We start from the raw sequence: 63,974 nt of genomic DNA on the forward strand, positions 1-63,974 counted from the left end.
AAATTACCCAAGATTTCCCAATTTCAGAAACCCAATTTCATAGAACCCCAATGCAGAAAGTAATAAAAATGGGGATGAGGATCTGGTGGTGATGATCCTGGTGATGGTGACGATCCTGGTGGTGGTGATCCATGGCGGCCAACACTCCTCCTACTCGCAAAACGCACCTCCAACGCGTCCTTCCCCTTCGTTGGCTCCTAGTGGTGGTGATGATCCTAGTGGTGACGATTCTTCCCCTTCGTTTGCTCCTCCAACGCGTCCTTCCTACCAAAAGATCTCCAAACCCATCATTAAAAAACCCACCTTTGATCATCCTCACCCTCAGCCACCGCCACCGTCACAGCCCCAGCCACCGCCACAACCCCAACCCCCACCCTAGCCACAAGCCCAACCTCATAACCCTCACAGCCCTCAGCCTCAACCCTCAGCCCTCAGCCTCCAAACCCAAACCCTCATAGCCCCCAGCCCCCAGCCCCAACCACCGTCACAGCCACCGCCACTGTTCTGGTCCAACCCCTTGCTCTCGCTCAACCGCCGCGGCGACGACGAATGGCTCACCACTCTCGCTCAACCCGCGTCCTCAAAGGAGATTGGGCTGCCGCGGCCTCAAGGGACTACTCGCCGCCGCTGCAGGACGCCTCGCCGGCACCTCTTCGCGCCTCCCCTCCGCTTTCGACGCCGGCCACCATCGCGCCCCCCCCCCCTCCGCTTTCGACACCGGCCACCATCGCGTCTCGTCCTCGCACCGTGGCTATCAAGTGGGAGAGGAGAAGAGAGATCGCGCCCTGTTTCGATGAGAGTGAGATGAGGAAAGAACGAGAGGGGAGATGGGAGTGAGATGAGAGTGTCAGAGGAAAGTAGAGGAAAAAATGAAAAAGCGGGTCATGCGGTGTGACTGATTTGACCGGGTAATAGGCCTCAGTTCTACTTTAACCGCGTCAATAGGGAAGGGTTCAGACTTTTCAGTGACCAGCAGAGGTGTATAGGCTTCGGTTTCATTCCAAACGAAGCAATAGGGAGGGGTTTAGGCACCGGTTTCGTAGCAAACCGAGGCAGTAGTTACGTTATAGGCACCGGTTTTGTGTTAACCGAAGCAATATGGGTTTTGGACCTCGGGTTGGATCGGGACCGAGGTATATAACCTTGTACGCTTCGGTTTCTCAGTAACCGAAGCATATATGGGGCGTCAGAATCCGCTTTTTTTACTAGTGTTTTAACAAGTATATATCGACATTCCACGCGTCCACATTTTTTTCCAAATTTATCTTTCAAATAATTTTTTTCTAAATTAAAATAATCATTTTATCATTTCTTTTAATTATAAAACTACTTAGAAAATAAATAAAAACCAGTTCGAATAAAATTATAAAACTATTTATATTTATTTTTGTAACATCCCAATAAATAGTAATTACTATTAATCAGAACTAATCACATTTACAGAAATTACAGTGCAGTCTTAATATTTGCAACAGCTGCTCAAAATAAAAAAAAAACGAACGTACAAAGTTATACAGCGTTCAGTTTTCTAACTACCAGGCTTCACAAATCTGGACGAACGGCCTTACAAAATAAATAACCGAACGTCTCTAAATACAGCACATAAACGCTAGCAATTTCTAAAGAACGAACACTCTACTGTTCGGCTTTAACCTCTACTTCTACCAAGTTGGCATCCTCCAAATTTTCTTCTTCCAGCATTGCTTCAAGGGGTGCCTCACCATCTGCTCACATCCACAACGGATGATCATTGCATTGACAAGACGGACATACAAAAACAGTAGACAACACAAGGAAATTGCAAGGGTAAGCTTAGGTAATTTAATTCATATCACCAACATAAACTTTAACATATAAAATCAATCGTACAAATCAATAACAATACATACACAAAGCGTAATATAACTCATCCAAATTCTCATAAATGACGACTGTCCGGACTGTATGAAGCCATGTATCTACAGGCGTTCTTGCACCCGGGTGGTGTAGTAACTGGGATGCCCTCAACAGCTGCCACCCGAGGTTAACCCTATCAGTCCAAAGTACTCAGTAGGACTAGGGTCTCCTGCCATTCCCACGCATGACCTACTCCCCTCTACATGAGGATGAGCACTCACGGAATATCAGGATGAACAGCCATCAGCAGCTTTACCATGGTCATACTACATAACTTCTAACATTCACATCATGGAGACGTTCCTCCTTGGAACGCTCATTCACAATTCACTTCAATAAAGTTCATTCAAATACCATTCGCACATATTAACCAGTTCTCTTATTCACATTTTCATTCTATGTTCCACTCTTTTAATTTAAAGAACGTCCCTCTTTTAATAAACAAAGACGAACGAATTACAGTACACTGCAACCTCGTTCCTGAACAAAAGAAACGAACCCTTATCCATTCACGGACGTTAAGAACACTTAATAATTTAATTGAGATTGAGACTACAAGATCAGAATAATACTTAGGAAACTTCTAAGTATAAAGACTTTAGGTTGAATCAAAAGGATAAATAGATTTTAAATATATTTAAATAAAGAATCAGAGTATTATTAAATTCGGAAGCAAACACTGCCAGTCAATGACCGAACGTAAATTAAGAATTTGGACGAACGCTAGTTACGTTCGCTCACGAAGCAATGATAAGGACGAGCGTTCAGTTATCGAACCGAACCCTGCTTAGGACGAACGCTAAATCAATGACCGAGAGCTCATTTGGACGAACGCTCAGTCTAATACTAAGCGCTGCTTATGACGAACGCTGGTAACAAAACCGAGCGTCCTAAATACTCTTCAATTTATTTTAAATCGTTGGACACGCTAGGCTGAGCCGAACGCTCAGACCTAACCATTCACACAATTAACGCTCGTTCTCAATCAAAATCCTTTCCAAATGAAAGAATTCATATTCTAAGTTATTTTCCAGGGAAACCGAACGGTATAAGACCGTTCGATGACGAGCGTACATCATCAATCAGAAAAGATCAGATTTCCAGATTTTTCATTCACATTAACTTCAAAATTTTCATACGATCCATAACTTAGAATTTATCTTTAACACCAATCTCATACATTACAGAATTCATATTATCATTTCATCAATACAGAATCTTCCATTTTCCAGTTTCAAACGTATCATCATCAACATCCAGTTCCAAGTATTATCATTCCAAATCATACAGAAATTCAATCATATTCCAAATCATGCATCTCATTCTCTGCATACGGTTCAAACAACATTCATAATATACATCCAGGGCAACCATGCTTATTCAGGCACAATCAAAATTCATATATTTCATACATTTTAGACAACCAGTACACTTCATTACTGTCATAGACATCAAACCAGTATTAAATTAAATTACTAAAGCTTCCCTTACCTGGTTCAGTAGTGTACTTCCAATTGCTTAATGATTTCTCTCGATCACTCACAGCTTTCTACCCAACGAATCACTCCACGATTTTCACTAAATCTAAGATACCAAAAATGACACAAAGTTCAGACCTATAACTCATGCATGCAACCAGAATTTGGTTCGCATGAACTAAATAGATGAAGGTGCAGAGACGAGAACTTACCAGTTCAGTTCTCAGTTCTGTCCGGTTCAAAATGATGCTCACGGTGCAGGGAATGTTTCCACGGTGTCTGAAATGAGATTGGAGAGAATGACGGTGAGTTATCTTAGAGAGAAGATGAAAATGGTTTAGAGAGAAGCTAGAGAATTTGAAACGTTTGGTTCAGAGGAAGAAGAAAGGTGTATGCGTGAATGGAGAGAAGGTTTTTCAGAAAATCAATTCTCTTCTCTCGTAAGACGAGTGTCCAATTCACGGATGCCACTTGTCTTCCACTACAAATTTCCAAAGGTTCCAGCCTTGACACTTGGCAGGCGCATGCAGAGTGGAAGTGAGTGGGTTTTGACGTGGCACGGTGCAATAAATGATGATCAGAGAATGGATTTGTGTGCTAATTAAATCAGGTTCTCACATTCCCCCTAACTACAAAAATTTTCGTCCTCGAAAATTCTAAAGCTTACCAGGAAATAGGTCCGGGTACAATTTCTTCACAGCCTCTTCAACCTCCCATGTTGAGTCGCCAGTCTTTGCATTCCACACCACTTTCACGAGACGAATTTCCTTTCCTTTGTAGAGTCTGGTGCGGCTGTCTTCCACACAAATAGGTTGCATCTCCAGTGTCCTGTCTGGGAGAATTTGGATGTCTTCTAACTCCAGTACATGTGATGGATCAGCTATATATTTCCGGAGTTGTGAAACATGAAAGACTGGATGAAGGTTGGACAGTTGAGGTGGTAAAGCCAGTTCATACGCAACTGATCCAATCTTCTTCAGAATTTGATAAGGTCCAACGTACTTAGGTGATAGCTTCTTTGGACGAAGAACTCTCCCCACTCCAGTGATTGGATTCAGCCTGAGGAACACGTGATCTCCAGCAGCAAACTCTAAGGGTCTTCTTCTCTTATCAGCATACGATTTCTGCCTGCTTTGAGACGTCTTCAATCGTTCTTGGATCAGTTTCACTTTCTCGGTTGTTTGTTGGATTAATTTAGGTCCGGTTAATGCAGTCTCACCTTCTTGGAACCAACACAAAGGAGTTCTACACTTTCTTCCATAAAGAGCTTCAAACGGTGCCATTCCTATGCTTGCTTGAAAGCTGTTATTGTATGTGAATTCAACAAGCGGCAGAACTTCATCCCATACTCCCATATGATCTATAACACACGTCCTCAACAAGTCTTCAAGAGTCTGGATGGTTCGTTCAGATTGGCCATCCGTCTGAGGGTGATAGGCAGAACTCATCTGCAATTTGCTTCCCAATTCTCCTTGCAATGACTGCCAAAAACGAGATGTGAATCTCGTGTCTCGGTCTGAAATAATGCTTGAAGGAACTCCATGCAACCGAACAATCTCTTTAACGTACAGCTTGGCCAGGTTTGTCATGGACATCTTCAAATTAACGGCCAGGAAGTGGGCGCTCTTAGTTAATCTATCTACAATCACCCAAATTGAATCATGGTTTCGGACTGTACGTGGCAGATGAGTCACGAAATCCATAGAGATGCTGTCCCACTTCCATTCTGGAATTTCCAATGGCTGCAGCAAACCTCCTGGTCTTTGGTGTTCAGCCTTTGCACGCTGACAAGTTAAACAAGAAGACACAAAACGCGCAATGTCCCTCTTCATTCCAGGCCACCAGAATGATAAACGGAGGTCTTGATACATCTTAGTCATACCAGGGTGTATGCTAAGACGACTATGATGAGCTTCCTCCAGGATGATCCGTTTCAGTTCGCCATCATTGGGAACACACGTCCTTCCAAGGTAACGTAGCATACCGTCCGTCCCAGCATTAAACTCCTTGGCCTGATCTGTACCAAGCACGCTCAAAATTTTCACCAGTTCTTCATCCTCACGTTGCTTCCTCCAAATTCGGTCAAACACATCACTGGAAATTCTAAGGTTACAGCACCTGATAACGTTCGTTCCTAAGTCGAACTGTAACCTTAGATCTCTAAAACTCTCCACCAAGTTCAGCTCCTTAACCATCATTGCCGAGACCCTTACTGCCTTCCTACTCAATGCATCCGCAACCACATTGGCTTTCCCAGGATGATACAGCAGTTCGAATTCATAATCCTTCAAGAATTCAAGCCACCTCCTTTGCCTCATATTCAATTCCTTTTGATCAAAGAGGTACTTGAGACTCTTGTGATCACTAAACACTTGAAATGTTGCACCATACAGATAATGCCTCCATATTTTCAAAGCAAACACCACTGCTGCCAGCTCCAAGTCGTGTGTGGGGTAATTCTTCTCATGGATTTTCAACTGTCTGGAAGCGTAAGCCACTGCCCTCTTTTCCTGCATCAGTACACAGCCCAAACCTTGATACGATGCATCACAATACACTTCAAAAGGTTTGGCCGTGTCTGGAATGACCAACACAGGAGCACTCGTTAATTTCCTCTTCAATTCCTGGAAGCTCTCTTCACAACGATCCGTCCAAGCAAAAGGCTGGTCCTTCCTAGTGAGGTAAGTCAGAGGGGCTACTATCTTAGAAAATCCCTCAATGAATCTCCTATAGTAACCCGCGAGCCCCACAAAGCTTCTAACCTCCGTGACTGAACGTGGGCTCTCCCAATCCAGCACTGCTTTCACCTTGGCTGGATCACTGCAAAAAAAACACCAGCAAGAAACAACATGCCCCAAGAATTGGATCTCCTTCATCCAAAATTCACACTTTGAACGTTTGGCATACAACTCTTTCTCCCTCAACACGCTCAAGACGATCCTCAAATGTTCCTCATGTTCGTCAACACTCTTGGAGTAAATGAGGATGTCATCAATAAATACCACCACAAATCTATCAAGGTACGGCCTGAAAATTCTGTTCATGTAATCCATGAAGATTGCAGGTGCGTTTGTCACTCCAAAGGGCATCACCACGTACTCGTAATGGCCATAGCGAGACCGAAATGCAGTCTTCTGAATGTCCTCCTCTTTCACTCTAATTTGATGATAGCCCGAACGTAAATCAATCTTAGAAAACACACACGCACCATGCAACTGATCCAGCAGGTCGTCTATCCTTGGAAGAGGATACTTGTTCTTGATGGTCAGCTTATTAAGTTGTCTATAATCAATACATAGTCGTGAGCTGCCATCCTTCTTCTTCACCAATAATACAGGTGCTCCCCAAGGTGAAGCACTTGGACGGATGAACCTCTTGTCCATCAATTCTTCAATCTGCTTCTTGAGTTCCAATAATTCAGCTGGTGCCATTCTGTAAGGTTGAACCGAGATTGGTGCAGCAGTAGTTACCAGATCAATCGTGAATTCAACCTCACGAATGGGAGGTAGACCCGGGACTTCATCCGGAAAGACATCCGGAAATTCATCTATTATTGTTCGTCCTCTACTGCTCTCATTGTTGGACGAACGCTCTACCTCATTGTCTTCATACGTCATGATCAAGAAACAGCTTGCTCCCTCCATGATGTCCTCCTTCAACTGACCGAGAGTGAGTGACAATTCTTCCTCTTCTTCATCTGGAAAGACTAACTCCTTTTTCCCACAATCAATGAGGATCCGATTGGTAGCCAACCAATCCATCCCCAAAATTACTTCTAAGTCTCGAAGGGGTAAGCAAATGAGATTAACCTTATATCTACGCCCCTCAACTTCTATAGGACATCTTACACAAACTGTAGACGTCTTGATCCCACCAGCCGCTGGGGTTGACACCACCAAGTCGAACTGTAATTCACTCTCCACTAGCCCCAGTTTCTCAACACACGCCTTCGAGATGAAGGAATGAGTTGCCCCCGAATCATACAACACACCACATGGCTTTCCAAACAATAAGCAAGTGCTGGTGATGAGTGTACCTGAACGAGCAGCTTCAGCACCCGTAATAGCATAAACTCTTCCTGTTGCTTGCGCACGTCCACCCCTTCCTTGTTGCGCTCTTCCAGCATTTGGCGGCCTCATTGCCGCACGTCCTCCCATATTGCACTCGTTCTCCAAATGTCCATTCTGCCGGCAACGAGTACAATATTTTCCTCCTGATAATTGTGGACAAGCCCACCGAAAATGCGGTCCTCCACACTGATAACAAGTTAAGTTTCTCGGCTGTCCAGATTGGCCGACAGTGACCACGGCTTGGGATCCGCTTGCATGAGATGGCTGGTTTGGACGAGCGTAAGGTAGTCTCCTTTGAACAGAACCTCCCCTGGACACTATTGGTCCCCTATTCACTTGTTGTTGCTTCTTGTGCTTCTCCGCCTCTGCCATGTTCTTCTCCAACACCTTTGCCCTCTCAACCATGGCAGGAAAAGTTCGTATGCACAAGCTTGAAATCATAACCTTCAAATCACTTCTTAAACCGTTCTCGAACTTCCTGCACTGCCACTCTTCACTGGTGGCCATTGTATTGAACCGAACAAGGTGCTTGAACTTGTTGGTATACTCAGAAACGGACATACTGCCTTGAACGAGCTGTAAAAATTCAACCTCTTTGGCAAAACGTACGCTGTCAGGGAAGTATTCTTCATAAAACTTGTTTCTGAAAACTTCCCAAGTGATTGGTTGTTGAGCATCCGTTAGAATGGCCCTAGCGCTCGCCCACCAGTGGCTCGCCTCTCCCGTCAACAAGTATTCAGTGTATGCCAAGCGGTTCTCATCCGGACACCTCTTGGCATTGAAAATTCTCTCCATATCCCTTAGCCACTGGTCCGCCTCATCAGGAAGACATTTGCCACTGAACTTGGCAGGGTGATGCTGAAGGAAACTTTCCAAACTCCATTCAGCATTTGGTTGAGCAGCGTTTGAAGAAGATGCTCCCGGCGCACCTCTAGTTGCAGCCAGGATCTCCATCAATTGCCTCTGCGTGTTTTCAGAATTGACACGCGATGCCTCCAAACCTTGCATAGCAGCCTGGTTTTGCTGCATCAGAGTGGCGTTCTGCTCTAGTAAAGTTGTGTTCTGTTGATGCAGCCTTTCAACCACGGTTTCCAACAACCTAGTGTTGCTGGACGTATCTGACTCATTCGGTTGGGGAGGAGGAGGAAGTCTAGGCGCCATTAGTTCTCTGGATCAGAGAAAAACGAGCGTTAGTAAAGTTCAAGAGTTAAAACAATAACTCATTAACACATAATAAGCACACAGCAAAAACGTAGTGCACTCATAACCTACAGTGTTCCTTAAAAGAACAAAACTGCTCTGATACCACTAAATGTAACATCCCAATAAATAGTAATTACTATTAATCAGAACTAATCACATTTACAGAAATTACAGTGCAGTCTTAATATTTGCAACAGCTGCTCAAAATAAAAAAAAAACGAACGTACAAAGTTATACAGCGTTCAGTTTTCTAACTACCAGGCTTCACAAATCTGGACGAACGGCCTTACAAAATAAATAACCGAACGTCTCTAAATACAGCACATAAACGCTAGCAATTTCTAAAGAACGAACACTCTACTGTTCGGCTTTAACCTCTACTTCTACCAAGTTGGCATCCTCCAAATTTTCTTCTTCCAGCATTGCTTCAAGGGGTGCCTCACCATTTGCTCACATCCACAACGGATGATCATTGCATTGACAAGACGGACATACAAAAACAGTAGACAACACAAGGAAATTGCAAGGGTAAGCTTAGGTAATTTAATTCATATCACCAACATAAACTTTAACATATAAAATCAATCGTACAAATCAATAACAATACATACACAAAGCGTAATATAACTCATCCAAATTCTCATAAATGACGACTGTCCGGACTGTATGAAGCCATGTATCTACAGGCGTTCTTGCACCCGGGTGGTGTAGTAACTGGGATGCCCTCAACAGCTGCCACCCGAGGTTAACCCTATCAGTCCAAAGTACTCAGTAGGACTAGGGTCTCCTGCCATTCCCACGCATGACCTACTCCCCTCTACATGAGGATGAGCACTCACGGAATATCAGGATGAACAGCCATCAGCAGCTTTACCATGGTCATACTACATAACTTCTAACATTCACATCATGGAGACGTTCCTCCTTGGAACGCTCATTCACAATTCACTTCAATAAAGTTCATTCAAATACCATTCGCACATATTAACCAGTTCTCTTATTCACATTTTCATTCTATGTTCCACTCTTTTAATTTAAAGAACGTCCCTCTTTTAATAAACAAAGACGAACGAATTACAGTACACTGCAACCTCGTTCCTGAACAAAAGAAACGAACCCTTATCCATTCACGGACGTTAAGAACACTTAATAATTTAATTGAGATTGAGACTACAAGATCAGAATAATACTTAGGAAACTTCTAAGTATAAAGACTTTAGGTTGAATCAAAAGGATAAATAGATTTTAAATATATTTAAATAAAGAATCAGAGTATTATTAAATTCGGAAGCAAACACTGCCAGTCAATGACCGAACGTAAATTAAGAATTTGGACGAACGCTAGTTACGTTCGCTCACGAAGCAATGATAAGGACGAGCGTTCAGTTATCGAACCGAACCCTGCTTAGGACGAACGCTAAATCAATGACCGAGAGCTCATTTGGACGAACGCTCAGTCTAATACTAAGCGCTGCTTATGACGAACGCTGGTAACAAAACCGAGCGTCCTAAATACTCTTCAATTTATTTTAAATCGTTGGACACGCTAGGCTGAGCCGAACGCTCAGACCTAACCATTCACACAATTAACGCTCGTTCTCAATCAAAATCCTTTCCAAATGAAAGAATTCATATTCTAAGTTATTTTCCAGGGAAACCGAACGGTATAAGACCGTTCGATGACGAGCGTACATCATCAATCAGAAAAGATCAGATTTCCAGATTTTTCATTCACATTAACTTCAAAATTTTCATACGATCCATAACTTAGAATTTATCTTTAACACCAATCTCATACATTACAGAATTCATATTATCATTTCATCAATACAGAATCTTCCATTTTCCAGTTTCAAACGTATCATCATCAACATCCAGTTCCAAGTATTATCATTCCAAATCATACAGAAATTCAATCATATTCCAAATCATGCATCTCATTCTCTGCATACGGTTCAAACAACATTCATAATATACATCCAGGGCAACCATGCTTATTCAGGCACAATCAAAATTCATATATTTCATACATTTTAGACAACCAGTACACTTCATTACTGTCATAGACATCAAACCAGTATTAAATTAAATTACTAAAGCTTCCCTTACCTGGTTCAGTAGTGTACTTCCAATTGCTTAATGATTTCTCTCGATCACTCACAGCTTTCTACCCAACGAATCACTCCACGATTTTCACTAAATCTAAGATACCAAAAATGACACAAAGTTCAGACCTATAACTCATGCATGCAACCAGAATTTGGTTCGCATGAACTAAATAGATGAAGGTGCAGAGACGAGAACTTACCAGTTCAGTTCTCAGTTCTGTCCGGTTCAAAATGATGCTCACGGTGCAGGGAATGTTTCCACGGTGTCTGAAATGAGATTGGAGAGAATGACGGTGAGTTATCTTAGAGAGAAGATGAAAATGGTTTAGAGAGAAGCTAGAGAATTTGAAACGTTTGGTTCAGAGGAAGAAGAAAGGTGTATGCGTGAATGGAGAGAAGGTTTTTCAGAAAATCAATTCTCTTCTCTCGTAAGACGAGTGTCCAATTCACGGATGCCACTTGTCTTCCACTACAAATTTCCAAAGGTTCCAGCCTTGACACTTGGCAGGCGCATGCAGAGTGGAAGTGAGTGGGTTTTGACGTGGCACGGTGCAATAAATGATGATCAGAGAATGGATTTGTGTGCTAATTAAATCAGGTTCTCACAATTTTATAATTAAAATAATAATAATTTTATTTTTTTATTATCATAATCCTTTTAGTATGTTTTACATTACACTTTTGTACTTAAATAACTTTGTTAATATAAAATTATACACATCATTTTATATTTAAAATTGGATTAAATATGTTTTTAGTCCCTAAACTATCAAGTGATTTTCGGTTTCGTCTATCTTCAAAAGGTTTATTCATTTTAGTCTTTTTAGTTTTGAAACTCTTATATTTAGTCCTTAAAATTGAATGACGTTAGATTTTGGCTAACGACACCTACATGTGATATCAACTTTCCTCATGACTGTGTGTCACGTTGCTTTTTTTCTTTTCTGAAATGAGCAACTACAAACTGGTAACCTCGTACTCACTGACTCCGGTCAGTTGCAAGTATGGTCCACCGACACTGCCACTCTGCTTACATTTGTACGACACCGCAACCTCGTACTCCTTGAAGATTCCTTCGACAGTGCTGTTTTGTGGTAGAGCTTCGATTTCCCTACCGACACACTTCTTCCAAACCAACCTCTAAGAGGAGACCAACCTCATTTGCTCGAGAAGCGAGAGCAACCATTCTTCCGGTTTCTACAAGCTCTTCTTCGACTTGGAGAATGTTGCTCATACTAGCGCCCTCGCGTGGAATTGGAAAATAAAGTTGCCAGTGGTAAGCCTTAATTAGGAAATCAATGATCACAAAGTGGTAATTGCATTTTGACAAACATGTCTCCGGCACAGTACAAACAAACAACCACAATGGAAGCACTTGTTTTATCCCAAAGCCACGAGCTTTCTCGAAAACATTATTCCTTTATCTATTATTTCATATGAGATTTTTTTTTAAACTTTATTATCCTTATCATCATGAAGAAAGAGAGTGGTAAATATTGAAGGGTTAAATAAGAGATATTATAGACAAAATTATTGATTATCTTGAATTCTGGCAAGACCCTTTGAATTTCTTACTTGCCATATGCAAATGTCATTTATTGCTTCATCACACACACACAACAATGGTTGTTTCAGTTTCAGATATGTCAGGACAGATCTAAGGGGAGAAATTAAGAAGAAATAAAATTATATTTTAAATATGATTATGTGGCACAAAGATATACTAAACAAGTAAGTTTATTTTCCACTTCAAGAGCAACCGCGGCTCACGTACCAGGGCCCTCGACTTTCCAACGTTTTCTAGCCCTACGCTAATTATGGGTTTTCCACAAAGACGAAGACGTTGTGGTTTCTGGTTTCAATTTCTGATTCAGGTGAATCTTGCGCGACTAGGATTTTGGAACTTGCGATTTTCTATTTGTAGGTTGCTGGATTTTGATGTGGAGGCGCGAGACGCGATGCATGGTGGTTGTTGGTTACAGCATGGTGGTCTGATGCGAGAAGAATGGTGATTCTAGGGTTTCTTGGCTTTTTGATTTCTGGTTTTGTAGGTGACGAAGATGAATGTGCGGCAGTGATGGAGTTGATTTCACGGTGGTTATGGAGGTTGAGGCGCTGTTTGTAGTCCATAGTAAAGACCAATGTGGCACACAGTCATGAGGAAAGATGGTATCACATGAAGAAAGATGCTATCACATGTGGTTGCCGTTATTCAATTTTAAGGACTAAACATAAGAGTTTCAAAATTAAGAGGACTAAAATAAAAAAACCTTTCGAAGAGGAACGAAACCCAAACTCGCTTGATAGTTTAGGGACTAAAAACATATTTAACCCTTCAAAATTTAACATGATTATTTGATTAATGTCATTTTTCGTTCATTCATATATATATATATATATATATATATATATATATATATATATATATATATATATAATTATGTAACTTTAATTTTCTATTTATGAATAATACATAAGATTAAAATCAATATTTTGTTAAACTTAAATAAGTAATTTAATAACAAAATTTAACAATAAAAATATAATTATATATAAGAATGACAAAGTGGGATGGACTGACCCATAAGCCTGCATGAAAAGCGCATGGCGGATTGAGATTTTAGACTTGCCAACCTACATAGCCTATACCATTCTATGAGGGCTACCATTCTATGAGGGCAAGTATTATATGAATAAGCTAAAATCGCAAAAATTCATCATGCATATCAAATTACGAATATAAATGGGATAAAAGTATTGAATTATCAATTTATCATTCAACTTCCAAAAGTTTCTACTTAATTTTGTGAATGAGTTAAAGTTTCTCAATTTGTAGGACAATGAAGGCTTTATTACAGAAAATAAGAAAATAATGAATCCGCTCGCAACCTAGCGAGCCAAGACCTATGCAAGGCGGAACAAACTATTGAGTTTGCTTTTTCAAAGTTGGCAAGTTAGTGTAGCCTGAGTTTTGCAGATCAAGTGCAGGTCAAACTTAAATCACTAGTGGAAAAATGACATTTTATAACGTACAAAAATGACCTATTATAACGTAGTTACTAAAGATATAGTTCTGGGCGATATAATAAGTCTGCCTATTTTATAACGTAGCAGAAATTTACGTTATAATAGCTTAAACATATTATAACGTAGTTTCTGAAATCAGTTATAATATGCGCGAAAGATATTATAACGTAGATTTGTTGATACGTTATAATATGGTGTTTTCAACACTAACGTATTATGACGTCCATGACTTAGTACGTTATAATATATGTTTTTTTTTTAAAAAAAAAATTGATTATTACAATTTTTTTATTGTAATAATTTGTTATTACAATAAAAATTGATTTATAACTAACTACTTATCATGTTTTTATGCTCCAATTTTTCCTGTAATTTAGTCCACTTTATTGTTTATGCTCCAAATATAGTGCAAATCAAATGAACTATCTGCATCAGGAGTTTTGCAAATTGAGGTTGGATTTTTTAAGTTTCATCCTTAAAGTCGGTAAATAATTAGTATTCATATTTTTAAAATCAAATGCACATGCTATGAAAATATAATAGTATTAGTTAATTAGCTTCTACCTTAATATAGACTTTTAACGAATACTAAATACAACTAGAGTAGATAAACACTAATTATTAGTAAAAGGCAAACAATGATGCTCAATTTTTAACACTATATTGCTAAAAATATTTTTATTAACCATAATGAAAATAATGGTAAGTGATATATATATATATATATATATATATATATATATATGAATATAAAGTTTATTTCTACGTTATATATACAAAAAGTTTCAAGCTCTGCCAATATAATTTTCTTAATGCGTAAAAAGAGCTAAAAAAGGCGAGTTATTAATAAAACATTTACAATAAAGACAACATTCTCCAGATTAATGCATTTGGCGTAGCACCCCCTTCAATGTTTGAGACACCACTCTCACTCCAACAGTGTTCGTCATCTCCAATTAAATACCTATTATGATCCGTGGACAGAGCGGTCTTTCCAGTACCTAATATGAACAATTGTAGAAAAAAGGTCCATTAATTAGTGCTGCAAAATGGAAGAGGACAAAATCCATTTCTGGAATACGAAAGTTTTGTGTAACAAGACTGGTAAATTTCTGGTTCTAACACTTATTTGATGATCCAACAGAGTTATACCTGAGAGTCCAAAAAAGAGAACAACATCCCCAGCTTTTCCCATGTTGCAGCCAGAGTGCAGGGATAGGATTTGGCGCTTAGGCATGAGATAGTGCATGACATTAAAGACACCCTTCTTCATTTCCCTTGCATACTGTGTCCCAAGGATGATCATTTCCTTCCTTGCAAGATTAAGATCAATGCTAGTGGAGGATGTCATGCAGCGAGTGTAACGATTGCAAGGAAACTTCCTAACATTGTATATAGTGTATGGCTATCTCGAGCTGCATCTGTTGGCATTTTAATAGTAACAAATTCCATAAACACCATTCCTATGTTGTACACATCAGTTTTCTCTGTGCCCTTTAGTGAGTATGCATACTCTAAAATCATAGAAATGTCAATCCATGGTTAACACTTGGACAAGATACTTAGAGGTTTCTGGAACAAAATTCTGATTAGATTAAACTAAAATTTCATCTGGGTATTAAAAGTTTGCATAACAAAAGAATGAGATGAATAACAAAAGACAATGGTGTAATCAACTATTACCTAGGGCTATGTATCCATAAGATCCAGCAAAGCAAGAATTAGACAATGCATTAGATTCTGGATTCTCAACGAGTGATTTTTCCAGTACAAAGTCTCCCAGGTGTGATTCTGGGCACATATAACTTGGAGTCCTAATGACCTAAGTTTAGAGCAAGAACAAACAGAAATTAATTTAGACAAAAAATGTTGAAACAGTGAACAAAAAAATAGTTTGGCAATATCACTCATTGAGGAAGCAAGATCATCATATGTCAACATTTTAGCAAGACAAAAGTCCCCTTCATCCCCAATTTTTAGCATGCGGAAAGTATACAACACACCAAAATCCCAATTAGAGATGAAATCAAAAGAGCAGCGTAAGGATAAAATGAGTAAGCTATTTACCTAGACGTATATCTCAGCAGTAACCTTCTCCAATTCCACCAACGTCTGTTTGAAACCATTGATCTCCTTCTCCTTTTCATCGACCTTATCTCTCATCTCCTCCTCGAACCTAATCCTCTTGTTCCTTTCCTCAATTTTCTTGGTTTCCAGAACTCCAATCTTTCTCTCCAAATCCCTAACCATAACCTCACCCTCTGCCTTCACCTTCTTCAAAGCTGTAAGTTCCTTCTCCAGAGACTCAACCAACGACTCCTTCTCCCCTAAATCCTTCCTCAATTCAGAAGCATCCGCCCTCGCCTCCTCTGACGTAGTCATCTCCGATATCAAATCGTGCTGTAACCTCGCCAAGTCCGTCTTCAGGTCCACTGCCCTCCCCGCGATAACCTCGGCCGCAACAACATCCTTCAAATCAACGTTTAATCGGTGGAAAGGGATTATAATCGGTAGAATGTGATTATAATCGGTAGAAAATGTGGAAAATGATGTTTCAATTGGTGGAATCGAAGGTAAAGGCGAAAAAGATGAAGGTATGTGAGAAACCCTAGCAGTAGATGTGGTTGGATGATGAGTGAAGCGAAAATGCAGATCTGTGAAGAGAAATGGAGACTTACGGCTTAAGAACTCTCTCAAGAGAGAGTGAGAAGCTTCTGATGCTCGCCAGGGTGAAATGAGTGAATCTGTGGAAATGAGAGTGTTTCTCGCGAGAGAAGAAATGCTGAATGAAGATGTGAAGATCGGCTCGTGGATGGAGTCAAGACCCTACTAAAGTGTGGTGTTAGGTTGATGAGGATTGGCGTCGAGAAAGAAGGAATAAGTCATTAGGTTTTCACAAGATGAAATGAAGAGATATTATGACCAATTTTTGAACATCAGGCATAATATATTACCAAACTCATATATTATAACATAGGTCAATAACTTCGTTATAATATATTTTTAATTTATTTACAAATTTGTCATCGCATTTTATATCATGACTGATATTTATAATTTCGTTATAATAAGTTTTGAAATTATTTACAAGTTTGTCACCGCGTTTTATACTATAACTGACTTTCATAACTCCGTTATAATATGTTTTGAAATTATTTACAAGTTTGCCACTGCGTTTTATACTATAACTGATTTTCATAACTCCGTTATAATATGTTTTGAAATTATTTACAAGTTTGCCACCGCATTCGATATTATGACTGATTTCATAACTACGTTATAATATGTCTTGTTATAGAATGTTATTTTTCCACTAGTGAATAGGCTTGGTAGGCCATTACAACCCGTGATTATTCAATCCTGATTTTATTCTGACTCGAAATAAATATTTTTTACGAATAAATAATAGAAAAAATATTTAATATTTTATATATTTTTTATGATTTAAAGTGAAAGTAAAATATTTTAAAACTACATTAAATTTTTTATTTTAATTAAAGGTCATAAAATGAAAAATGAACTTTGTTCTTACAAGGTCGGATATGTCCTATAAAGACTCTAATAAACACTCCAAAAGCTCTAAGCCACCAATTCCGTGGATACTTATCCTTCCTTAGCTGAGTTAGGGTTGTGCCTACAAAAGATACTTAGACGCCTAAGTAAGCTAAGTAACTCAACAAACAGTAAATGCGGTAATTAATGAACGTAAATTGTTACCTTGTAAATTATGCTATTGATATTATTATTTATGAGTTTCTTCCTTAGGTGAACATGGTCAATGTGATTAATTACCTGGATTAGTCCTTAGTTAATTAATCTACTTAGTTAAACCATAATAATGATCTTAAGCTAGTTGTCCCTTGTGTGCTAATAATGGTTAGTCGATATGTATTCGACATATGTATCTGACCAATCTGTTATGGTGAAGAATCAAACACTACAAAAATTATTAATATTACCGACGGATACATTTTCGTCGGTAAATTTTCATTCCGACGGCATTATCGACGGATTTTGAATTTTATTTATCGACGACCAAAAGTCTTCGGTAATCCGTCGGTAACTGACATACACATTATCGACGGACATGTTTCATCGGTAAATCCGTCGATAATGTCAATGTCACTTACCGACGGTTTTACCGAAGGCTTTTGGTCGTCGGTAAAAAAAGCGGGAATTTTCCCACCCATTATTTCACTTACCGACATTATCGACGAATTTACCGAAGGTCCATGTCCATCGGTAAAAAGAGCGGGAATTTTCCCGCCCAAATTCTGCCTCCAGTGTCAATATATGTGGCAAAGACGCTCATTTCTCCTCATTTTCTTTACCAAACTCAGTTTCACACCACCACTACTCATTTCTCCTTACCGTCTTGTGGCTTCAACTCTCCACCATTGCAGGTTGCTCTCCACCATCGCAAGATAGTCTCCACCATCACGGGATGCTCTTAACTTTTCTGGCGAGCTCCACTTTTCCGACAAGCTCAAGTTTTTTGGTGGGCTGTTGTAGAGTTTATTTGTGCGATTAGGAACATCACCGGTACTAAACATTTCCGGGGAGCTCAACTCTGCATGATAAAATGACACAACATCACCGGTCCTAAACCGGTCCTAAATTTTTCCGGCGAGCTCAACTCTCTATGATAAAATGACACAATATCACCAGTCCTAAACTTTTCCATCGAGCTCAACTCTCCATGATTCCCTATGGTTATTCACGTGATGCCGTTTTGGTGGCGGAGTTCGTGGAAATGAAAAAAAAAAATTGACACAGCGACGAAGGAAGAGGAAGAAGATGAACCAGGTCGCGACATTTACCGAAGGATTTACCGAAGGCCTAGATCCTTCGGTAATTACCGAAGGCTTTACCGACGGTCAAAAACCTTCGGTAATTACCTACGGATGAAAGATCCGTCGGTAAAGTTTACTGACAACGTTTTTACCGACGGTATGTTGGCCGTCGATAAATGCTAATTACCGACGGATTTTCTACATTACCGACGAATTATGACCGTCGGTAATCTCAATCATTCTTGTAGTGAAATAATATGTGCTAGGTAAACTTAGGTATGGGTAATCAAGATGTCTTTAGATGATTACATGGTATATAATGACATGGTCAAATGGTATTCGATTATGTATAGTACAGTAGCCCTTTAGACTTAACTCATTGGATGTTGAAGTCCTGTAAATTGCCACCATCATGTCAGACTTATGTCGTTGTCATTGTGGTTATGTGCAAAGAAAATTTGTATTTCTTTGTTTATGTAGCCTTGTAGGTATAGTAGCCTTCTAGTCTCAAAAATCATAGCAATAAAGAGGTTGCAATGACGAAGTGCTAGGATTGATTTAATGTGGGAGGTAATTGGCTATCAAGTTGCACATCAAACGAAACGATGCTAAGAAGGTGAAGAGTCACATCCCCTGGGTGCTAAAACGAAAGAGATATTAAGGGTTGAAATGAAAAGGTAGGAAGACGAAAGGATTTTAAGTTTTGCTATTAATATGGGGATCATTTGCCCTAGTTGAGCACCAAGTTTATGAGAATTTTCTCTACTGCCAATATCTTGTAGGAGAAGTTCCTCACTTGAGAACAAACTAGTAAAAAATTTGTCATATAGTGGATCAAACATAGGTTTTTAGGAGGAGACAGATAGTGACAGTAATCAGACTTCAATGTCCTTTGATGTATCATCATCTAGGGTTCTAAGGGTAGAAATAGAGATGATTACTGAAAATAAGGAGGATCCTCTTAAGGAGCATGTCGAGGACAAACTACCTCGGAAGGATACAAGTGGGTAGATCCCTTGGTGAGGAGACATTTTTCCAAATTTAGGTGGTCGATAATAATGAAATCTAGGTTGAATATTATATATATGCTTGAGAGTGGGGCATCAGAGAATATAATGTCTTTTAGGAGGGTATGCACCATAGATAATGTTTGTCATGTCCGAGAGGGTTATGGGAAGGAATTTTTTTACATGTACATATCTTTTTTCCTACAACTTCACATTCAACTACCTTTCGACGAGTTTACAATAGGTGTTCTTCGTCTCCTAAATGTTACACCAATATAACTTCATTCAAACAGTTAAGATTTACTACTGGCATTTATATTAATATGATGAGCCATTTATATATCCCCTCTGCTTGAATGTTTCCTTCATTTTTACCATACACAACCAAGGAATCTGATTACATGATTATCTTTGGTAAGTAGGTCGAGTACTTGCTTGCTTAGTACATATTCTCAATCTTTTAAGAAGTTCAAGAATGAGTTCCTTAAGATAGAGGTAAACCCGATTGGCCGATCATATTTATATAATGAAAATGAAAAGTTGAAGCCTTCCTTCTAATTGACGGATAACCTTCTTAGGTAAGGAATGGCCTAAGGAGATCCTGTCCAAAGAAGATAAGAGGATTGTTAGAATTTTGGAACAAATTCCTAGCAAACTTCCTTCTGAAAATAGTGTGAATGTTTATTTATCATATAATCTGGTTAGTTATCAATGTGGTAAGTGTAGAATTTCTTAATAGGTATGATACTTTTGAGAAAATCTGAATTTTTTTTGTTTTTTATGTTACATGGTGCAACATGCAACTAAGGTGAGATTTGAAGAAGACTTGTTCCACAGTCTAAGGAATCAGCTTGTCGATGAAACAAAAATGAAGGGCATGATGACTATGATACCCAACCACCTAACGGGCCTGGTGGTGGATACTTATCGGCCTCATAGTTCCACACAAAAAGTTGTGCTAACGAAGGGACGAGGTATTGTGAATTTTAATAAATTAAAACTTTTTTTAATATGTTAATATTAGTTACTCGCAAAGTTGATGGATTCAAACTACATTTTAATATATTAATATAGAAATATAGAGTAGCTTAAAACATTTTGAAAGTATAGAAAAGTTCAACTATTGAAAATTATTTTAACATACTAAAATCTTTTCCTAAAAACTGATAAAGGTTGTAAGTAATCTTAGTCAATCAAAACAAATATCTAATCTATAAAAATGTTTTCTATTAAATAGATGTGAATATTTTATTATCATATTAAAAACATTTTTTGATGAATGAAAATCTTCGTGAAGCTAAGTGCTAAATCAAATTAAAGTAGATTTGTAAAGATAACGATGAAATCAAACTATACAAAGAAACTAACATAGACATGATCTAATTAATAAGACCATACATCCTAAACCGCTAATCTTCAAGTTTTCAATCTTCAATAGTTGGATTCATCAAATATTTATGCAGTACAATGGCAACCTCAATATATTTCTCGTACGTTTATTCAACTTAATTATTTATGCAGTACAATACCTAGAAAATAAGGAGTTCAACACCTAAGAAATGTACTTTTTTCCTTCAGAAGAAATATGCTCATTTCTAGTAAGGACACTGATATATAATTACATAATTATACTTATTAAATTTTTATTATTAAAAATTATATAATTATAAATTTTATTTGATAAAATATTAAATTTGTTATTATATATAAAATCAAACAATTATAAAATTCTAATTATTAAACTATTTGTTTAATATATGAAATTTAATTTTTTCATTTACTAAACACTAAGATTTTATATATAATCTAAATAAAACTTTACGCACTTTTACTTGGCGTTATGAGAAATTAACATATACTTTTACATAACTTTAGGATAATATCTAAACAGAGTGCAATTTCGATTTCCACTTTCAAGAACTAGTTTTACAAAATTTGGACTATTATTTGAAGTGCAGTCGTAAGTTCGTTTTCCACTTAGAGGGCGGGCATCACCTCCGATCAAGTGTCTCAAAATTTTCTATTAATAACTCTTTTTCTTTATAACAATGGTTTAAAATAATAATTCTAAATGAAGAATATAATATAAAATTTTAATAATCTAAACAAAATAACAATAAGATGTTAAATTTAAAAGAAGAATTACAACTTGTAAGAACCTAGAAAATAGAGTATTAGAGTACATAGATATATTAAAATAATGAGACGAGCTTTTTACTTTAAAAATAATCTTATAATATAAATAGAATTTTCTAAAGCTTGGTTCATTATCTAAAATACTTCATCACTCTAAAACATTGTTCTCTACTCTTTCTCTCGTTTCTCTCTAGATTTCCTCCCAACTGAGCTAACTGTTTGACGATCAGGAGGTGCCTAAGCGATCCTGGCGTCGAGAGCTACGATCTTGATCGATCAGTTTCTTGTTCTTCAGCTGGTAAGTGGTAGAATTGAATTTGAGTCTTTAAGTTGAGAAATTTTTAGAGTAGGAATTGGTTCATAAACACCTTAGATTGATGTTAGGAAGGTTTAGAATCACTTAGTCAAGTCTAATTAGGTTTACAAAACAATCTAGCGGTGTTTGAAGTTGGGAAAAATAGTTAGAATTGGTAATTGGTGGTTGAGTTGGTCCAAGTTTAGTTCACTCTTTTCTTTTAGTTCTAAGTTGTTTTAAATGAATATTTGAGTGCACTATGAAGTATGTTTGAGTTGTCTTACATTACATCATTGATTATTGTTATAAGTTATGTTCCAAAGTGAAAATATGTGATTTCAAATTATGGTTGATGGACGTAATTCCATGAACCTCACGGAGAGGTTACATGGTGGTGCCCTATGTTGTGATCCAAAGTGAACTCTCTTGTTGAGATTCAAGTATGTTTAGAATGAATGCAGGAGCTTAGTCTTGGGGGTTATCCTAAAACTCCAGTGGTCTTTCATTCTCAAGTAGAGAGTATTGATCCATGTCGTGAGGAGTAGCAGGAGTTCTTAGTCTTTGGGGCTTCAAGTATGCTCCAAGGCGTGGTATAGACTAACCTCGTGAGTGTGGTAGGGTGAAACCCATTGGCAATGGCTTTGCAAAGCAGTACAAGCCACCACGAGTGCACAACCCGCCATAGCTCGACAATCATTCTAAATCCGGATAGTCAAAGTCAGTGTGGTGTCATGTATGAATAGTTTATGTGATGTGAATGAATATGTATGAATGTATGAAACTTAGTAAATAAATATATGATTAATCTTTGTTTAAACTAGCTTACCCTGTTGTGTGTTTGTGTTTTGTATGTATTAGTGTTCTTTCTTCTACAATGATCATCCTATGGATGTGAGCAGAGGGACTGTTTTATATTCTAGATGGACAACTGTTCTACCTTATCATGTATGTGGTGACTCTCTTCTCTAGTTTACTATATTTTGAAATGTTACATCACTACCATAAAAAACATCTATTAGAAAATATGAATTCTTTGTATTTGATATATATAACCTATAAACTTAAAATGTAGAAATATAATAATATAGAGATAATATATTAAAAAAATTATATTTTAACCAAATAATAATTGCTTAGTAAAACTGTGGATTCTATCAAATCAAATATTTAATTAAAAACTATTAAACATATAATACAGAAAAGTAGTAAACAAGGTTGGACAACCATTACAAAAGAAATAATAAATCAGAAAAATAACATATAAACTTATTATTTTAAAGATTTATAGGATAGGCTAGAAATCTCATATCACTAAAAATAAAATAATTTTAAATATACAAGAACAGATGAATTATAATTTATAATTTATAATTTTAATATTATATTAAAAAATAAATTTTAAATTTAATTTAATCTTACAAAATTTTTATATATATACATTATTTTATCCGATAATGTAAACTGGTTACTATTTCACTGGGTTAAGAATGATATTTTGATTTTGTACATTTATTAAACAGATATTAAAATTTGAAGAGTGGAAGAATCGGTCCTCGTTTATGACGGACTTTGCCTTAAACCGTACAGCAAGTAAACCCATTTGTTGACTTCCAATTTCTTTGTTTTTCTTATTATTTGGAGTGCAAAGCATTACTTGTGGTACATTACCAAAATCTTTTATACAAATTGAGCTAAGTAATCAAATTAATGTTGTTTCTTTCCTGTGCTCAATTAAGAAAACAAAAATATGAGAAACATTTCCAAAACACCATACTCTATATTTCTCCTTTTGTTAGCAACAACAATAAGGGTTCAAGGTCGATATCTGACAGAACTAGTTTCAGATGGTGTTCAAAAAGTTCAACACAAGGAAACTTCCTACTTAGTTCTGAAAGGAATTGATGATGAATCCTGCGAGGAGCACTGCAAACAAATGTATGGCTTCTTGCCATGCACAGACAATATTTTTGGCCATCTCTTTCTTATCTTGGTGTATGAGTATTTGCTGTTCCATGGAGAATCATATTTGGCCAAAGGAGGAGAACAAATCTTCAAGATTCTTGGCCCTGGTATCTTTGGTGCCAGTGCTTTTCACATCCTAGCCGCCCTTCCAGAGTCCCTAATTCTTCTTGGTATGTCATCTCTTATGTTTTCCTTCCCTTTTCAATTGAATAGAGAGGCATCATGCAGTTGCAGATGCATATAACTAAGTCAGAACTCGAAAAATTATTTGAATAAATGTTTGAATCTGTGTTTTCCATGTTTAACTTGTGAATATGTTAACAGTAATCTTAATATATCGAATTTCTTATGATTCCTAAATACACCTCTCTCTCTCTCTCTCTCTCTCTCGCGTGATGGATGATGACTTTTCCTTTTGAAATTGTCTTCCACCAACTGTTACCAGACCAAGAATGGCACTTATGAGTCTAGCTATGATAAGGGATAATCTCAACCAACACAGTCATTAACTATTCATACAATTTTTATTTATATATTGGTATAGAATGAGTAATTATATATTTAAGTGTTTGAACAAAGCTTTATAGAAAAGTTTGTCTTAACTCATACTTAATTAGTATTTCATTGTTAATTTTGAAAGTTTCGTTGTAGTAATCATGAAAAATAGTATGACTAATTATTTGTAAAACTTTTGTTTAGATTATATTAGTCTAATAACTTTCCAATTCTATCTATGTTCGCATGAACTATTTTACTTCTGTTTTATGTTCAGGGAGTTTTTAATTTTTTTATTAAGTTAAATGATTTTATTTGTGATTAAGAATTAAATTACTTTTTGAAAATACAAATTTCACTTTTCATCAATATCTCTGTACTTTTTTCATAATTAAGCATTTCTTTTTCGGTTAATGATTAATGTTTCTATCATAACACCGTTGTTATAATTTGTCAAAGAAACACATAAATGAAAAAATATATTTTAAATAGTATACTTAATGAAATTGAGAATGACTATATAAATATTTAATAAATAAGTAGTAAAATTATTATACACAGTGTAGTAAGAATAGATAATATATATAATATATAATTTTGTTTGGTTTTATGAATCATTTTATAAATAATTTGATTGTATGAACAGTTTCAGGACTTGTGAGCAATAGGGAGATAGCAGAAGAATATGGCATGACTGGGATTGGGATATTGGCTGGATCATCTATTTTGCTTCTGACCGTAGTTTGGGGAAGCTGTGTCATTGTTGGAAGACAACAATTTCAGCCTCATTCTTCTGCTTCTAACTCTCACCACAACACTGTTAAAGCCTTCATCACTGGTTTCTTCCAACTCATTTTTCTTTAACTCTTATATTCTAATTTTCCAACTAATATATTATGTTAATTTAAGGTTGATATTTTTAATTTTTCACTCCATTCTAACTCATTATATTAATTTGTTTTTTCAAATCAAAAATAAAATAAAAAATAGTTTCAAAAAGTAATTTTATTTTCATCAAGAATTTTAAAGTGAATTTGGATCTGAGAAACTAAGAAGTCTGATGGCAATAACTTCTGTGGGTCTTTCTACATTAAATTCCTCTTAAAAGTAAGACAAAAAAAAATCAGAAAATATGTGGTTGAGAAAATTACCTCTGCACAATATAGACTCTTTCTTTTCGTGTGTGTGAAAGCAAAACCACCAACCAAACAAAGCTAAGGAAATAAAAATAGAATAATCTATAATCAATTACATATATCAGTCATTCAAATTTCGTTCAACTCTTATCTCTATAAAATTGTATTTATAAATACAATAATTAGTTATAGCACATTCAAACATGTTTAAATTTTAAAATTTAATTTGTTTCCGATAACAAAAAATAATTTTTATGTTCCCTAACTCTCGTTTCATTTTCTCTTTCACCATTTCTCCGTTTCATTTCCTTTGTTCTTTTCAAACAAAGACTAGAAAAGAGATAGATAAAAAATTATTCATATTTTTAATTTTAAAATAATTCCTAAAGAAAATATTTTTTATATGCTTAATATGGAATCAATTATACTAGTGTAATACAGTGTTAGTAACATTATGTAAAATATTTATTTTATTTAACTATTAAATTTTAGTCTTATATATATAATTATTCATGTCAATTTTTATTAAAATTTAACAATTAGTATACAATTATAAAAGTAATTTATATTTTAGAATACAAATATACTTTTTCATTTATATAAACGAGATATTTAATAACTTGATTAACATAAACCTAATATATATATATATATATATATATATATATATATATATATATATATATATATATATATATATATATATATATATATATATATATATAATATGCAAAAGAACTTTTAATCTAATAGTTTCTTTCGAAAAAATAAAGAAATACAATCAAACAGGATTGTTCAAATTTATTCTTATATAATTTAGGATTTGAGATTGAAAGTAATTTAAATAAATTTTTCTTTTTCAATTCTTATTTTAAGAATTAAAGGAGTTTTAGACTTTAAAAGAGAGAATACTTCAGATAAAATAATTAATATTAAAGATATTATTTCAATGAACTTGAGGATGGAATATTGATGATATATGTGGAAAACAAAATTACTTCAAGTGTAGTATTTAATAAAATTATACAGTTGTAATTATGAACAAGGACATTGTTTAAGTATTCTTCATCTTAACCCTGCCTATTTAAGATCAATTCAAAATTCTATTAATAATTAATGAGCTTTTATAATCATATGTATGCTCAATAGTAGCATTTGATGTCTAAAAGGTAGAATTTTCTTGATAATATCAAGTGGTAGAGTTATACATATTCACACATTTATTTAAGAACACACATTAAGAGTAAAACAGTTATAAAAAAGAAATAATTTTTGTACTTTTAGAGAAAAAGAAGAATAAAAATTAAATAAGAATAATGTTAAAATGAATGTAGAAATTATGTTAAATATCATTTGTGAATATTCAAATAACCCAGTATTCATGAGTTAATTTTGTGCCTGAAAAATATCTTTGGTGGATTTGAAGGTTACGGCATTACTACGGATTTGGAAACCCGTTACACTGCAAGAATCATGCTTTTCTCAGTGATGCCATTTGCAATCATGCAAATCCCAAATTTCTTCAATTTCTCTTCTCAGCTAAGAAACGCCACCTTACTAATTGCTCTCATTATTACCTCCATTTTTCTCTTCCTCTACTTCGTTTACCAGGTTTCTCACTTTTCATTTTCCTTTTTGTATCGTAAATGTTCATCAATTATGTTCAAGTCAGTGTGGCATAAACATCATATGTTGTGACATCGCTGATATCAAACCTATGACAATTGAATTATATCCTAAACACAAATTATGTCATGTGTTATTATATCCTATTATGTCATCTTGTTCCTGAGTAATTAATTAATTGCGTTACTGGCTATTTAACCTGCAGATTTTTGAGCCATGGGTACAGAAAAGAAGACTGGAATATGTGAAACACGATCATTTAATATTGAGAATATTACAAGATGTTCAGAAGAACACCCTGCAAAGGATCTTCACAAGGAATGGGACTCCAAATGTGAGTGCCATAAGGTGAGATTTCGAAGAACTGCTACACTGAAAGTTTTACCTGTGACAAGCTATTTATAGGCACAACACTCTGCAGGAGATTATATAAGGAAATAGATCGAGATGGGAGCAGTGGTATATCAGCTTCTGAAGTCAGAGATCTTCTGCTCAAAAACAAAGTTACTGAAACCAATTTTGATGAGGAGAAAGAAGTACAACAGGTGTTACAGATTTTTGACCTGGATGGTGACAAAAGAATAAGCAAAGAGGAATTTGTTAGTGGCTTCACAAAATGGCTTCGTCAAACGCAGCACGCTTTAGAGAAACAGTATTTTTCAAGGAAATCATTGAAAAACATATATCAGGTACATAGAAATACACTGTCTTGAAGAAAAGTAATAGCAATGTGTTTCAAAACACATTTTAGCAGGAACTTCACTATGCCGAGTGTTGAAAACTGACAGGTTTTTGGTCCATGGATTGAAAACAAAAGAAAAGAACGCGAAGGAAAGAAACAGCTTATATGTGAAATCTTGAAGCATGTTCAGAGTGATGTGGTTGGTAGCCTTCTCACAGTAGATGGAAAACCAGATGAACAAGCTATCAGAGGGTCAGTATCATTTATTTGAACTTCTTGGCACAAGCACAATACATTTTATTAGATGTCAAATCCATTTCAAAACCAGTTTCTACTATTACTAGTTCAGAATGTAAACACAACATCACCTATTATTAGCATCTGATATTATTGTAAGCTTCTAACTCAACATGAAAAATCCTGATATGATTCCAGTTACTGTACACTTTACCAGTCTAACTAAGAGCACAACAAGTTCATAGCATTGCCTCTGTGATAACCAGGTTGTTTGTGAAAATTGATCGTAATAGAGACAACTTCATTTCCCAATCTGAGTTAAGAGAACTAATCATGAACATCAAGTTTGTCAAAGCATCAATGGAAGTGGAAGAAGCAGTAGCTCTTGTCATTGAAGAACTTGACATTGATAACGACCGCATAATCAATGAGGAGGAATTTGTTTCTGGGTTTCAGAAATGGCTTAGCTCAACTTCAGCTCCTGCTCCAGTGTCACATTCTGAGTCTCAAGAAGATATGTATCAGGTAATTATATTCTCTATTCCCTTTGTCCAAAGTGAGCAAATGTGACTTAAGACTCTTTGATTTTGTGCATACAAGAGCTGGGAAGAGGTTGACATGGTGGTAGAAGAGAGGCAAAGTGAAGCAGTAGTTGATAAAACAACATGGGCATGGTTTAAGGCCATTTCATATGTGGTGCTAGGAATTGCTATGCTGTCCATTTTGGCAGAGCCTCTAACAGAAAGTGTGCACAACTTCTCTAACAGTGTAGGACTTCATCCATTCTTCATGTCATTTATTCTAGTCCCCTTGGCCACAAATGCTAGAGAAGCAACTTCAGCAATCAAAGAAGCAAGCCATAAGAAGCCAAGAACCACTTCTCTTGCCATTTCTGAGGTTAGCATATTTAACCAATTTCTTTCCTCAAACTCAATCAATAAATATGCATTTAAACCACTTTCTGAGGACTTGAAGATATTTTGATGATTTCAGATTTATGGAGGGGTGTTGATGAACAACATTCTTGGCTTCTTTGCAATCTCAGTTCTGATCTGTGTGGGACAAGTCACATGGCAATATTCTGCTGAATTGCTGGTTGTTGCTATTGTTTGTTCTATAGCAGTCTTAACTGCAAATTTTCTCTCCACTTTTCCTCTATGGTCATCATTTTTTGCAATCCTCTTGTACCCATTGTCCTTGGTTATGGTTTTTGTACTTGACCAGGTTCTTCATTATAAGTAGCAACCTTTGAAGTCTTGTTCCAATTGAAAGAGTTCAATTTTTGAAGTTATGACATCGTAAAATGGGTTTAGTTAGGTTTGTAAAATTGATTTTGTATAAAATTTTAAAAGATAATAATTATTATTACTCTCCATAGTTCATGTCGATTAAAAACCGAGATATAAGAAAGTTTAAATACATTTTTTCTCATTTAATACGGCTTTTAAGCACTGTGACGGAACTTGACTGCTAATACCTTGAAATGTGATCATTGATTGTAATTATGTAGCTCGAAATCATGATGATAGGTGTTTTGTCTTTCTACACATATTATTGTGAATCAGATACTGATTTCATTTGTGGCACTATAATTATTATTACTACTTGAAATTTTGACCTAGTGCAGTTTGGATTTTTACACAAATAGCATAATAGTTCAGAATCTAGTTTTCCAAATTGAATTCTAAATCTGATTGAGTGATATTTTATTAAAATATCGGGACTGAAATTCTAACTAAAGTTTTTCATTTTATTTTATGTTAAAATAGAAGGAAGAAATTCTTTTAATTTTAAGTTTTTAAAAAATATTTCTAAAAAAACTTTTCTAAAAATAATTTGTGGAGAAAGATTTATTTAAAAAAATGAGTATAAAAATATAATAATTTAGAAAATTAATTAATTTAAGGAATTAATATTTATTTACAAAAACATATATTTTAAACAAGAGTTAAATGAAAATTAGAGTTAGTTCATCTTCAAAATTTTGGTCCAATTAGTCCTTAAAGTTTGGAGATGTGTGAATTTAGTCTTTTTAATTAATTTTTTTTGTTTATTTAACGTTTTTCACATTTTTCATAATAACATTTGAGTTATTTATACCATTTGTCATTGTTTCAAGGAGAATTTTTTTTTTCTCTTTCTTTTCTTCTCTTCAAACTCTAATGAAAACCTTCATTGTTCTTTTCCTTTTTCTATTCTCTTCTTCGAAAACATAAACCCTAGGGCCAGGTAAGAGTGTTGCGGCATAAGGTAGAGCAAGAGCATTCAATGTTTGAAAGTAATGGTGGAAGAGGGAGTGAATAATGGATATGGAAAGTTACGGTGACGCGAGGTGAGTAAGGACACCATATAGTGTACGTGATAAACCATAAAATACACAGAAAAACATTAAGGGAAATTAATAGTGTTAATGTTTTGTAGTCTGATAAGTTTTCAAAATATTAATAAATAAGAGATATATTCAGATTTTTCCAAACAGCCTTATGAAAACGTTTCAATAAGAAAAGCAATATTTTATGTTGATTTACTCAACATGGGTACATCGAGTTCTCCTTTAAGAATTCTTTAGGGGTTTAACAAATATTTTACAAAGATTACATGATTTTTACCTCTTCAGGTTTACAACAAGTATTCTTACCACTCCCGATTCACCTAATCAACACAACTAACTCGAGTTTAATTAATCACTCATAGTTCACAAGTATTCTAACTACTACTAGTCTCAAACTTAGACAATACATTTAGACAAGTGTTTTAATTTTGTTCATAACTTACAACACAAACAGTGTTATGAAAAAAGGTATAGATAATCAGGTAGATACCAAGATTGTCTAGTGGAAACCAGGAGTGAGTGAAACTCAAACTAGACATCATATCAGGTAGATACCAGGATTATCTAATGGAAACCATTGGTGGATGAAACTCAAACTAGGCAGCGTACTAGGTAGATACCAGGATTGTCTAATGGAAACCAAGAGTGGGGTTGAAAATCAACTAGTCAGAGTAACAAGTGTTACTAGGATTGACTAGGTGTAACCAGGAGTGGTGCTAATATTCAGTTGTGATCTTGTTGAGATTATAGTGAAACCTTATAAGAAGTCTTAAAGGAGAATTGGACGTAGTTTAGTTGAATGAACCAATATAAAACATTTGTGTGTTTATTGCCTTATCTTTACAAAATATATTATTTACAAACACTAGAGTTGCTTGCAAGGTTAACATTGATAAAAGCTCTTGTCATTAGAAACCATTTTCTTTGAGAATTGTCTTTCCCAAAACATTGTAGTAGCTTTGCTAAAACGCTTGAAAGGCACTTTGTTTCTGAATGTGTAATTTAAACAGTGCTTTACAAATCAAGCATTTAACAATCTATGTAAATCGTATAACCCTCACCAAGGTTTTTAAACGTCTTTTTGACAAAAAGTTTTTCGAAAACACTATTTAACCTCCCCCCCTCCCCGCTCTCCCTTCTTTTAGTGTTTTCTAGTTATTTCATTATGATGACAGAACACTTGTCATAAAAAATAAAAAATCCATTTTACATGTCATAGAAAGTCCTTTCTGCACCACACAACTAAGATTTTATGATGATAACTTATTACAAAGATAAAGTCTTCAAAACATTGTTTTTGACCTTCAACTTCTCATTAGTGAATTATAGTGACACTACTAACTATAGATGATAATGGGTCAAGTCGAACACAGATAGTACTTATCTACTATTTAACCCGCAATAAAAAAATTCAATTTGTTACATGTTTCGTTACTTGTCAGATATTTGTTTAAAAAATATCCCCATGTTTTAAAAAACCTATGGTATCAATGACTACCCACGAATATTTAAAAAAAATTATAAATTTTTAAAATAAAAATATAATATAAATTAAATTTTAATCTTAATTAAATTTATCTTAATAAAATATAAATTAAATTTTAAATTAAATATTAATTAAATTTTAATTTAATTTTTTTCGAACAACATATACTCGTAAATATAGTATAATACTCGCATCCGACTCATTTATAAATATATATTAAAACATCCGCTACCAAGTAATAAATACCCTTGGGTACCAATTATATATTATAGATTTTATCCACAAATACCTGTAAGCACGAATATTTTTATCATTCCTAATGTTAACTAATAATCTATTTAACAACTACATTACTAAATATATTTATATCTCTATAAACATGCAATATAATATATATATATATATATATATATATATATATATATATTATCAATAAATAGTATGATAATATAAAAGTAATTGATCATAAGTATTTATCTTTTGGTTTAATTGCCAATTTTGTCCCCAGTTTCGTTGACAAATTTCAATTTAGTCCCTCGTATTAAAAGTGTTTGAAATAGGTCCTCACTTCAAAATTTTGATTCAAATTAGTCCCTTCCGTTAAATAGAACCAAACGGCGTTAATGAAGTGATGATTTGACACAATGCAGTGGTGACGTGTTGTTTTTATTTAGGACATTTTGATTTAGGGGATATTAGGTTATGAATTGTAGGGTTTTTTCAATCCTAATAAATGTTACCTTTTTTCTGACTGATTACCTTTTTTGAATTTCTTATGTAATCAATTCATAAATGTTTCATAAATTCTCTTTCAGTGATTTTAATTAAGGAAATCTGAACTCTTTTTCTTTATTAAGAATCCATTTATGTTTATGCAATTTTAATTATTCAGAAAACCTTAAATTAAGAACCCAAATTAAAATCAAAAAAAGAAAATTTTCAATTTGAAACCCTAAGCTTATGAACCCTAAAATTGGGAATGATTCTTGGCCTTCTGGTGCGTCGCACCTCTGTTTTGCAAAACTCACTTCATCTCCTACGGTATTCTTCACCAAGCTTATGGCCTTTGCATTCTGATTTCTGGTTCGATGGTTTTCTTCTTCTCCATTCACGTTTTTTCTCCTTCTTCGATTGGCAACGTCTTTCGTTGCTAACGCAAAAACAACTTCGCTCGTGAATGACAGCGACTCAGATGCGTCTGCGAGATCTGGTGCTACGTCACGGTGGTCCTCGCTCTCGCGATGGCAGAGGCACAATCAGTGGTGGCGTGTTCGCTGGTTTCATCTCGGGTCGTTAAACACTTCCTCAAGCAACTCCAAAAGAGGGAACACCTCTTCTCCAACCACGAACCACCACACTACTGCCAACAGAAAACACTCAAATCGAAACTCAAAACAACAACAACAGAAACGAAAAGAAGATAAACAAGAAGAGCAATTGTATTATGTTCGCAGTGGAGGTGAACAACTCTATGCAATGTAGGTGAAGAACTATGCCCTAATCTCGCACAAATGAAAATGTCCAAAAATCATTTTTTCCCATTTCAAATACTCAATCTTTAATATCCAACTCAACTCTAACTTCGTAACACGTCACCCACGCTTACAATTTAAAAATGACACGTCACAACTGCATCTAAAAACGACACGTTACCACTGCATCGTGCCAGATCATCAATCCGTTAACGCCGTTTGGTTATATTTAACGGAAGGGACTAATTTGAATCAAAATTTTGAAAGTAAGTACCTATTTCAAACACTTTTAAAATGAGAGACTAAATTGAGATTTATCAACGAAACTGGGGACAAAATTGACTATTAAACCTTATCTTTTTTATAAAATTAAGAAAAAATAAATAATATTATTTTAATATTATTATTTTTTGTTAAAATAATGGAGTATAGAAAGAACTATTAATAATACAAATATTAATAAAAATATTAATGATAGTAATAGATATACTAATAATAATAATAATTAAATTTTTATGTAATAACGTATAATAAAAAAAGTATGCTTGTTAGTAAATAGTGAAAAAAAAATTAATGTTGTTCGGTATTTCATTCATAGGAAATTTATGCGTTTTGCTCTGTCTCCATTTTCGCCGTCTTAGCCTCAAAAGCACTAAAGTCTCATAAAAATACGGTGCATCGTAATGAAGTTCTACTAAAAATAGCAGTGCAACAGTGAGTGCATATCATTCCAATAGAAGATTTTCCTTTGTTGCCTCCGTAAGTAAACAAACAACCACCCGGAGTTTTTCCTCGCCTGCATTGAATATTTAATCAATCAGAGGGACCACATTGCAAAAATGCAAAACATTGATGCCTCCCAAGCGACCACAATGCCTTTCGATGTTTCTCTTGTATGTATATGTATAAGAAGATTAACAGAACTTACCTTTGGAGCGAAACCTAAATACATTAAGATAATTATATTATGACAACGATAATTATAACATTTTTATATTATTTACGTGTTATTTTAAGATTAGTTTATTTTAATTTTTATAATAATTATTATTAATTATAAAATAATTTTAAATTGATTATATAATGATACGTAGATGTTAAAATATTATAAAAAATATTGTTAAAATATCATTGGATTATATGATAGGATCACAAACATGTTGTCAAATTATCTAATATCACTCTTCAGCTAAAGAACCAAATACTGAAATAAGCAAAAGAAAAACGTTTACGAGGACTCTGTCGTTCACGGGTTGAAGATCCTTGATGTCATTAGTTTCAAGGATACCGACAATGTCATCATCTACCATTGAATTCTACATCTGTAGAAGCGTATTTCGAATACACAACTTTCGCATCAGTTTCAATAAAGACATCACATAACATAAGTATCACATTCTCACTCTTTACCCAGAAAATTAAACACTAAATATCGACTAAATATAAAACTAATTATATATATATATATATATATATATATATATATATTTATTTTGCAAACTTTTCTTTATAAATTAATTTGTTTGAAATTAAGTTAAAATTAAAATTCTTTTCTGATTGTACCATTAATATTTAAAGAAAAATTCACAAACAAAAATTGTCTAAATATATTAATTCTACACTCGTAATAAATAATTAAAAAACTTACTATAGCAATGTCGCTTCTCTTACCGTTAGAAATTCAGCCCATTAACAACACCGATAAGTAATTCATTATACAAAAGTAAGAATTAGAACAAAATATATACATACGTTAGAGACAGCAACAGCGGCGGCTGTGACAACTAAACCCCGGAAGGACCTTTGGAAACATTCATAATTCTCACATGACCCAAAGGCCTTTCTTCTCAGATTTCATAACCACATAAAAAAATTCATAAAAATGATAAAAATCAAACTTAAAAGGGAAATATAAAAATTAAACCTTCTAAACAACGAACAAAAGAGACTTAAAGGAACAAACTCAAGTGGGGATAAAGAATACCTAAAAGCAGATCCTAACAGAATAAGAAGAAGACCCTTTGATGAAGGAGACCTTCACAGACGAAAACAAAGTTCCTTTAAACAAAAATGTAAAGGACTTTGGACATATTTTAAAAAATGGTAATTTATTCCATAATTTACACAAACAGATAGTTGACTTTTTTTCAGATTTAATAACTCGTTATATGTCCGGATGACTTTTCAATAAAGTTGATGACTCTTCACAATTTTTTCATAAAATTTTAAAAAGGTGATATAGTTATAATTTATGACAATTTTTTTATAAATTTGTTGAGCAAAAATCATCAAAATTCATTATTGTAGAGGTCTTGTAATTGATTACGAGAAGCACATAGAGTAGTTGTATAGAAAGTTGAAGGTGGTTCCCTATGGAGGTTTTAGGTGTATTTTTGGTTGATTTTTTCAATTTTCTTCCTTGGATGAGTGACTTTTCTCATCATTAGTTGTGAAATCCATTAATATTCCATGATGAGAAGATAGGTAACAATCATATGACATTAAAATAATATGAGCACCAATGTCATGGATTTCACCTACATTGGTTCAAACCAACTATATGGGCTTCTTTCTCTACAATTGAGTGGGCCAAAGTGTATTTTGATGCACTACACACCACTAATGATGAAGAAACTCACTCTTCCAAGCCAAAAAAAATGAAAAAAATCACATAAAAGGATAGAAAAAATAACCTTGGGGAGCTCAGTTCTCCCAGTTGGGAAGTCATGTTGAACTTGTTGTACAACTGCTCCGTTGTCTCTGGTAATCGATTACAAGACCCATGCAATTGATTACTAGGGCCTAAGTTGCCCTCCATTGCTGAAGGACTTCACCTAACTTTGTTCAAACCACTTATATGGTCTTTTTCTCCATAATTGAATGGGTTAAGGTGTTCATTGATGCACTAAACACCACCAATGACTGATAAACTCATTCCTCCAACTCAAAAATGAAAAAAAACACCCAAAAACACATGTAAAACAACCTATATGAGCTTTGGCCTCAACAATTGAATGAAGTAAGGTATTTCTTGGCGCACTAAATACCACAAATGATGAGGGAACTCACCTATCTAAGAAAGGAAGTTCAAAAAATCACTTAAATGAATTGGATGTTGTTTTTAGACACCAACATCCAGGCTTATCAAGGTTGCTTACATAATCCACTATCCAACAACTCATTGGTGTTCATTCAGTTGGTTATGATGAAGGCAGTTGTGAATTGTGTTCGCCGTTGAATACAAATACATTTAAGGAAACTCACCAACAACTAATCCAAGGCATGTTGTTTGACTCAAAGGAATCGACACTTTCATGTCTAAAGCAATATCATATTGAAAATGAGTACAAACTTATGGTTATTGAATCAAATCGGATGCATATATTTCTCAATGTGTCGAATACAACAAAAGTTGCCAATGATGTTACATCCTACTTATAGCAAACTAAGTTTTAACTGGAAAATACAAAAGATTGACGCACCACATATGTGTTCATCTATAACTTTATATTTGCATCATATCAATCTTGATTCAAACCACATGGCATTAATTGTGCACAACTCTGTGAAGAGAAACCCTTCAACTACAATACAAAGTTTGGTAGCTGAAAAAAATCGCTTCAACTATTCAGTTTCATATCAAAAAGCTTGGAATGCTAAACAAAAAGGCATTTGCTAAAGAATTTGGAGATTGAGAAGACTCGTACAACGAACTACCAAGGTGGTTAAAAGCTTTTAAAGAAACTAACCCAGGAACAATAATTCAAATAAGTGGTTTCCCATAGTAGTTGATGGTGTATCTGACCCTTCCTGTTATATTATGGAACAAGTATTTTAGGCTTTTGGAGCATGCATCAAAGGGTTTAATTACTACAAACCAACTGTACAGATAGATAACACATTTTTAATAGAAAGATGTCATGGGACTTGCTCATAGAACTCGCTCAATATGGGAACCAAAACATATTTCCTTTGGCCTTCGTGATTGTGGAAGGTGAGATGAAAGAGGCTTTAGTCTAGTTTTTTCAATTCTTGAGAGAGCACGTCACATCATAACTAAACCTCTTCTTGATAAAAGACAAAGGAAAGAGTGTATTGTGAGCCATATGTTGAGATAAAATCGTCTAAGAGAAGCTAGATTGTCTAGTAATCCATGTTTTGAAATTTATCAGACAATACTTAACCAAATATTGTTTATAGAAAGAAGCGTCTAAGCGATTGGATATGCCAAAAGATAAATATTTAACAAATAAAATAGTCTATCTTAATCACCTAAACAAAGAGAAAAAAGTTGTTGAAGAAGAAACCAAAACAAAAAAATTATCATTACTAATCGTGATTTCAATTGAAAAATCATCTTACCCTAAATTTCTAAACTAAAAGTCAACTATACCATTTTTATAAATTATGAGATAAACTGCCCATTTTTTTAAAAGTTGCCGACTAAGAAACGGAGAAAACCTTTTGATCATAAAAAATGCATTTTGAATTTTGAATCCACATAACTCTTTTACTTGTACAGTGTTGGCAGCATGGGATGAAAGATTTTTATGGATATAATAGTATATTAACCTGCAGAAACCCAAATGACTGAAAAACCTAATTTTAGACCAACTTCAGAAATTAAATACAGACATTGAGGTCATTTTACTATCTTAGTTTTTATATTAAATTATTGAAATTTAGTATAATACTGGAAAAGTAATTACTTGAAAAATTAAAATTAAAATTAAAGGGTACGTCGTCATCAAGCCACGTATAAGATAAGACTGTTATTTAAATATTATGGTTTTCAAAATTTAAATATAGAAAAAACCAAACAAAGACGTGTAACCAAACACGTTTTATGACCGTACAAGGACCTAAAAATTGATTTCCTCGATATCAGAAAGGGAAAGTCTAAGGTGTGTTCTTTTGGGATATTTGGGGGAGATGATTTGGAGGAGATGATTTGAATGGATTTGAGTGGATTTGAGGGTAATTTTTTTATTGTTTTTTTGAGTGAATTTGTGATTAATTGAGAGTGAATTTAGAAGTAAAGTTTATGAGAATTAGTGTAGGATTTGATTGATGTGATAGATTTTAAAAATTTGTTTAATTGGTAGAAAATAAAGATTACCAAATTGCCCCTACTTATAAAAGTATTATAAAATGTTATTTTGTAATGTTATATTTAATTGTAAAAATGTTTATAAGAGAAAAAAATTATGAAAAATTGTTAAAATTAATGTTTAAAAATTATGAAAATTAAATTGTAGTAAAATGAATGTATTTTAAATTGTAGAATTAAATTGTAATATAATTTAGTACGAAGTGATATCAATTTATTTGTCACGCATGTGAGAATGATTAACATTAATCAAACAACCACAATTAAGTAGCAAGTTATAATATCACAGGACATAATGGGAAATATAATGAACTTAATCATCTAAATGGTGAAGAATCGAGTTCACATTTTGATTGAGGTGAGCAAATTGGCAGTTCATGTCTAGGGAAAGGTTTGCCAAGTTATGTTCAATACGTTGAACCCGCACTTGCATTTGTTCCATACCCTACATTCTGTTTCTCAAGTCTTGTACTCCTTCCCACATTTGAGTGATCATGTTAGCATTTGATAGAGGTGGAGGAGGCTGAACAAGGTTTTTGATGAGGGTGTGGTTGGTCTTCTTCTTCATCATCATCCAGATCGTGTTGCCAAACACCATTGACACATACAATTTTCATCATCTTCAAAGAATTGATACTGAAGTGATGTCGGGACCCAATTTGAGTGCTGGCATCGGCTGAGACGTCAGCTCCACAATATTGCATGATGTGTGTGATAAGGACATCATATGGGAGGGGTGTGTCACTGGCCTTGTATTTAAGCATATGATGCACGATGTGATGAGGCCAATTGATTGCTATATTATTTTTAAGCACCCATATCATAAAAATATCTTCGTGCAATAACCTAGCAAAATTCCTTGGTCTTGGAGTCAACATATGCACAATAATATAATGGAGAAGCCTATCACTGATATTCAAACAACCAACCGTTAAAACACCTTGACCACCCTACAAATCTGGTATAATCATAGTAGTTAATGCCATGTCGCGGTCATATGGAAATTCGTCTGGGATATTTGAATAACACAATTTCTGACCGTCGTACTTCAAGTTAGCTACATTCAACCAATCAGCAGGTTTGAATCTAATTTTTCTCTTATTTACCTCACTGAGCAAATATCCATTTCCAGATATCTTTAGATTTGAATAAAATACTTTGATTAAATCCGGATAGTAGGGTCCCTGTAATGTCACAAATTGGCTCAACCCTTGAAATAGAAGTAGCTGTTGGAAAAATAACCCTGAACCGGTGAATGAATCAAAATTCATTATCTTGGGAGGAACTACACTCCTTGTATAGAAATCAGCTGCATAGTTTTCCATTTGATGACTGTGAGTGAAAAAAACGCCGCTGATCTAATTGTTCCTCTACAGATGATCTTACATGGGGTGCATCTTCTGCCTCAGTGACAGTTTCTTTTCCCTTACGGCTTCTTCTTGACCTTTTTGTTGATGATGAGGCCATCTGACAATTTCTTCAACAAATCATTTTATTAAAACAACAACAAAGGATAACATAAGATATTACTTATATTTAATAATTACAACAAATAAGAACACATAAGAACAAATCATTACATCGGAAACATAATATAACTAAATAATTACATCCAGCATAGAAATATAATAATTCATAATTACATCACTGATACAGAATTTCATATAATACTAATACAAGTAAGTCAGGTATGGAAATTCCTAACAGTCACCGCCCGATATCATTTTACATAATTTGTTCCACCGCTTATGTGGTGGCAGTCCCATCAACCTCTTCGTACATGTGGGGTTTCGACATATCAATGCGATAATATTGAAGTCTACACCGACCACATCATCATCTATATCTTCACGGTCCAAATATGATAAATCTAATTGTCCTTCCATCTATATTTACTTAACAAAATACATACTATTAACAATGTCATTTGTACATACAACTAAAACCAACAACATCATTAACTTCATATATGCACGTAATCATATCTCATATCTTACTTAACAATATTCATGCATTCATATCATAAATAAACAAAATACATCATATTCATTAAGTTAATAATCCACATTCATGCATATTAATTAAATGTAATAATATGAAACATACCTATTCAAGACACTTGACAATCTTTAAATTGAGTATTTTTCACCAAGACTTAAGACTTAAGCTTAGATTCAGTACGCACTCACATTTATAATGATCCCAATCACATACTACTTTGCTTCCTCCAATATTCAAATAAATTGAGTGACAATTAAAAAACAAACCTGTTCAAAAAACAACATCAATAACTTATGTAATATAATGGTTAAAAGAAACTGTGAACAATATTAAATATCTACCTTCAACTCACTATGCTGACTGATTTAACACACCAACTTAGCAAACTGAACCAGGTACCGATACAAAATTATTAACATACACCCACCAATTTTTTCACACCTCAAAAATCTGTAATGAAAGCATAGGACGAACATCATTACTAACATACACATGTTATGGGAAGAACAACATTGTCTTCAACAATAGAACTATATACGAAATGGATCAATAATCAAGTTTTAATCCCTGACCTGTTTTCCTTCTTGGTCAAAGATTGTGACCCTCCCTCCTACATGACCTTATTCCGAATACAACTGCAATTACATAAAAAGAGAGTTATAAACATTAACACTATAGTCTTCATCAACCAAAAAGATAGAAACATGACCAAACTGTTTGTTTATACCAATACATGTCCAAAAGTTGCTCCTTCAAAAAGCACCAGGTACACAAAGGAGTATTGCACGTTCTGGGATACTTCTCCAGATGTGAAAAATGGTCTTCTTATGGCCAAACAATGTGTGAAACAACAACAATATAAAGAAACTGAGATACACCTTATGAAAGTAGACATATACATAAATATGTTTACTACACATGTGAGTTTTCCGTAGCTTACCAATGCTATGCACCTACGTAGCTTACCAAATGCACCTTACAATTACATACACCTGCAACACATACAAATGGTTAGGGTGTTGCTTAACAAAAACCAAATCACTCTCGGGCTTATCCTACATGTACAAGTTCAAACCCTTGCCACAAAAGCTCAACACCCCTCGTCCTCCTCCTTTCCACAACCATCCCCATGAACCTCTCCACCACCGGACAAACTTTGATCTTCTTCTCCATGGAAGACATGTCCCTGCTGTCCCTCCTCCCATTCTTCGTCTGAGGTGTGCGTAACCCCAACGCTGGCATCACTTCCATAAACAACCAATGGCTTCCGTAAATGAATGGAGTGAACCAATGACTGCGACGGAGGAAGGAATGCACACATGGAAGTCGAAATAAGTCACACACCACAACCTGCATGCAACCAGACAAGCCACGGTGCAACTGAATAAGCAGCTGGATCAAGGCGTAACCGGTTACACCAACCTGTAACCGAATACGGCATTAAGGCTTGCTGTTCATGAAGTTGTAACCGGTTACGCCTCCCTGTAACCGATTACGCCTCACTTCTTGCAACTCTATACTCGGACAACGCCCACTACTTCTCCTTCGGAAAGGACCTCCCGGATCATCTCTTCTTCTTTCCGAATACACAGCCCTCACCAACTCAACTTCTTCAACCACTGCTTCCACGCTTGCCAGCTTCATCCACTCGGTCATCATCATGAACAACGTTCTTCCTCATCGTCCTCAACAACATTCTTCCTCCTTCATTCAACATTCTCTACCTCTTCAAGTAAACCACAATGCTTCTACCTGCAACAACCACATCAAAACGGAAAGAAACATTACCTCTCCTCCACACAGCTGCTCACTCTGACTTCAATACTTCACCACACACACTCGGGCAAACCTGGTTAAAGTAAACTCTTTTCACTTGGCTGTTTATCTACTTCCCAACAACTTATTAATGGCGTCCATGCTTTATGTACACTGCTTCAAACAACTTTGCCACTATTCTCTCCTTTGCAGTCAATGATAGTGAATGGTTGTGTCAAACAGCGAATCATACAGGGAATCTCGTTTCAACAATGTGCTGGAAAAGCAAATTTTAAATTCAACATTGCCATTCCCAGGACAATACAAGCTGGTCTTCACATGCCCACAGTCCACTTTACTCTTGAACCCACGGTATATGCCTTCTTTCACGTGAAAGCACAGTGCATGTCTTTATATTTTAACTTATTTCATATGCTTTTATGCGGTTACTGAAAATGAAAATGGAATAACCTTGCTAACAGTGCGTAATTCATAAAATACGTCCAGGGCAAATGAGTCATTGTATGGTATTTCTTCGCAAATCCGCGCACCTAAGGCGAGATTGTATGCACAATGTATTCTCACAAATCTCCGCTTTTACGTCCGACCAAATCTTCGCAAATCGCCTCAAACGAACAACGTAGAATTTCTAAATCAATCCTCCCTTATTCACGTGAACAGGACAATCGACTCAAACGAACAGAGCTAAAAGAATTGAAGTTTCGAACTAAAGATACTTCCTACCACTACTTGTTAAAACAAAATAGATTATTACCAATGTGATGATATTCTATAAGAAAGTTCAATATATATTAATGATATTGTACCATATTTTACTCTTGCGAAATCTACTTTTAACAGTGCGTTTGTCATTTTACAAATTTATTTGCGTTGATTTGTGACAATTTTTTGAAAGTTATGTAAAAACACATCCTTTTAGTGTATTTTCGAATATTTTCACATGTATATATATACTTTTTAAAAATATATAGGATTTTAAATTGAAATAAAAGATAAATATCTATAATTTCTAATTATAGACTTTCATCTCTTATTCATTTAAAATACATATTAAATCAATATTTGAATCTTATATTCCGAATACTAAACTAAACTAACCAACAAACTCATATATTTAACAAAATTATATCAGAATACTTTTAAAGAGAAATTGAAATTTAGAAAACATTTTTAAGAATACTTTTAAACTAGTATATTTCTATTTTCTACTACTTCTAACTCATGGTTGAGAAAAAAGAGAGTAGAAACATTATTAAGAAATTAAGAAAACTTATATATCATGTTTTAATCTAAAATATAATTCTTATGTTGATGTTTGAATTTTAGTTTATTTAAATTGACGGTAAATCTAATTCAAAGGGCCACATTAATTGCATCTAAATAGGTGTCCAAAAGATGCACTCGTTTCAATTAAGAAATAAATTTTATTTTTTAATTATTTATTTAACATAAATACAACTATCGCGTGTGTTTTAATTTTTTAAATATTTTTAAATTATTCAAAATTTAAAAATAATTAAAAGGATAAAATTGAAAAACAAATAATATATATAATTATGATATAACTATAATTATAGATATAGATATAACTACAATTATATTTTCTTATTGTAATCACATCAATTTTAGCAAGTCGGATATTACCAGAAAATATGAGTTTTTATATAGTTTTATATAATTTTCAATAATTAATTTTAGTTTACTATCCAATATCCAAAATCATACTAGTTAATAAGTTTCTACTATATTTTTAATTTAATTTAATACGATAACGTTATCTGCTAATTATTTGAAGTTTCTGATATCTACTTCAAACTGAAACTTGAAAAAAAAACGTCGACGTGTTCGTACGGCGCATTTGCGACACAAACCGATTTTGATTTTGGTTGTCTCATCCTTAGTCACATCATTTAATGCCCTTTCCGGAAAACTTATCATCATATTTTCTCTCACCACTTACCATAAAAAAATAAGTATTTTATGCTTTGTTAATTTTTAGACGTGTGGAAGATGATAGGAAAGAGACTGATTAATTTGGATTTCAGGAAATTTAAGAGTAATTTTTTTTTATTTGTTATTTGTTTGAGTGAATTTGGAGGTGATTGAGAGTGAATTTGAAATAAAGTTTATAAGAATTAGTGTAGGATTTGATTGATGTAACAGATTTAAAAAAATTGTATAATTAGTAAAATAAAGATTATCAAAATGCTCCTAGTTATTAAAGTAATATAAAATGTTATTTGTTAATGTTATATTTAGTTGTAAAAAAGTTTGTAAAGAGTAAAAAATTGAAATATTAAATAAAAATTATTTATAAATAGTAACAAAATTAATATTTAGTAAAATGAATTTATTTTTAAATGTAGTATTGATTTGTAATATAATTTTATACCAAGTAGTATGAATTTATTTGTTATGGAAATGAAATTGATTAATTTTGAAGAAAGAAATATTTACACGATAAATAGAAGTATGAAAACTAATGTCAAACATAATAACATTCAAAAATACGAAATGTAAGAAAAAAAAGTCGTAAAATACATTTACGGAATAGTAAGCAATCCTAATCATCTAAATGATGAAGAATTAAGTTGACATTATGATTCAGCTGAGCAAATTGTTGGTTCATGTGGAGGGATAGGTTTGCTAAGTTATCTTCGATCCGTTGAACTTTCACTTGCATTTGTTCCATACCCTGCATTCTCTGTTGCAAGTCTTGTACCCCCTCCCACATTTCACTCATCATATTAGTATTTGTAAGATGTGAAGGAGGTTGCACAAGATTTTCATGATGGTGTGGTTGGTCTGCGTCGTCATCATCACCGACGTCGTGTTGCCAAACACCGTGGACATTAACAATATTCAACCTCTTCAAAGAAATAATTGAAAAATGATGTTTGGTCCCAATATGAGTGATGACATCGGCATCAACATGTACTCCACAATATTGCATGATTTATGTGATAAGGACACCGTATGGTAGGGGTGTGTCACCGACCGTGCATTTAAGCATATACTGCATGATGTGATGAGGGCAATTGATAGCTATATTATTTTTAAGCACCCATAACATAAAGATATCCTCCTGCAATAATTTTGCAAAATTCTCAGGTCGTGGAGTCAACATGTGCACAATAACATAATGCAGAAGTCTATCATTAATATTCAAACAACCAACCGTTTTAACACGGTGACCCTGCATTTTTGGTCTAACCATAGTAGCTAATGCCATCTCCCGGTCATATGGAAAGTCGTCTAGGATATTTGAGTAACACAATTTTTGACCCTCATACTTCATATTAGCAACATTCAACCAATCAGCAGGTTTCAATCTAATCCTTCTCTTATTGACCTCACTGAGCAAATATCCATTTCCAGAAATCTTCAGATTTGAATAAAAAACTTTGATTAAATCCGGATAGAAGGGTCCCTACAATGTCAGAAATTCGACCACCCCTTGAAATAAAAGATGATGTTGGAAAAATAACCCTGAACCGACAAATGATTCGAAATTCATTATTTTTGGAACAACAATATTCCTTGTGTAGAATTCAGCTACATAGTTTTCCATCTGATGGCTGTGACTGAAGAAACGACACTGATCTAATTGTTCTGCAACAGATGGTCTGACATAGGCTGCATCGTCTAGCTCAATTACAGCTTCTTTTTCCTTACGACTTTTTCTAGGCCTTTTGGTTGATGATGAGTCCATTTCACAATATCTTCAACAAAACCATAAATGCAAACAATAACAAGGTAAGTCATAACAAATTATTGAAGATTAAAAATAACAACAAGCAAAGAAAAATGCTTAGATCATAACTGTAACCATAACTTTAAAATTGAAGATGGATCAACATAATACATTACATTCATATATTCAACCTCATAAACATACAAATAAGCACCAGTGATTCACACATTCATATATTTATTAAAAACAAGGACTGTATAACACTAACCTCTTGAAGATGTATAAAGATTTGAAGCGGGATTAAGCAATAAGCCACTCACAGATTCTCCAATCACAAATGCAATTTCTCCAATGGTAAGATGCTAAGTTCAAATGTCAAATTACAAAGATAACTATCACCCTAAAACAAACCAAACCTGCAAACATAATTATATCAAATTATTATACAACATAATGCTTCGACAATGCACACAAAGCTTCAAACAACTTTCGATGTTACATTAAAATGTACTACTTGACTGCGTGATGCACCACAATTCCCCACCTTCACAAGCAACCTCCCAGCCAGCTCTTTCCTAACAATGCAAGTGTATAAATATTCGTAAACAAGGCTTTTTACACTGTCAAACACATCATAAACTCCTTTCATTATCAACAAACAAAGTTACAAACAATACCAATCACATACACAATGTTGTTGATGAACCTCTACCACCTTGCCTAGCCTACACAACACACAAATGCTCTACTTGCTTGCCAAATCTCCACCACGCTCACAAGACCTCCAACAAATGAACACCTGCATCACAAACAAAGGGTTAGGGGTGCTCATCTGTCACCCACCTATATCTACTCCAATGCATGCACGGGAGATGATTCACTCTTCTCTGCATTCTCCAAGTTTGTTATCTTTTCCAGCGTCTCCTTCTCCAGGTTCTTCTACTACTGCAACAACGATGGAATGGAGCTGTCTGCAATGGTGGAATGGAGCTTCTCCAGGTTAGGCTCTTTCGTAACACTTCAGTCGGCCTCCAGCTCCAGGCCAAGCTTCCCTGTCATGGTCGAAGGAACATGATGAAACTGAATACACCGCATCGCACACAACCAGGGAACTGGATAGCCTTCATGAAACTGAATACGGAGGTCTTGTGGAGAAGAGGGAACCGAATACGCGAGGCTCTACGAGATCTGCGACAAAGGGGAACCGAATACTCATGAGTTGGAACCGGATACAACTCGTGTGTGAATGATTCCAAGCTCTGGAACCGAATACTCCAGCTATGGAACCGAATACGCTGCCTTCAATTTCGTCGTCAACCACTGTTCATCGTCTTCTTCAGCTTAAAACACGCAGATCACATTTCATACTTTCTTCTTCATGCCATCAACATCTTCGTCGTCCTCATCTACAAGCCTGAAACTCAAAAACAACAAGAAAATTGGACAACCAACAAACGACAATACTAACCTCACCTCAGACCTTGTTCCTCGTCGTTAATGGAAGAAACCACCGTTGCTCTTCATCGTCAATGGAAGAAACCCAACACATTAGACTTTGAACACCACATTCGCAGACAACTCAAGGGACCAATATATTAACTCATGATCGCTCAATAAACACAACAACTACCCAACACCAACCACTTATTTAAGTTGCTCATGGTCAAAACCGCTTGAACTTTATGACTGTGTGTGCAGGAATCTTTCCTGTTTAACGACTATGTCAAGCAACTTCAGTGCTCAGGGAATCTCTGCAACCACGCCAAGCTTTGCTCGTGAATCTACAATATCAGTAGTAAAAGCTTCTATCAACTGTTGTTCTTCAGGTTTTTAAACTGTTGGAATCGGTTATGAAGCTTTTGCGAATCGATTTTCTACGTAAAAGTTGATATATATATAGGAAAATGTATAATAGGTTGAGGGTATATGTGACATTTCAGTCACAATCTCTCCAAATCTCTTCAAAGTCGCGGGTGATTAAAAATAGTGGTATCCTGCAAATCCATCTTCGCCTTTTCTCGCATTTCCTCTCATCTGAACACGACTGCATTCTGAAATCATCACTTGCATTCGCGCTTGAACAGTAAAATTCTATTCAAGCGAACACTGCATTAATATTTCTCCAGTTTTCTTATTTTTTTTCAAAAATTATTGTTTTTTTCATTTTTATATTTAATTTTTTTAAACTTTTTTAAAGAGTAAAAATTGTCCACTATATTATGTAAGATTAATGTACCTCGAACGAAAATTAAGGAAAAATCACCCATTATTATTTCAGTAAAAGTTGATATTAAACATATTCTAAAAAAATTAAATTTGTACGGTTAATATATTAATTATTTATACCCAATTTATCAGTACTTACTTTTTAGCCTTGTTTCCTGTATTAAATAGAGATACATATTAATTAATATGCAAATTTAAACATTACTAATCAATTTCAATATGTTGTTTGCTTATGAAATATAGAATATATCTATCATAAATAATTTAGTGCTAGTATATTATCACTGTAATATTATGGTCTAATATCAAATTATAACACATACAATTTTTAAAATTATTATTATAAATTTTAATAAATTTATTGTAAGTTTCTTTCATTTTCTTATAACATACAATTATAATTATATATATATAATTTTTTTTATTCTAAATTAACATAACTTTTGACATCTACAAATATTTATTTATACTTCTGTAAGATTTATATTGAATTAGATAAAATAATTGGTTTAATGTCTCAATAGGTTCCTATTTTCGTCCCAAATTTGAAATAGGTCTCTTTTATTTTTGAAGTCTTAATTAGATCCTTATTTTTGTTAATTTGATGCAAATAAATCATTTCCGTCAAGTTCAGAAAACGACGTTAAAGAGTGTGTGACGTGGCCTATGTGAATGCAATTTTTTAATACTCAGAAATAAAGAATGAAGTAAATATAGTATAATCCATGGTGAAATTAATTAAACAGAGGGTAAATATGGAAAAACTTAATGTTTTTTTTGCTGAAACATGCATCATCTGTGCAAGTGGGAAATCAAAATCAAATTGGGGGATTTTTCTATTATAGGGCTCGTGTGGTGTCAGAGTTGGGAAAGATCCCTAGAATAGAAAAATCAATGGATTTGGATACAAAAAATTGAGTAAAAAGTTGAAATGAAATAGTAACGTTAATTGTGAATGGCAGATGAAGTTCCTTTGTGAGAAGTTGCAATGAACCCTTCTCTCCTCATCTTATCTTCCTTGGATTTTCTGCAGAAAACGACCCAAGAATTGACCTCCAAAGCAATGCAAAGGCCAATGAGAGTAGAGAGTCCTAGGCAATAGGTCAACTTGGCGTAGGACCTGCTTGCACCCATCACCTCAAATCCTTGAAAGACATTCACAAACCCAAGCACCACACACAAGTACCCTACAAAGTGGTGGTACGATTTCCAGTACTTTATGAACTTGTTCCTTGTGTTTGGCCTAAACAACAGTGCCAGAGTCTGCAACGCCCCTAAGCAGAACACTCCGATTCCAAGCTTCCGGTGAAGCCTATACTCCACTCCCGGCGACAGTTGCCCTAGCCGGATTCCGATGCCAAACCCCACCGTCCCCATAACGAAACCAAACAGTTGAACTCCTGCATCATCACTCTTTCCCAACTCTGACACCACACGAGCCCTAGAATAGAAAAATCCCCCAATTTGATTTTGATTTCCCACTTGCACAGATGATGCATGTTTCAGAAAAAAAACATTAAGTTTTTCCATATTTGCCCTCTGTTTAATTAATTTCACCATGAATTATACTATATTTACTTCATTCTTTATTTCTGAGTATTAAAAAATTGCATTCACACAGGCCACGTCACACACTCTTTAACGCCGTTTTCTGAAATTGACGGAAAAGATTTATTTGCATCAAATTAAAAAAAATAAGGATCTAATTAAGACTTCAAAAATAACAGGGACCTATTTCAAATTTGGGACGAAAATAGGGACCTATTGAGACATTAAACCTAAAATAATTTTATACCTACTAGGAAACTAAGTATTTCTCATATGATAAGATAATATTTTAGACCAAATTTATTTTATATCACAAGCTAGGTCACATAAATTTTTATTAACTTTCATCAATTATATCTGTCTTAGTGTGAGTTTAATATTAGTAAAATTGGGATAATCCTTTCTCAAAATCTCTATTCTATATACAATCTACAACCTCTTAACATAATATTTCTACTTGAAAATAACCATATTTACATCATACCAGATATCACATGACAATAAATCATTTCACTCTCGTTCATACATACATTTTTATCTGAAATCATTTTCAAATAACATCACCCATTTTCATTCATGCATATAGATTGAACGAAATTTAAATGCTAAGTATTCCATTGCATTATCATAAATAATCAAATACAATATATTACTTAAATATAATAAGATAGTGAAAAATAATCCACATTCAAAACATTTAAAAGATTAACTTTTTTTAAAGTTCATAAAACACTCTTTTGCTTAAGCAACACTTAGTTTGTTCAGTGAATTTAGCATATGTTAAAAATTTTCAGTCAAAATTCTTTTCACTGGGCTAAGGTGTCAACACAATAAGTAAATTTTGGCTCGTCCAACAAAAATTTGCTTACTATGAGTGTTTATAAACTCAATTTCCTTGAAAGAGAATTTACTTTCTTAATGACCAAAACTCTTAAATTTTTCACAAAACTATATTCTTCCATTGAGAGATTGGCTCACTCAGTAAACCAAAACATGAGGAGTTATATTTAAAGCTTGGAAACAAGTATTGCTTTATGAGTTATTTGAATGAATTTAAACTAAAACAATCTAACTCAATTGATGTATATTTATTTTTCCAAATCATAAAGAAATAACATGTATCAAACTAATTTTCTATATTCATGATTCAACAATCATCAATCGTCCACAATTAATCAAATAGATCAATTTTTTCAAATCAAGTATGGTGACTTCATTACCCTTACAACCAGATCATTTAACCTAGAGTGTTATCAGAAAATAACTAGTTTCTCTTACTTGGATTAAACTTCTTGTATGAGTTAAAACTCCAAGAATTCTAATTATCATAAGACACCACACTTATACATTAAAAACTCATCAACCATTTAAACATATCCTAACAATCATAAATAAATAGATATTCGTCTTAAGCCTAAATAAGCCACTTGTAAGCCACACTCTACACATGCATGTAGAACCTAAAAGAATTACTCAAGAAAAGGAATGAAGATAAACTTGATCAAATTAAAATATTAATTCAGAAAAATGGTTGTATTTTAGACCAAGATCTCTATGGTAGACTCTAATATTTAATAAGATGAACATATCGTTTAGAAACATAGAAAGAAAAAAGAGGAAAAGAATAAAATAGTTTTAGAAAGACAATGTTCTTTTAAAATGAAACTTGAATAATTGATTTCTCTATTTACAAGCTCTTCATTTTAATAAATAAAATATTCAAGCTTTAGATAGACTACTTCCTCTTAACTATTTCTAAGTCCTTATAATGATCTTAATTAGCATGTAACATGTCACTAATTATATCATCAAATATTTAATAATAGATAGTACTAACCTAAAGACTATACATACACATCTACATATATTTACAATCTTCCAAGTAGTTTGTGTGTGTCAAAATATTTCAAAAGGCAATATAAGCATTAAATTACTAGAAGAAACTACAAATCACACACACACATATACATTTATTCAATCCTCACTATTACTCTCTACCATCACCTGTAAAGCCTTCTACTCACATATAACATACATACGCTCATTATATAGGTAGAAAACTATAACATAATAGAATATAAAGGGTAAGCTAGTGAAAAATTAAATAATACTACATATAACAATTCATCATCAACTAAAAACAACAACACTCATCAAGAATCCAAATTTCTATAACACAATCCAATCCTCATGACTCAACCCTCATGGCTCAATGATAACATAGACATTTGACTCTACTTTTAGAAGACTAGTGTATTGAATGAACTTAGAGATTATACACATGTCATATTTCACTCGCCTCTTAGGACCTATACCTATAGATTCAAATATTAAGATCATTGTAAAGTATAACCAATGGAAAATTCCTTATATATATATATATATATATATATATATATATATATATATATATATATATAATGTTTGATCTTTTTTTCATACTGAAGCTTCATATTGTAGGAACCTCCTTTAACTCTCTCAACTAAGTATCTTTGTCTATCTTGAGCCTGATAATAATAATTAAGATAATCTCTATACAAAATCTTTTTCAATACATCATCTAACATCATATCAATGTAGTACTCCTTCTTAGAAGTCATTACATTTATATCACCCAAACAATAATTTACACATCATAATAGATTATGGCTCATGCTCTAACTTTACTCAATCATTCACCCATAGAAAAGAGTAGATATTGACTAACATCTTCACCCAACCGTTTTATTAAAAAACCATAAAATATTTATTTTCTTAATCTCACGTGATCACATATATCATTAGAAAACTTTAAATTAATTTTAAAAAAATATTTTCATAAATTTTCACTCAATGCAAAACTTTACTTATCCAATAAAAAACATAAATGAAACTATCTATTTTTAAAACCAATATTTTCACTCAATGTGACAATGACTCACTCAACAAGCGAGTTCTAGAAGTAAAATTCCCAAAATTTTGTTCAATGCAACCCTGTTCTATGCAACCCTAGTTTACCCTGCAACCAAAATTCCCTATTTTTCTCAGTTCAAATTTAATATTTTTGTTTAGTCACATTTTTTTTCACTTAGCAAAATAATATATGGGAGTCACACCAATTATAATTTTTTATTCATAATAGAGATTATTTATATATCAATAATTTTTAATTTATAAATTGTTATTAAAATTAATCACTATAATAATTATTTTTTTTAAAAAAAAATTGATTGCCTTTTTAACAATTTTTATTTTGTAGTGATATAATGTATCATAAGTCATCATTTTCTTAAAGTTAGGTGAAACCTAACAAGGCAAACCCACAAAGGAAAAAACTAGTGTTACTAAACCAAAAAAACTCACTTGAATGCTTTAGTTGAGACTAAAAAAAAGATTTTAATTAAAACATAATTACGATAATAAGTACATAATTTATATATTTAATTAAATGTAAATAAATAAATAAATGGTTATATTATTATAGAATAAAATATTCTCATATTATATGTTATTATATTGATAGAGTAATGTAACATCCCGGAAATATACAGTCATCAACTATATACTTAGAATAATCACATTAATCAATATGGCAAAACAGTTTAATAATACAGTAAGCAGATTGAATAAATGGCCGAACGGCCTTTCATTTAAAACAACGAGCGTTTACAAAACAAGGAGGACGAACGGTTTACAAGAATTGACCGAACGTTCCAATATATATATACAGCAACAAAAGAGCGCTCGCTCACAGACGCTCGCTACTCTAATCAAACTAACTAAATAACCGAACGCCTCACTGTTCGGCCTTCACCTCAACTTCTACTAAATTTTCTTCAGTAACGAGTTCCTCTTCAAGAGTTTGCTCCAGAGACGCATCTCCCTCTGCTCACATCCACACGGATGATCATTGCATTTGACAAGACGGATATACATAGACAAGACAACACGAAGGAAATGCAAGGGTAAGCTTATTGAATTTAATTCAAGTCAAACATACAATTTATACTTATCAATCATATCAAATACATCACAACACATGCATCCAATACATACATTAACTCAAATCAAACTTCCTGATACTAGACAGACCGTCCGGACATGTATGAATTGTGTAGCTACGACGTCCGTGCACCCAGGTGGAAAAGCTGGAATACTCGTCAGCTGCCACCTGAGGTTAGTCCGTTCCGTTCAAGTTACAGTTATGAACTAGGACCTCCTGCCATTCCCACGCATGACATGCTCATCTCTACTTGAGAACGAGCACTCACGGAATATCAGGATGAACCGCCAGCTAAGCTTGCCACATTCATACTTTACAAATCTCAATTTCCAACCAAGAGTCGTTCCTCCCTGGAACGCTCGTTCAAATTCCACAATCACAATTTCATTCATCATGGTGTTCACACATCTTAATTCATCCTCTTAAATACATTTTCATTCTGTGTTCCACTCTCTTAAAAAGACGTACGTTCACTCCTTTCACAACTAGGACGAACGTTCAGATTAAAACCAAGAGAAGTTCATTTACAAAGGAATCAAGCTGACTCATCTGTCAAGACGAACGTTATAATTTCAATCAGTTAGATGAACTGATCCTTAGAAAAATTAACTTAGAATAATTCACTTTACAAGATTTAATTCAAGAGACAAAACGCCAGTCAATGACGAGCGCTAAAATGAAACCTTTGGACGAACGTCACGAAAATGTTGGACGAACGTCAATAGAACTTTTGGACGAACGCTAATTAAATTTATGGACGAACGCTATTTCAATTCAGGACGAACGCTATTACCGTTTGCTAATAATTGAGAGAATGAACGAACGTTCGGTATATGACCGAGCGTTCTTTATCACATCCGTATTGGGACGAGCGTTCGGTATCAGACCGAGCGCTACTTATCATTTACACTGTTTAGGACGAACGTTCGGTCTAAGGCCGAACTCCACTTCAGGACATACGCTTTTAGATAGGGAATTTCCATTGATTCAAAATTTCAGAAGTTTGGGATTTCTATAAGTTAAGATGTTTAAAATTCATGTCTTGCAATTTGACTAAGTGTTCAAAAGGAGGTTATCAAGCTTCTCAAATCTCACGCAACACTCATAAAGAGTACATTTGGCCAAGTGCTCAAACGTAAAGCTATTTAAGAGGGCGTTCGTCCTCAAAGGGAGTCCTTTCCAAATGAAAGGGTCCGACTACGTCAAGAATTTACTGCTAATACCGAACGGTCAATGACCGTATCGATAACGAACGTTCAATTTCATGCACTTTTCATATAAAAATCCTCTTTTACAGTAACTCATTTTCCAGTTATAACTTACATTCATTCAATTAATCATATCACAGTATACTCTAAACTTCTCAATCTTTGAATCAACATCATATACCAGCATCAATTTCAGGGTCACATTACATACAATTTACAGAACATTCATACACACAAACGTATAGTTCCCAGTACATACATGCAACACTTTCACATATCATTTCAGCATCATATTCATATACTCAAAAGTCAAATATCAGAAATCATACTTTCAAACATCACATAACGCGCATGCAGTACAGGCATCACATGAATTAAACCAATAAGCTTCCCTTACCTGGATTGGAAACGTGCTTTCGTTCTTTAAAAGAAAACCAGATCCCAGTATCAACTCTTCTACCCTTTTTCGTTCAAAACCCAAAACTCTTCAACTAAAAATTCAGAAAACCAATACTGGTTCAGAGAAGGTGCATGCAGATTTAAAACGAGCTTGCATGTGGAAAATGAAGAGTGGTTGAGGACGTGAAACTTACCCGTTTCAGAATCCAAAACCAATCGGTTTGATGGAAAGCTCACGGTGCAGTGCTGATTCTCACGGTGCTGAAACGTGAACGGAGAAAAGGAGGGTGAGTTGCAGAAGAGGGAAGACGGAGAGTTCTAGAGAGAAGGAGGAGAAAATGAGGGTTTGGTTTTCTGAGGAAGATGAAAGAGCACGCAGAGAAGGGAAGAGTGTTTCAGAAAATTAGTTTCTCTTCCCAAGTCAAACGGACATTCTCTCCTGCGCTGCCACTTGGCTTCCACTATCAAACTCAGAACCTTCCAATTTGACACCTGGCGGTGGCATGCAGAGTGAGGGCGTGTGCTTCTTTAATGGCACAGAACACGTGTCACACGTATTAATGGAAGCAGGGAGGTGACTAAGCAGAATAATTAATGGGGCGTGACAATCCCCCTAACTAAAAAAATTTTCGTCCTCGAAAATGGAAGACTTACCAGGGAATAGATGAGGGTATAGGTCCTTCATGGCATCCTCAACTTCCCAAGTAGAATCACCAGTTTTGTCGTCCCACAACACTTTCACCAAACGAACATCCTTCCCTTTGTATAGCCTGGTGCGTTCGTCTTCAATGCGAATTGGCTTCATTTCAAACGTTCGATCTTGGCGAAGTTGAATGTTTTCCAGCTCCAATATGTGCGAGGGATCAGCTACGTACTTCCGAAGTTGCGAGACGTGAAACACTGGATGAAGGTTGGACAACTGTGGAGGTAAAGCCATCTCGTATGCAACTGGTCCAATCTTCCTTGTGATCTGGTACGGCCCTACGAACTTGGGAGATAATTTCTTTGATCTCAATGCTCTTCCTACTCCAGTAGTTGGATGCAGCCTCAAGAAAACGTGATCACCAGCTTTGAACTCCAAAGGTCGTCTCCTCTTATCTGCGTATGATTTCTGCCTGCTTCTGGACGTCCTCAATCTGTCTTGAATTAATTTCACCTTCTCAGTTGTTTGTTGAACAAGCTCCGGTCCTGTTAATATGTTCTCTCCTTCTTGAACCAGCAAAGAGGTGTGCGGCATTTGCGTCCGTAAAGCGCTTCAAAGGGAGCCATTCCAATGCTTGACTGGAAACTGTTGTTGTAGGTGAACTCAACTAAAGGCAAGACTTCATCCCAAACGCCCATGTGATCAAGTACGCATGTCCTCAACAAGTCCTCTAACGTCTGGATCGTTCTCTCGGATTGACCGTCCGTTTGAGGGTGGTATGCTGAACTCATTTGGAGTTTGCTGCCAAGTTCATTTTGCAAAGACTGCCAAAACCGAGAGGTGAACCTTGTGTCTCGGTCAGAGATGATGCTGGATGGCACTCCATGTAGACGAACGATCTCTTTAATGTAGAGCTTTGCCAAGTTAGTCAAAGACATCTTCAGGTTAACTGGTAGGAAGTGAGCACTCTTTGTTAAGCGATCCACTATCACCCAAATGGAATCGTGATTCTTGAATGTGCGAGGCAAGTGTGTCACGAAATCCATTGAGATGCTGTCCCACTTCCATTCTGGAATCTCCAAAGGTTGCAGTAGGCCGCCCGGTCTTTGATATTCAGCTTTGGCACGTTGGCAAGTTAGGCATGATGCCACAAAACGTGAAACGTCACTCTTCATCCCTGGCCACCAGAACGACTTCCTGAGATCTTGATACATCTTAGTCATGCCTGGATGCATGCTAAGACGGCTGTGATGACCTTCTTCTAAAATAATTCTCTTCAGCTCGCCATCATTGGGAATGCACGTACGTCCCCTGTAACGTAACATGCCGTCCGTTCCAGCGTTAAAATGCTTGGTTTGATCCGTACCGAGCGCACTAAAAATCTTCACCAATTCCTCGTCCTCTCGCTGTTTCCTCCAGATTCGGTCGAACACATCACTTGATATCCTTAAGGTGCAGCATTTAATACTGTTCGGCTCCAACTCGAACTGCAACCTCAGGTCTCGGAAACTCTCCACCAAACTTAGCTCTTTAACCATCATTGCCGAGACATGAACCGCCTTCCTACTTAGAGCATCCGCCACAACGTTCGCTTTACCAGGGTGATAAAGCAACTCAAAGTCATAATCCTTAAGAAATTCCAGCCACCTTCTTTGCCTCATATTCAACTCTTTTTGATCAAAGAGATACTTGAGACTCTTATGATCACTGAAGACTTGGAAAACGGATCCATACAAGTAATGCCTCCAAATCTTCAAGGCAAAGACTACTGCTGCCAGTTCTAAATCATGGGTTGGATAATTCCTCTCATGTATCTTCAACTGCCGAGAGGCATACGCCACTGCCTTCTTCTCTTGCATGAGAACGCACCCCAAACCTTGGTGAGATGCATCACAGTAAACCTCAAATGGTTTGGCAGTGTCAGGAATCACTAGAACTGGAGCGTTCGTCAACTTATTCTTCAACTCTTGAAACTGGATTCACACTTATCGGTCCAGGCAAATGGATGATCCTTCCTGGTCAGCTGTGTTAACGGGCCTACTATCTTAGAAAATCCTTCTATGAAACGCCTGTAGTAACCCGCCAATCCAACAAAGCTCCTCACTTCCGTGACCGAACGTGGGCTTTCCCATTCTAAAACTGCTCGTACCTTAGCCGGATCAACTGAGATTCCACCCGCGGACACCACATGACCCAAGAACTGTACCTCCTTCATCCAGAATTCACATTTAGACAACTTAGCATACAGCTCTTTTTCTCTCAACACTCCAAGTACCAATCTCAAGTGCTCTTCATGTTCTTCACAGCTCTTAGTAGATGAGAATATCATCAATGAACACCACTACAAACTTGTCTAAATATGGCCTGAAGATGCGGTTCATGTAGTCCATGAAGACTGCTGGAGCGTTCGTCACACCGAACGGCATTACCACGTACTCATAGTGTCCGTAACGTGAACGGAAGGCTGTCTTCTGGATGTCTCCTTCCTTAACACGAATTGGTGATAGCCCGATCTCAAATCTATCTTTGAGAAAACGCTCGCTCCATGCAATTGATCCAGCAAGTCGTCAATGCGAGGTAGTGGGTATTTGTTCTTGATGGTCAGCTTATTCAATTGACGATAATCAATACAAAGCCGAGAGCTGCCATCCTTCTTCTTTACCAACAACACTGGCGCTCCCCAAGGGGACACGCTTGGACGGATGAACCTCTTGTCCATCAATTCTTCAATTTGCTTTTTAAGCTCAACCAATTCAGCAGGCGCCATTCTATATGGTTGAACGGATATGGGAGCTGCGGTTGTTACCAGATCAATGGTAAACTCCACTTCACGAACGGGTGGCAATCCAGGCACCTCATCAGGGAAAACATCTAGAAATTCATCTACTACTGAACGTGCTTCTCTCCACTTAGAATGCGTTCGTTCAGAACCTTCAGATTCATTATCCGCGTGAGTCATGATCAAAAAGCAACTGGCTCCTTCCATTATATCTTCTTTCCACTGACCGAGCGTTACTCCCAACTCTTCCTCATCTTCTTCAGGAAAAATCAACTTCTTAGCTCCACAATCTATAAGAATACGATTGGTATTCAGCCAATCCATTCCCAGAATTAATTCTAAGTCCTTGAGAGGCAAACATATCAGGTTCACCTTATATCTACGCCCTTCTACCTCAATAGGACATCTAACACACATTGTAGACGTCCTAACCTCTCCAGCTGCTGGTGTTGATACCACCAAGTCAAACTGCATCTCACTCTCGGTTAATCCCAGCTTATCAACGCACGCCTTCGATATGAAGGAGTGTGTCGCCCCCGAATCAAACAACACACAACAATCCATTCCATACAACAAGCAATTGCCAGTGACGAGCGTACCTGAGCTCGCTGCTTCTGCACCAGTGATCGCATATACACGTCCCACAGCTTGGGCTCGTCCACCACCCCTAGTCTGATTTCTTCCTGTGTTGGGTGGCCTCATCACCGCACGTCCACCCGTATTACACTCGTTCTCCAGGTGACCATGTCTTCTACAACGAGTGCAATATTTTACTCCCACCAATTGAGGACAAGCTGACTTGTAATGGGGTCCTCCACATTGAAAACATCTCACTGCCCCTGATTGTCCCGACTGTCCAGCAACTACCACTGCTTGCGATCCCCTTGACTGTCCTGGACGCGCATATGGAGTAATATTCCGAGTCATATTTGGTCTTGTCAATATCGGTCCCCTGGATGTCTGTTGCTTCTTACGCTGCTCAGCTTCAGCCATGTTCTTCTCCAATATCTTTGTCCTTTCAACCAATGCAGGAAATGAACGGATACACAAGCTAGAGATTAACACCTTTAGATCGCTCCTCAAACCATTCTCAAATTTCCTACACTGCCATTCCGCATTGGTTGCCATGGTATTAAAACGAACCAAGTGCTTAAACTTGTTCGTATATTCAGAAACGGTCATCCCTCCTTGTGTCAACTGTAGAAACTCCACCTCTTTGGCGAAACGGACACTATCTGGAAAGTATTCTTCATAGAATTTGCTCCTGAAAACTTCCCAAGTAATAGGACTGTGAGCGTCTGTTAATAAGGCCCTCACGCTCGCCCACCAGTGGCTCGCTTCTCCCGTTAGTAAGTATTCTGTGAATGCTAAGCGGTTCTCATCTGGGCACATCTTAGCGTTGTAAATTTTCTCCATATCACGCAGCCATTGGTCTGCCTCATCAGGAAGGCACGTCCCACTGAACTTGGCTGGACGGTGTTGGAGAAAGCTCTCCAAACTCCACTCGGCATGTGGTTGGGCAGCGCTGGAAGAGGACGCTCCAGGCGTACCTCTAGTGGCAGCAATAATCTCCATTAGCTGCCTCTGCGTGGCTTCAGAGTTGATACGTGCGGCCTCCAAACTCTGTAGAGCAGCAGCGTTCTGCTCCATAAGGGTAGTATTTTGTTGATGCAACCGTTCGATTACAGCCTCCAACATCCTATTGTTGTTGGGAGCGTCAGACTCGTTAGGCTGTGGTGGAGGAGGAAGTCTAGGGGCCATTCGTTCTCTGGTTCATCAGAAAACGAGCGTTAGAATTGTTCAAGAGTTAAAAATAATAACTCATCAAATACATAATAAGCACACAGCAAAACGCAATGCACTCATAACCTACAGTGTCCTTAGAAGAACAAAACTGCTCTGATACCAATAATGTAACATCCCGGAAATATACAGTCATCAACTATATACTTAGAATAATCACATTAATCAATATGGCAAAACAGTTTAATAATACAGTAAGCAGATTGAATAAATGGCCGAACGGCCTTTCATTTAAAACAACGAGCGTTTACAAAACAAGGAGGACGAACGGTTTACAAGAATTGACCGAACGTTCCAATATATATATACAGCAACAAAAGAGCGCTCGCTCACAGACGCTCGCTACTCTAATCAAACTAACTAAATAACCGAACGCCTCACTGTTCGGCCTTCACCTCAACTTCTACTAAATTTTCTTCAGTAACGAGTTCCTCTTCAAGAGTTTGCTCCAGAGACGCATCTCCCTCTGCTCACATCCACACGGATGATCATTGCATTTGACAAGACGGATATACATAGACAAGACAACACGAAGGAAATGCAAGGGTAAGCTTATTGAATTTAATTCAAGTCAAACATACAATTTATACTTATCAATCATATCAAATACATCACAACACATGCATCCAATACATACATTAACTCAAATCAAACTTCCTGATACTAGACAGACCGTCCGGACATGTATGAATTGTGTAGCTACGACGTCCGTGCACCCAGGTGGAAAAGCTGGAATACTCGTCAGCTGCCACCTGAGGTTAGTCCGTTCCGTTCAAGTTACAGTTATGAACTAGGACCTCCTGCCATTCCCACGCATGACATGCTCATCTCTACTTGAGAACGAGCACTCACGGAATATCAGGATGAACCGCCAGCTAAGCTTGCCACATTCATACTTTACAAATCTCAATTTCCAACCAAGAGTCGTTCCTCCCTGGAACGCTCGTTCAAATTCCACAATCACAATTTCATTCATCATGGTGTTCACACATCTTAATTCATCCTCTTAAATACATTTTCATTCTGTGTTCCACTCTCTTAAAAAGACGTACGTTCACTCCTTTCACAACTAGGACGAACGTTCAGATTAAAACCAAGAGAAGTTCATTTACAAAGGAATCAAGCTGACTCATCTGTCAAGACGAACGTTATAATTTCAATCAGTTAGATGAACTGATCCTTAGAAAAATTAACTTAGAATAATTCACTTTACAAGATTTAATTCAAGAGACAAAACGCCAGTCAATGACGAGCGCTAAAATGAAACCTTTGGACGAACGTCACGAAAATGTTGGACGAACGTCAATAGAACTTTTGAACGAACGCTAATTAAATTTATGGACGAACGCTATTTCAATTCAGGACGAACGCTATTACCGTTTGCTAATAATTGAGAGAATGAACGAACGTTCGGTATATGACCGAGCGTTCTTTATCACATCCGTATTGGGACGAGCGTTCGGTATCAGACCGAGCGCTACTTATCATTTACACTGTTTAGGACGAACGTTCGGTCTAAGGCCGAACTCCACTTCAGGACATACGCTTTTAGATAGGGAATTTCCATTGATTCAAAATTTCAGAAGTTTGGGATTTCTATAAGTTAAGATGTTTAAAATTCATGTCTTGCAATTTGACTAAGTGTTCAAAAGGAGGTTATCAAGCTTCTCAAATCTCACGCAACACTCATAAAGAGTACATTTGGCCAAGTGCTCAAACGTAAAGCTATTTAAGAGGGCGTTCGTCCTCAAAGGGAGTCCTTTCCAAATGAAAGGGTCCGACTACGTCAAGAATTTACTGCTAATACCGAACGGTCAATGACCGTATCGATAACGAACGTTCAATTTCATGCACTTTTCATATAAAAATCCTCTTTTACAGTAACTCATTTTCCAGTTATAACTTACATTCATTCAATTAATCATATCACAGTATACTCTAAACTTCTCAATCTTTGAATCAACATCATATACCAGCATCAATTTTCAGGGTCACATTACATACAATTTACAGAACATTCATACACACAAACGTATAGTTCCCAGTACATACATGCAACACTTTCACATATCATTTCAGCATCATATTCATATACTCAAAAGTCAAATATCAGAAATCATACTTTCAAACATCACATAACGCGCATGCAGTACAGGCATCACATGAATTAAACCAATAAGCTTCCCTTACCTGGATTGGAAACGTGCTTTCGTTCTTTAAAAGAAAACCAGATCCCAGTATCAACTCTTCTACCCTTTTTCGTTCAAAAACCCAAAAACTCTTCAACTAAAAATTCAGAAAACCAATACTGGTTCAGAGAAGGTGCATGCAGATTTAAAACGAGCTTGCATGTGGAAAATGAAGAGTGGTTGAGGACGTGAAACTTACCCGTTTCAGAATCCAAAACCAATCGGTTTGATGGAAAGCTCACGGTGCAGTGCTGATTCTCACGGTGCTGAAACGTGAACGGAGAAAAGGAGGGTGAGTTGCAGAAGAGGGAAGACGGAGAGTTCTAGAGAGAAGGAGGAGAAAAATGAGGGTTTGGTTTTCTGAGGAAGATGAAAGAGCACGCAGAGAAGGGAAGAGTGTTTCAGAAAATTAGTTTCTCTTCCCAAGTCAAACGGACATTCTCTCCTGCGCTGCCACTTGGCTTCCACTATCAAACTCAGAACCTTCCAATTTGACACCTGGCGGTGGCATGCAGAGTGAGGGCGTGTGCTTCTTTAATGGCACAGAACACGTGTCACACGTATTAATGGAAGCAGGGAGGTGACTAAGCAGAATAATTAATGGGGCGTGACAAGTAATAACATGGTCGCAAAAAAGAAGATGCACTTCAAATAATCTCTCCAAATTAAATTACAGTGATTTGCTTTGATATGGCAAATCTACTAAATACCATCACACTAATATTTATATGATTCCTTTTTATCTCTATTTAAGACACAACTATATGTTCACCAAACCTTGCTATATTTGGTGAAATATCTGATCTTATATACTTTACCGAAAAAGGAATAAAACATTTCATATCCACAATAAGTTATTCATTTCCCTTGCAATAAACCGTAGATATCTTACTCATTAAGAAATATAGTTTTTATTTTCTTCCTGTTCCATCTTTTAAGCTCTTAGTAAAAATTTCTTTAATACATTTAACAACCCCATTTTTCATAAAACATATTATTTTGTCAATAATATTTTGTGAGTATTTGTTAAGCAATAAAGTATTGAGGAACCGAAATATTAAAAATCTGAGTTTAGTAATTAATTTAATATCATTACTTTTAAATGCATTGATAAGTATTTACTAGCTTAATTAAAATTATTTTTAAAGGTAAGTTCTCGGAAACTCCGTTTATTG

At 35.4% G+C, this 63,974-nt stretch overlaps 1 protein-coding gene and 1 long non-coding RNA gene across 5 annotated transcripts; one reads left to right on the top strand and one right to left on the bottom strand.

Moving 5' to 3' along the window:
- Window positions 1-14,573: 14,573 nt before the first annotated feature.
- LOC148195139 (uncharacterized) lies at window positions 14,574-16,692 on the bottom strand. Of its 4 annotated transcripts, none has more exons than XR_015780653.1 (4): window positions 16,461-16,692; window positions 15,850-16,251; window positions 14,935-15,604; window positions 14,574-14,783 (listed from the first exon to the last, which is right to left on the bottom strand). It is a non-coding gene; the product is annotated as an uncharacterized LOC148195139 (long non-coding RNA). The 4 variants fall into 4 exon arrangements; XR_015780652.1 differs by having other exon boundaries at window positions 14,935-15,296; window positions 15,466-15,604; window positions 15,850-16,692; XR_015780654.1 differs by having other exon boundaries at window positions 14,935-15,354; window positions 15,466-15,604; window positions 15,850-16,692.
- A 6,942-nt stretch (window positions 16,693-23,634) lies between these two features.
- On the top strand, window positions 23,635-29,442 carry LOC148195140 (sodium/calcium exchanger NCL1-like). Its single transcript, XM_088093966.1, has 9 exons — window positions 23,635-24,145; window positions 25,117-25,308; window positions 27,033-27,217; window positions 27,438-27,580; window positions 27,654-27,921; window positions 28,021-28,166; window positions 28,418-28,676; window positions 28,752-29,048; window positions 29,145-29,442. Exons 1-9 carry the CDS (start codon window positions 23,761-23,763, stop codon window positions 29,391-29,393), a joined length of 2,124 nt encoding a protein of 707 aa, XP_087950092.1. The 5' UTR covers window positions 23,635-23,760; the 3' UTR covers window positions 29,394-29,442.
- Window positions 29,443-63,974: the final 34,532 nt, after the last annotated feature.

The sequence above is a fragment of the Vigna umbellata genome, chromosome 7 (assembly GCF_029865625.1).
Source record: "Vigna umbellata cultivar VRB3 chromosome 7, Vumbellata_1.0, whole genome shotgun sequence".
Lineage (NCBI taxonomy): Eukaryota > Viridiplantae > Streptophyta > Magnoliopsida > Fabales > Fabaceae > Vigna > Vigna umbellata.

Coding starts and splice junctions, on each gene's coding strand:
- LOC148195140 (XM_088093966.1), top strand. CDS start 23,761: ATGAGAAACATTTCCAAAACACCATACTCTATATTTCTCCTTTTGTTA. Junction 24,146..25,116: donor AGAGTCCCTAATTCTTCTTG/GTATGTCATCTC, acceptor TTGTATGAACAG/TTTCAGGACTTGTGAGCAAT. Junction 27,581..27,653: donor CCAAATGTGAGTGCCATAAG/GTGAGATTTCGA, acceptor AACACTCTGCAG/GAGATTATATAAGGAAATAG.